General features: G+C 38.5%; 3 protein-coding genes across 8 annotated transcripts in view; all 3 read left to right on the forward strand.

Moving 5' to 3' along the window:
* Positions 1-2,457, forward strand: part of LOC133874322 (protein WVD2-like 3) — a 5,322-nt gene extending 2,865 nt beyond the window's left edge. Inside the window, exons 2-7 of the mRNA XM_062312219.1 lie at positions 1-433; positions 661-749; positions 865-958; positions 1,071-1,142; positions 1,360-1,470; positions 1,860-2,457. The exon at positions 1-433 is cut by the window's left edge and continues 132 nt beyond it. Of these exons, the coding sequence (XP_062168203.1) occupies positions 1-433; positions 661-749; positions 865-958; positions 1,071-1,142; positions 1,360-1,470; positions 1,860-2,165 (1,105 nt within the window). The 3' untranslated portion in view covers positions 2,166-2,457. The remainder of the gene's footprint in view (positions 434-660; positions 750-864; positions 959-1,070; positions 1,143-1,359; positions 1,471-1,859) is intronic.
* Positions 2,458-12,569: 10,112 nt separating this feature from the next.
* On the forward strand, positions 12,570-26,932 carry LOC133874331 (uncharacterized). The gene is made up of 6 exons (XM_062312229.1): positions 12,570-13,286; positions 16,402-16,567; positions 23,877-24,053; positions 24,170-24,253; positions 26,006-26,087; positions 26,197-26,932. The coding sequence occupies exons 1-6, from the start codon at positions 12,925-12,927 to the stop codon at positions 26,610-26,612; spliced, it is 1,287 nt and encodes a 428-aa protein (XP_062168213.1). The 5' UTR covers positions 12,570-12,924; the 3' UTR covers positions 26,613-26,932.
* A 2,656-nt stretch (positions 26,933-29,588) lies between these two features.
* On the forward strand, positions 29,589-60,490 carry LOC133874350 (uncharacterized). 6 transcript variants are annotated; one of them, XM_062312264.1, is made up of 9 exons: positions 29,589-29,740; positions 31,803-32,217; positions 33,407-33,705; positions 43,260-43,751; positions 43,974-44,141; positions 44,413-46,693; positions 58,581-58,696; positions 58,884-58,996; positions 60,002-60,490. In XM_062312264.1, exons 4-9 carry the CDS (start codon positions 43,292-43,294, stop codon positions 60,110-60,112), a joined length of 3,249 nt encoding a protein of 1,082 aa, XP_062168248.1. In that variant the 5' UTR covers positions 29,589-29,740; positions 31,803-32,217; positions 33,407-33,705; positions 43,260-43,291; the 3' UTR covers positions 60,113-60,490. The 6 variants fall into 6 exon arrangements, with proteins under 6 accessions (XP_062168248.1, XP_062168241.1, XP_062168264.1 ...); XM_062312257.1 differs by lacking the exon at positions 33,407-33,705 and having other exon boundaries at positions 43,260-43,478; positions 43,545-43,751; XM_062312280.1 differs by lacking the exon at positions 33,407-33,705 and having other exon boundaries at positions 43,260-43,409; positions 43,545-43,751.
* Positions 60,491-63,750: the final 3,260 nt, after the last annotated feature.

The raw sequence follows: 63,750 nt of genomic DNA on the forward strand, positions 1-63,750 counted from the left end.
TGAGCATATTAATGAGGGTACTGAAATCCAAAGTTCAGAAGAGAGCACTGAAGCAAAGGAATATGAAGTGAAGGAATGTACCAATGAAATTTCAGTTGAGGTATCTGAACTCTGTCACAATGAGAAATATAAGGAAGAGCAGAATGTAGTAGACTCACACTTCAAAGCTGGCCTGCCTGAGGAAAAGGTAAAATCAGAAAGCCAGAAGAAAAAGGACAATAATAAGTCACGGGGTATCAAACAAGCATCTAGAACTGTTGCTGCAAATGTTCAAACAAAACACACTGTTCCACAGCCCTTTTCCCTAGCAACTGAAAAGCGTGCCTCATGTGGAACTCGTCCTGCTGGTGCTCAACCTGATACTGGCACCGGTGTGAATAAATCATCTAATGCAAACAATGGGCGACATCCAAATACCACAAAGCCCAATCAGGTAACTACTGACTGGTTCTGGATTTCTTGTGAAATCCTTGATTCCCTTTTTCATAGAGAGGAATCTCGTTGGATCACGACCATCAAATTATAAATAAGTTGTAGTTTTTTGTTGGTTAAACATAGAGTTTATATAATCTAGGATTAGAATTTGTTTTTATATGATCATACTTAACAAAAAAAGAATTTGATTTTATATGATCCTGAAACTTTGGTATGTTTTGGCAGAAAATATCACAAATTGCATCGAGGAAGCCACTGCAACCAGATAACAAGAAGCATCCTGATGAAGATGATTCCTGCTCTGTTGCTTCCTCGTATCCTCTCACCCCTTGCAGTCTTGAGTTTACTCACTTTGTATTTCTTTCTTATTTTTCTGCTCTCTCCACTTTCTTAGTTTTGAAATTGATTTCATCCCTTGCACACGCACAGCACTGCAGCGTCTGCACGTGCAATGAACTACAGGGCAATTGTTGCAGCAGCTCCGCTGTTTAGGTGCACTGAACGTGCAGAAAAACGGAAGGAGGTAGTTCATTTTCCAGACGTAGTATCTTTTTATATTTGAATAATCAGTATTGTGTTTGTGACATATCCTAAATGCAAAACTGCACATCCCTATCATGTTGCCACATTTTCAGTTTTATTCGAAATTAGAGGAGAAACACCAAGCCTTGGAGGCTGAGAAAACTCAAAGTGAAGCAAGGACAAAGGTAGGGTACTTTGCGTGTCAACCAGAATATTTAGTACTCCCCTGTCTTATCAAAAAAAAAAAAAATTTAGTACTCCCCTCTGTCTCTCATGATGGTCAATAGATAGTGTTTGCTGCTTCTCACTCGTTTCTGTCTATTAATGTTGTATGGCTGAGGCAGATATTCTAATATTATTTACTTTGACTTTGTCCTCTTCATCAATTTTGAAACTTTTAAGGAAGAGAAAGAGGCAGCTATTAAACAACTGAGGAAGAGTTTAATGTTTAAGGCAAGCCCAATGCCAAGCTTCTACAATGAGGGACCTCCACCTAAGATTGAACTTAAGAAGGTACTGCACAGACCATTCTCATTCTTATGGTGTCATATAGAAGTTCAGAATTTATTCCAGAACATAGATTCCTTTTTGGTTTTCATAGAATTTCTGCATGTTTAATTTTCTTTTTCTTTTTTTCTTTTCTATTTTTGTACTTGTTTTGTCTTTGGTCCTCCTCCCGTATGTAGTGTTGTTGCCTTGGCTTAATGAGTTTTATTTGTCGCAAAAATTGAAAATATAGGATTTTGAGCTAGCATTTGAACTTCCAACTTCTTGCAGTTTCCAGATAAAAATGACAGAAACTGTCTTAATAGTGTACAGAAATAGGAAAAGACTGTGATAACTTCCTTGTCCTGTATACATGACAGCTTAAACTTGATTTTGTTGCTTTGTATGAATGGTAGCTGCCACCAACTCGTGCAAGATCACCAAAGCTGGGCAGAAGGAAGAGCTGCAGTGATGCAGTCAGTTCATCCCAGGGAGACAAGGTGAAAGGACCTGGTGGTCGGGGAAATCGTCGGAGTCTTGGTAGTTACAAAGAGGAGACTACCGCCAATGGTTCCAGCATTATCAAGGATCAAAGCAACATCCATAACGGTAATACCAATTACAAATTCAAAGATGAATCCAAAGAAGCAGAAGAGATAAACAAATCAATCGTGACCAAGGTAAATGGTCAGGGGAACTTGGACATTGAAGTCCATTCTTGAGTTTCTGGTGAGTTTTCTAATTTATAAGAGGAAATGGGTCTTCATTTTCTCAAGTTTTATTGCGACTGCTCTCAAAAATATATGTAAGTTATTTCCTTTAACTTGCAAGGACTTGTTGCAGGGCTTTATTTAATGTATGATGTATAAATTCTGAAGTTATGTATAAAAAGTATTCATCTCTGTAAAAACTATTGAATTTTTATTTGCCATATTGGAAACGGCAGTGTTTTTATACTTGCGGCTGTCCACCAAAAAGACAGCCGAGAGCATGAAATACATAGGTCCCATCAAATATTTTTCTGGACAGGATGAGCTAGCTGATTAGGATTCCATATTTATTCTTTTGGTGGTTTGGGGTATTGTACAAATAGTACTTGTAACATAACTATCAAATTTTTTTGGTTTCAGTGAAGATTGTGTACTCAATGACACCATCTTGCTTTGTAGTGTGCAAGAAGTGATGCTTGCTTACTGCATATCCATGGTTGAGAGAGGAATGAATATAAAGTGAAGGCTGAGGGGGACCCATTAAGTGCAACAAGATTGGTTGGAAATCCATTTTCTTTCGTAATTATGGTAAGCCCCTCATTATGAAAAGCTCTTAAAGCAAAAGAAAAAGATGCCATGGAGCGTAAAGCTTCTTAGTTATCACTCGGCAAAAGACGGCTTTTTTTAAGGGACCATGCCTCCTTTGCGGAAGCAATATTGCTAGTCAAAAAGGATGCTGGTTCCAAAAACGTAGGTACTTTAAGCTCTTGATTCTAACATTTTTTATACGTTTTGGGAATGGGATTGCAATTATTGGTAGATCAAATTAATTATGTTGAACTGACTAACATTATTAGAGTTGCAGCAGTTCTTCTGATGTTAGGTTGCAGAATAATATTAGTTTCAAAATCAGAGAAAAGGCATGTGACATGGATGCTAATAATTTTTGAACTTAATACGAACTCAACACGAAATTAAAGAGTTAGGGTTGAAAGAGTTTGACTTGTTTAATTAAATGGGTTGAGTTATAGTTAACCTATATAGTCTTATACCTATGTCTTGACACAATCTGAATTCGATATACGAATTCGAATTGCAACATTTGCTTAAAATTGTTTGGTCCTGACCCATTAGGATGCAAAAGGGCCCGTTTTTCTTGAGAGACAAAATTATGCTTATGCTCATAGCATTAGGAGTGTCAAATAAAGATTATGTAAACCTCTAATTGATTAGGATGGTCAAACCATCCTATTAGAGCATGCAAATAACGATATTGCTATGCTTGGTCTCCACTGTTCTTTAGGCCATACTCAAATTTTGGAGATTTGATTACCATATTTTTATTCCCTAACTTATCATTGTTTTCCTATAAATAGAGACATTTGTGTTATAAATAGAATCAAGTTGATGAGAGCACAATGTAGTTCTTAGGGCAACTCACAGTGGTGGACGTAAATGTCTAACATCGAACCACTTCAAAATTCATTGTCTTTTCTCTCTTCTGCTTTTGCTTTCTTCTCCATATTTATTATTTTTTATAAATTTTTACATAGTATCAAAGTCAAAGGTTTTGAGTTTGAACCTTATCGCTACCATTCTCCTCAATTTCAATAAAATATATATTCATACACTAACCATGCAATTGCTTTAATAAGTAAAAAGACGTTCAGCAGAACACACATACACTCTCTTATCCACTCATCGTCGTTGGCAAGTCATGATTTTGGTTCAAGAGAGGCAATATTAAGAGAGTTGAAACAAAATTGATTATAAAATATATTATATAATATGAGTGACAAAATAAATTAAATAGTTTTAATTATCGTTTAAACATATAAATATAACTTGTATTTTATTTGTTGCCTTAATTTATTTAGTTATTTTCAATCATTTTCATATTTTAAAATGTCTATGTATTCATCAACACGTTAACTACAAGAATATGTTTTGTAAAATTAAAATATATAAAGAATGTCTATATATTCATCAACACACTGACTTAAAAGAACCATCCAAATATAAACATTTAGAAAGATAATTAATTTGATTATTTAAGAGTAAATTGAGAAAATAAATCCATGTGAAAGTTTGGCAACACATCTGAAAAATTTTCAAGAAATTCTGTACGTGCCTTGATTTCTTCAAAAATTATAACAATATCTACTTTTCTACATTTTATCCTACTTTTTGTTCACAGTTATTAAAATCCGTAAATAGAGAAAATTGGAAAAAAAAAAAAAAAAAAAAATGTTGTGGTTTTGTAGAGAGATTTTTTTTTTTTTTTTTTTTTTAAATAAAATAAAAAAAAAAATCGAATAGAAAAAAGTGGACAATTGCCCCCTGTAGCTCCCCCTCTCCCGACTTCGTAGAGCTCATGGCTAATCCTTTTTTTGCGTTGAGCCTGTTCTTGTCATGTTGTATTATTACTCTATAAACGGGCCTAAGAAATTTAATTAAACTGTTTTCAGTAGCAAAACGATAATCCTATGTGCTTCGAATGGGCTTTATTTGATGTGTTTCTGCAGAAAATTGAAGAATAAAAAAGAAACCTAATCTTACTATCCTTTAATAAAAATACATGCGTATTATGTATCAGCTGTGATATAAAGCTGCTGGTTAGAGTATTACTATTTAGTAGATTTTTATATTTCTGTTCTTCAACTTAATAATGTTGCAATGAAAATTAACATTTGTTAAAAAAAAAAAAAAAAAAAGTCTTATTTAATAGATTGTAAGAGATATGTAAGATAACGAAACCAAACATTTTCTTAAAAAAAAGAATAATGTTATTTAATAGATTGTTATATGATTACCATAACGACTGCTATACAACTTGATGATATAGAAATGAAAATTAACAATTGGATCAACACTTGTAAAAAAAAAGAAAATTACACATATCCCCTTCAAACTATCACTAAATTGTCAATGTTCCTTTCAAACTACTAATTGTGTTAGTATCTCTCATCAAACTATTAAAAAATGTCAATGTCCCCCTAAGACCAACAAAAAGACAAAAATGACCCTAAATTTTGTTCAATAAGACAAAAATGTCTTTATAAATTCGAGAGGAAAAAAAAAAGCCCTTAAATTTTTTTTTTTTTAAAAAAAAAAAGGAAAAAGAACATTTTTTATTTTATTTTTTTAAAAAAAACAAACGTAAAAATAATTGAAAATTATAAAAACAATTTTCTTTTCTTTTTTTTTTTTTAAAAAAAATGAAAAAAGAAGAAAAACCAGTTTTTATTTTTTATTTTTTATAACTTTTTGTTATTTTAGATTTATTTTTTTTAAAAAAAAAAATTAGTTTTTTCTTTTAAATTTTAATAATTTTGTGAAGCGTATTTTGGTCATTAAGGGAACATTGGCATTTTTTGATAGTTTATGGGGAGACATTGACAATGAGGTAGTAGTTTGAGAGGGTTATGTGTACTTATTCCTAAAAAAAAAAGAAAAAAGCCAATAACTGATTTTCACTGATACGTCATCCTAATTATATGATAGTCGTATAGGCGGTGTAATAGTATACTAAATAATATAATTAAAAAAGAAATGAAGAACTGACTTTTGCAGACACGTTATCCCAATTATATGACAATTACATAACAATCTACTAAATAATATTGATCTACCCTTTTAGTAATTTACCACAACAATTGGTTTTTGACCCTCTACATATGTAACACGTGATTGGTAGGTGTCTACATTATCTCAGACATTAACACCCATATAGCCATATCCTCATTAATTTTCGATTTTCTACAAAAAGTCTCTTGATTTTGCAGGCCAACCTGTAATTCTTTTGTATTTAAGCTTGGAATTGTACTATTTGGGCCATGCCCTTAATCAATGAGGATTCTACAACCTCTCATATATCTTCCCCTTTTCTTCGAGTGGGAAGCAAAAGTGACCTCCTTTAGGCTTTAAGCACCCATGTCTAGATAGATCATCATGCATGCATGCACCAATCACCTCCTACCGATTCAACTCTCTGAGAAATGATCAATCTATATATATATGGTGTTGATCATGAGATTGGCCAATCGGATTGAGATAAGCTTTGTTTCATTTTCTTATTGGAGGATTTGTATGGGAATGCATGGTGATCAAAAGAGGATGCATGCATAAGGCCGGTAGAATAGAGCTTTCTGTACGTTGTCGTTTTTTAACAGTACTCTAAAAGAAGCTCTTTGCTTTGACCCTACAAAATTATTGCACCAATAATCCTTTAGAGATACGAATATAATTATTAACAATGCACAATTAGTGCTCTTCATTTCTCCTACCAAACTATTAGTCTTTGTTCGGCAGTGTCTATATATGAAAATCAACATTGACATTTGGAAGACATGTTTGGTTTGTCTACGTATGCAAGATGACAAATCTACGTGTAACAAACAAAAGGTGTCTTGTATTCGTCTAACCCCTTCTAAGGGGTTCTCACCAAACTTTAGCCTTTAAGCTCGAATAAGTAGGCACAACAATTATTTGTCCGAATTGCTAGTAATTCAAGCAAATAATATGAGTGATCTCATATGAAACTCACATATCCAAATATATTTTGGATTGTCTGACCACTTATTTGGACTGACGAGTTTATCATATTAGTTGTCCAAATTGCTAGAATTCATCTGTTCAAATAAATTTTGAACTATCCGACCGTCTATCCAAATTTCTAAATACCGCTAGCCATATGTTATACTTTAAAGTGTGAAAAGTTTGATAGGGGAGCTGTAGAAAGTGGGACTCCATGTCACCTGACCCACAATACACTCTCCCCTTCCCCACATGTATATATATATATATATAAAGGCCCATGAAAAACTATGCATGGCCAAATCAAACAGTCATCTCTCTCTTTCTCTCTCTCTCTCTCTTCCTCTCCATGAAATAGAAATGGTTGAGGGGAATGCTGTCTGGTTCGAGACCATTTCTCAGAAGCAAAGACAGAGCATATCTTTCAAATGATCTCGGACCAGGCTTCATTCCCCCCAACTCATCAATAAATCCACAACTTCTGCTACATTCCCTTCATGCATGATTCATACAAGGCCAAATTAATATCAAGAATCCACCATTTTTTTCCTCTTTCAACATGTAAGTTCTGATTTCTTTTTCTTTTTTATTTTCTATATATCTTCACCCCCATAATTAATATGCATTTCTTCTTTTTCTCTAATGGACATGTGTTGGAGTACGCTGCCCGAAGAGCAGAACAGGTACATATCATGGCCTACTCGTATGAAGCACATTCAGTGAACAATCTCTTTCAATTTACAATATATGTTTTTCACAGGGCCATTTTTCTAGCTCCTTGATCAGTAGAAAGCTAGGCTTTCTCATGTAAATTACATGAAATTTAAAGGTGGATTTCATTCTCACAAAAGAATGTGCACACAATTTGTTTTTTCTTTTTCTTTTTTTGGGTAAGTCATGATCAGAAGCAATTTAAACATTGGGAGCATTTGTAAAGACAGCAGAGAATTAGTAGTTTCGATCAAGAGATAGAAGAAGTTATTTGCTTCAGCTTTCACTGTTTCAACTCGTTGAAAAGGTCATGAGGAGATCATTCAAGAAACCATTGAAAAATCATTATTTTCAAGGGGTTTGGTTTCAAATGCTCCTGAAGTCTGCACAACCTTTGGTCTTACCAAATTCGTTGAAAAACAGGCTTGGGGCAAGTGTGAAAATACGACTGAAAAGGGGAAAAATAAGCCCCCAAAAAAAAGTAATGTTTTATCTTTTCTGTGGTTGAATTTTAGCCAAATTGCCTTTGCTTGCAGAGAGTTGCAAAGAATATAAGCTCAGGAGCTTTCACTTTATGTGTTGCATGAGAGGGGGGGAGATATTCTTTGGGAGAATAGTAGCCATCAAAGTTGAGCTTTGAATTTGCTCCTTTTTCACCTTAAGAGTTAAGACTGCAATCATAACCATCTCCTTGGTCTTTAGCCCGTTTCTCACTTTTTAACATCATGTGGGTCACATCTTACCCAATGTGCTCAGGTTGTACGTGGAAAACATATACTACCATGTGGGTCTGTTCTAGATGGATCTTATTTGTAGGCCATCATGCCCCACTCTCTATTAATACTATGTGCCTTATACATGTGAATGTATTTAACACCACCAATCCAAATATCTCATAACTTGAATATGTCCAATTTAAAAAAGAAAAGAAAAAAGAAAAAAGAAAAAAAAAAGAAGATCCATAGTGCATTGATCTAAAAGCCTTAGAATTGTTGGATACTGTTTTGATTAAACCCGTAATCCTTATGATCTTAACATTCTACTACGTTTTCGAATTCAACATCAAGGACAACCCGCTTTATCGGTACTGGCCCAATGATATCCTTTTTTCTTTTGACTGCTCCATTCACCTATCAGTATTCAATAATTTAACATTATGTACATACATAATACCAACATGTTTTAAAATCATGAAGAGCCTTACCATTGATCCAAAACCCTAAAGCTGTTGGCTGCTGATTTGATTAATCTTAACATAATTTGTGAATTTGGCTCTAGAATTTGGGATGAATGAAATTTGCTAGGAATTTGAAAAACAGAGAAGCCACTTAAACAGAGGGTTACTAAAGGAAGGCATATTCCAGAAACTCATGTACGTACACTTCATAGTTAAGATTGTGGTGTTTTCTTGTCTTGATTGAGGATAAAATATACTATAATGAGGCAGCTGGTTTGTATAATTGTGACATGATGATGAGTGCATGTATTTCCATGCAATTGATCAAATGATAGTGACAAGTAACATGGGTCAAATGGACGGTGCAATATTTATTATATATTTTGTTTTGTTTGTTATAATATCGGCATCATTATTGAATTTTTTACAATTTTGTATGAAATGTCAAAAAATGACAATTAAATACGAATCAAATTAGCAAGGTCATCCTCCATTACCATCATCACAACTGGTTTCAACAAGATGCCACTGTGTATATAGTTTTCAGAAGAAAAAAAAAAGGGGGATTTAATAATTAACAGTCATAGACTTTCCTTTAGCAATGGAAAACAGCAAAAGATAGCAGATGAATTTGGAATACCATATATATATATATATATGAAATGGAAATGGAAATGGAAATAGAAATGATAGCTTAGCTCGACAGATGTTGCTTTGTAGCCTTTTCATTGATGTTTGCAAAACCACAATGTATCCTTACAATCACAAGACATGACACCATTCGGGATTCAGAGATGCGATGACTCACAAAATTGGCTTGAGATCCCCAGAGGAGTCAAAAGAGAAGAGAGACATCTTGAGTATGTATGGCAAAAAGTAGTCCCTATGCTCGATAAAGCTATTTGGAATTCCTTCGCAATAATATATATGTAGCACAAGGATTCCCATATAATTTTGGCTACTTTTTTTTTTCTGTCACTTGACCATTTCTAAATTCTATAAAGCATTCAACAGCAAATTGAAAATTCTTGGAAAAGTCCATTTAAATGAGTGAAAGAGAGATTTCCTTGGCCATCACAATTACAAACTTTTTCATACACAAAGTTGTTTTACCACACAAGCTCTCCCTCCTTTTATGAATTTTTATACAATATAATGGTTATACTAGCAAAGGAAAAGTTGTGTAACCAATGGAGAGCTTGGGGATGAAGTCTCTTTTGAAGTTAAACCAGCATGTTAGAGTTAATTACCCAGAAGTACTATAGGCTGTATGGTATAGCTAGAACCTTTCAAAGACTAATGCTATTTGGGAGGGTTATTGGTAATTCATATTGGCATGTTGAGTTTTGGTTGAGTTGACTCACGAGTCAATTCGAACTCTATCCATTTTAATGATACGATCGAATCCCTCTATCTTGGCACGACTCGTTTAAATAAGCAGGTGATCTGACTTGATCCGCATAAATTGTTTAATAAATATGTTGTGTTGGGTTCTCCTAACCTGACTCACATAAAACATGTAATAAATAGGTCGTATTGGGTTGATCCAAACATGACTCATTTCGACTATTATATGAACTTAAATGCAAAATAATATTAATTGCTATTAATTTTGAAAATAAATTTATATGAATTTTTAGCGTTCTAGGGTTTTATTTTTTAATTGTAAAAAAAAATAAAAAGTTATATGGGTTATGCGGGTCACTTATGGGTTAAGCGAGTTGACCTGATATTGACCCATTTATTAAATGAATTAATTCAGATCGACCCGAATTGACACGAATAATTTAGAGAATATTAAATGGAGTAATTTTTAACATTACTCATTAATGATATCATGTGTTTGCCTAATTATAAATTTAGAGAATATCTTTTAGTATAAATATCGTATAAGTTTTTTTTTTAAAAAAAATATATATTGTAAATGAGATTAAACTTGTAAAAATTGGGCAATCATGTGAATTTCCTCTCATGGGCCTATCAATACTATGATCCGCTTTAATGGAAATCACAAGAATCAGTTGGTCCAGTGTGAGAGAGTTACGCCACAAAGTAGTTTGGATGCAAAAATATATGCAAAATCGGCAATTAAAGCTTAACATTGATTCCTCCAACTTTAAACTCATTTCTCTATATGCAAATCTCGATTATGTGAAGGGTTCTTGTTTTTTCTTTTCTTTCGCACTACTCAAATTCAATTTGGTAACACCATTGGATGAAACTGCCCTTTTTTTTTTCTTTTTTTTTTTTTTTTTTTTTTTCTTTTTAAATTTTTCTTTTTGCAATTAACTACATAGGTCTAAATTCAATTAACACACACCCACCTCGTCCACCCTTTTGTCTTGGAGGCGGCTTATGTCTTATGTGATCCCACCCCTTGTAGAGGAAGTTTTTCTTTCAAATTATCACCCCATTTTAATTTGTCTCTAAATTATTAATTGAGTCAATGTTTCTCTAAGATACTTAAATTTGTCAATGTCCTATTCAAAAACAGTAAAAAAGGAAAATTACCTCAATAAATTTTCAGTAAGACAAAAATATCTTTTATAAATTTTTCAAAAAAAAAGAGAAAAAATTTAAAAGCAAAAACAATTAAAAATTAAAAAAAACCAAAGGGGTGAAACAAAAATTTATAATTTTAAGTTTGGCTAAAAAACCAAAAATTTAGGATGTTAAAAAATTTAGAATGTTAAAAAAACAAAACTTTGGCTAAGGGCCATTGGTCTTATTTTAAGGAAAAAAGTCAAAAATTGATTTTCTACGTTTTCTTACGTAAAATATGCGAATATCCAATTGTCGATTTCTCTCTCCTCCACTCCCACAGCAGCCAGCAAGGGAGTTGTTATATGAGGGGTGGAAAGGCCAGGGTGGATACCTTCCTTCCTTCCACCGGCCCCTTTCGTGAGGGATAAATAGGTCACTCCTTTAATTTTGTGACCTCCACGACAGGGTGGGGGTCACCGAAGCCCTCGTCGCAAGCTCCATCTCTTTGGATCATTTTCATTTTGCTATTTTTTTTTCTTCTTAATTTTTGGTACTTTAATTTATTTTTGCAAGGCAGAATTGAAATTATTAACACATGTTTTTTGGCATGTGAGAAGCACATGTTCTTTTAATCGCATGTATTTCTCACATGTTTTTTTTAATAGTATTAATAAAAAAAAATATGTGCTTCTCATATGTTTAAATGATACACGTCATTTTTATACTTGAATTGTATGAAATTTCATATAAATCGATTTGTAGGAAATTTCTATCCGTTATCTACTGCTTAAGATATTTTTAGATAGACCCAAGCGCTATTAACCGTCTACTTAAAGGAGAAGACTAATCTAATCTAACGTCTAACTCTGATACTAAACATAACGTGAGAGAATATGAATAATTGTAAGAGACATTCATCTTCCAGCAAGAAAAGATAAAAATATATACTCGTCTTTAACCTCACTTTTACATTACCAAGTTGATGCGGCCGTGTTCATTAATTTTAAATTTTTTAATGATATTTAATTCAATAATTGATGGATACTATTACATCAACATAGTGGTATAAAAATAAAATAAGAGATGAGTATGTAATTACTCATAAAGATCAATAAATCAGGAGCAAATTGCTCTCTAGTTACAATACTATAAATATAATTTAAAATTTTTTCAATTCAAACTCTATTTATAACATAAAAAATGCCTATTGGGCTATAACATGAGCGGTTGAATTCACGTATCTCTTAACGTATTCAACACTCCACGATCTCAACTTGTGCAAACCTTCTTTAATTTTATCTATTATATTACCCATTTTGCTTCAATGTTGACTTCTCCCTACAAAACTCCAAAACATGTAACGCTGTCAAAACTTCAACCACAACAGCATAATGTAATAAATTTTTTGTTATACTACAACTACAAGCAAGCAGGCAGAGCATCTTCCTCATGATTCCTTACTGCAATGCCAATCACAATACGACCATGGATCTTATCAACCGCTATATTTGCTCATACAGTTTGGAGTTTTTATAATCAATACGAGAGAATTTATAATCAATTCTTAGTTAACCGTAAAACTCATCCCTAATCCCGACAATAAAGCATCTTCCTTTGAACAAAAATCTAAAAGATACTATCATCTTATCCTGTAACCTCAATTATCACTCACGCTACTCCTAAACGCGTTGCACCCCACCTCCCAACAAAACAACTCGCCGAAGCCCATCAACGACCACAGTACGGCCACGTCATCTCCCCGGGCCCTAATCAATCAATCGCCTAACCCATCCCAAACTCTCTCTTTCTCTCGTCGATGGTCCGTGTAGATCGGGCCTCATTTTGTCGCTGACTTCCGGTAAAATGGAGGAGCCGTTCTTCGATGTGGTGGAGTTTCTGAGGCGGCCTTCGATCGCTGAGACATTCGTCGACATATTGCTGTGCGCAGTACCGATATGGGTGGCGGTGATGATCGGGCTGGTGATCGGGTGGTCGTGGCGGCCCCGGTGGACGGGCCTTGTCTTCCTCGGCTTCCGCTCCAAGCTCCGCTTCCTCTGGACCGCTCCTCCGGGCTTCGGCGCCCGCCGCCTCTGGCTCGCCTTCTCCGCCCTCTCCGCCTTCTCCGTTTGCCGCACCGTTTGGTTCAACTTCAGACGCCGAAGCAAGGCATCGCCGGCGACGGCCGCATCCGAGTTTTCCACACAAGGAAATAGTGACGCTCTTGGGTGAGTTCTAATACAATTTTTTCTTTTAGTAAAATCTAATTAATTTTGGATTTTTTTTTATTTTTTTGGAATATTGTTGTTAAGTTTTTTTTTTTTTTTGGTTTTTGGTTAACTTTGTAATGAGTTACATTGGTTGCCTTAATGGAATTAATTTTAGCCTAATCATATTGTTAATTACTACTCTCTGATAACTGGGTGGTGAAAGTGTTTCAGTTTTATAGTAGAAAGTTGAGATTTTATGTTAATGCCTTAAAGCCCAAGCTATTTTCTAAAGGCAAGTTTTTGTTCATAATATGAGATGAGGATATAGGCTTGTTTGGAATATAAATGTAGCTGTTTTAACTACATATAAGTTGGGGCATTTTTGGTGAGAGTGGTGCAAATGCTTTAGATGGTCTTTTCGATGAAACCTAGTTACGCGGATTTCATACTTTGATCGTAAGATAGCTAACCAAGTATTATATAAAATGCATCAAATGGTCATCAATGGGACTTAGGAGACAAGGACGGTGGGACTGTATTTTGTTCTACACAAGGTAGGGGCATAATTTCTTAAGTAAAGAGTGATTTGAGTTCTAAGTTCAAGTTTGGTACTTGAATTTGTATCCACTGATAACCTTGTATGAGAGACCAGCTCGATGCCTTGAAAGATCTATTTGGAATTCTTTTGTTGATTGAATGATAAATTCAACACGAGGCTAGTTGTGGGAGTTCTGGTTTTACTGCGTGAGAGCATGCTACTCTAATCCAATGCTTTAATTTAGAGGGTGTTTTTTATCCTTTGCGACACCAGGACCTGGCAAGATGGAGATGTGAGCCTTCTCGAAGCAATTTGACCAGACAATTAAGATAAATAAAATTTTGCTGATAATGCTTCTGTCTTTTAAATCAAATATCTTGGAATATGACCCATGCCTTATGGGATGAATACAACATTACTTCTTTCTTTTGGTCCAGCCAAGAAAGAAGTTGTTGCGCTTCCAGTGCAAGATTCTGTAGGTGTTGCAGTTTCCGTGAAGGATATGGTTAAGTCTCCCTCTCCGGGGAGGGGTTTTCTTTGGCGGGATTTCTTAATCCGAACTTGTTTGTGCAAGTTAATTTCTCGCATAAAGTGTTGGTTGTGTCTACGTTGACTCCGGTTGTTAAGGAAGGTGCGTCGACTTCGGTTTCTCCAACAGCCATTATGAGCATTCCCAGCAGCCACCCTATAAGTGTTATGTTCCCTAAATTTTAGAGAAAATTTCAAGAAAGTCACAAAAAGCCACCCACAACAGATACCCTATATTTTTCCTATTCCTTAGGAATTGCACCACCCAAACTTTATTATAATCATAAAAATACTCTCTCCTCTCACGAGAGAGAGAGGACCTAGTGAAAGCCGAGTTCTTTGGTGAGTGGGACACCGAGTTCGGTCATACAAGCCTGCATGCGATCATCAAAGCCATACAACCCCGGGTACCTCTGTATGCACCGGTCCTGGATTCCAGCGAGTGCTTTTGCTAATGGGTAGCTGAGAGCGAAACCTCCACTGCCGTAGGCCATGTCGTACGAGAAGTATATGTTTTGCAAGTGGCTCTCCGATAAGCTTCCAATATGGTAGAACTGGTTGTGGTTGTACTCTTGGAGAATCCAGGCCAAGTTCTCGGTGACGAAAATGGTATCGTCGTCGCTCATCACGAACCAGTGGATGTCCTCAAGCCTGAGATGCAGCGTCTCATACACAATCCGCGAGATCCGCATTGCGGACTGGTGCCCCTGCCGATTCATGTACGAAAACCGTGACGTGTTACCGGAGATCCTCAGTGGCAGTAGGCCCTCGTCGCGATTTGGTGATGTTGTTCAGCTCTGAGGACAAAGAAGATGAAGAAGAGAAAGAGTTTATAGAATAAATATAAATAATAATAAATAAAAAAAGAGTAAATGTAAATGTAAAAAAGAAATAAATTATTTTAATGATATAGGAAAATGTAAAGGGAATCTATTGTGGGGTATATTTGGATAGGGAAGCAAGAAGTGATTTTGTTCCCTACATTTAGGAAAAATGGTTAGGTAGTTGCTGGGAATGCTCTAAGGAAGAGGATCTCAGGGTCAATGGTTTGACCCAATCTCAAAAGTAGCCAATAGGTTTTGGTCCTTCTGGGGAGGTGGCTGTGTGGGAGCAGGGCGACGAGGTATGGGATGGGGAGGATGGCGACTGCCCTTATCCTTTGGATGTTTTACCTCTCGAATTGGCATTGGATTGGGAGTTGGATAGTGATGAGGATACGGAAGCCATTGAAGAGGACTTCCATCGGGGAGTTAAGGCAGCACGTCCAAAGACCCAAAGTAGGAGGGAGGTGTTGAATTTGGTAAGCTCCATCAACTACAATGATTCTAGCGCATACTCCTGGCTTAAGAAAGGCAAAGCTCATGTGGTGTAGCGTTGAAGGCTCCCAAAGATTTTGGGATTGAGGACTTTCTTTTCTTGTTGTGAGTTACTTTGGTAGTTCCTATGTATACTTTCTGTGTATTTAGGGGTGCCTTTTAATTTTTTAATTCAATAGAATGATCTGACAATTTATGTTATTGGAAACTTATGTATAGAAAAGTACAAAAGTGATTTTTCCTAGCAATTGTTTTTAATCGTGCACCTAGTTGAAGAGATCTGATTTTGTCATTTTTCTGGAATAATCAAATAATCATGTAGACAACTGTCAACGTTGGTATAGTTTGTTTGTGCATAGTTAAGAAGCAACTTTGGTGAAGGAATGGAAGGATCATCTAATGAGTTTAGCCACAAAAATTGGGGAGTTTGATATAGATTAGAAACCTGTCGAAACATATGCTCTGCTGTTTTTCACCCCTCCATTTGTTCACCATTCCAAGTGCTTTTGTGCCTCTAATGACTATCTATTAAGTTATTTATGAACTTCCTCTTTCAGTTGTTATCTCGAGTTTTCTGAGTTGCTATAAGATTTTCTCTAATTGTATTACACTGCTGTATTGTAGTCTATTATTGCTTTAAGAAACACTGTTGTAATCCAAATCTGGTGAGTTTATTTTCTGTCTTTTATTGGAGTAATGTTGTTTCTTGTTCATTGATTAATTGGTTCTTGATATCTTAACTTTCCTGCAGCCCCACCACAAAAGCTGAGGGGAGAGTACAGGACATTGTGACAGAGAATGATTTAGAACACCTATTGCATCTTCTTGAAGGGAAGGATGTTGAGATGGAATGGCAAAGTTTGATGGAGAGGTCTACTCCTAACATGGCATACCAGGCTTGGCGCCATGAGCCAGAGGTAGATTTCAACTTTGACCACATTACATGTATTTTCTGTTCTTCATTTGCTGAAATGATGTGCGAGTATTATTTAAATCTAGTTTCCCCAAGAAGCATCTGTGTCATTATCAATTCTGTTCTTCATCTGCCCTTGTATTTTTTTTTTTTTTATTCATTTACTTGTAATGTTCAGCTGCTCTTTATATGTTCTGCATACATGACTTGCATTTAATAAAATGTTATAACATCTTGGACTACGCGTTCTGAGATCTTATGGAAGCAGGGTGTTTGTTTCTCATTGGAGTCATTGGGTTTTTAGTCTTGGTTAGAAGGTAGACATACGTTACTTCCTCTTCTGTATTTGTTTGCTTTGCACATATATCCCAAATTTGACCATGCATCTCTCAATTGTAATTCTCATCATGAGGTTGTGTCCCTCCCACTGTTTTTGTATTTTGATTGTATCATGTATTTTGACTACAATTCCAAAAGAAATCTGTCCACCTCCTCAGTTCACCCTGTTATGAATTTGAAAATTATTTGTTGGAAAGTTAGAGGTCTCAAGGAGGCGGGGGAAAGACTCAACATTAGCAATTTATTGAAAAATTGGAAGCATGATGTAGTGTGTTTTCAAGAACTAGAATGGAGCGAATTTTTGCTGGAATTGTTCAAAGTTTGCGGGGTGGTTCTTTTACAAGTTGAACTGCCAGCCTTTGGAGCCTCAGGTGGTATTCTATTAAATGTTGGATAAACGTGCAGTGGAGTGCATTGAGTAGGCGGTGGGCACTTTCTCTATCTCCTGCAAATTCAAATCCGTTCTGGATCAGTTTGTTTGGGTTTTCTTAGGAGTCCATGGCCCCAATGCTAATTCTGATAGACATTATCTGTGGGAGCCCTATGTCTAGGATTGATAGATTCTTCGTTTCTCTGCTTTGGGAAGAGCATTTCCCATACTTAATCCAGTGTCGTCTTCCTTGCCCCTTATCATATCATTTTTCCAAATTTCTTGATAGCGGATGTATGACCTGTGGATTAGGCTCATTTTAATTTGAGATAATGTGGCTGAAAGCATGGGTTTTTTAGATTCGGTGAAATAGTGGTTGGATTCATATTAGTTCTTCAACACTCCTTGTTATGTTTTAGCTAATAAACTAAAACGACTGAAACTTGGTTTGTAATGTTGGAATAAGGAGAGAAGAAAGGTGAGCGTGGGTCTCTTATTAGGCTTTTTGGTGGGCTCTAAGAATGTTGGTGCCCTCAACATTTTCCACTTTTTGTTTGCAACGATGCTTTGATTTTTTGCGGAACAAATCTAGATAATCTTCGTAATCTGCCCTAGTGACGGTGCGTGAGAGCGCGTCCAGCTAGGGGCTCGACTTCTTTTCCGTCCTCTCGCATTCTCTACCTCTCATAGCGTCTTGCTTGGTCCTCAAGTTTTGTGTTTCAGTCCTCTGATTTGTTGGGTGGTTCTTTGTTCGGCGATGTAGTTTTTTGGGTTGGTAGTCTTAGTCTCGGGTGTGTCGTGAGATGGATAAGAATTTCATAGTGGACTTGAAGTCTTTTACCTTCTCGGTCTTGGGTGGGGTGTCGATGTTGAGGGTGGAGGAGAGAGGAAAAATTTCCTGGGTGTGGTCATCTTGAATTCTCAGAGCTCTGAGTGGCTTGCTTCGACGTTGGAAGTGTTGTTGGGCTTCCCAGAAGAGCAAGATTTTGTTAAGTCGTTCAGAGAAGGATTGAATGTTCTAATTGCTCGGAGAGGTGGGAATAAAGCTAGGCACTTCTTAGAGGTGACAACGTTCGGGTTGGGCAGTCGGAAAGGGTCCATTCTTATTCCCGAGGGCCGTGGAGAGTGGGGATGGCTTAAATTCTCCGACGAGCTGAGAAAGGTTGTAGATTTTCTCTCAGTCTCTGTGGGTTGCGGGCTCGGTTACTCATCTACATCGGAGAAGAAGGCTGTGAAGGATGTTCGGCCGACTTGGGGTTTGGCTCCAAAGTGGACGGGGCCTTCTTTTGTGGAGGTTTTGAGGTCGGATTCGACCACTGCTTCGAAGACAATGCCCATAGTGGGTGATGGTCGTTCCTAGTTAAGGTCTTCATTGACGAAACCTTGCGAGCTTGATCTTCTTTCGGCGGTGTGGCATGCAGAGGCTGATTCGAGATCGACAGTGGATTGCTTCTTGTTGGAGTCTCACCTGCTTGATCTATCGGACAAAGACCAGAATGTACATCTGCAGGGTAAGTACTCGTTTGAATTTTGAAAATTCGAGATTGCGGACGTGGCTTAAGTTGGGTCCCAATTTTTATTTGGCTTTGGGCTAGGCTATTAGGAGAATTCTGGTCCGGTTTGCAGGGTCAGGGCTGTATCAAAAACCCTTAGGTTTTTGCGTGGCCCGACTAATGCGGAAACCTAAAGTTTCTTGCCCGCCACCATCCTTGCCGGAGACGACAACGGAGGTGTCTTCTGGGTTGGTTCTGAATCTACTTCCTCCTGGGGGTTTGGAGGTTACAGCGTTGGGAGCAAAAGAGGGCGCGAGTCTAGCTTCATCCGTTTTTTTTTGGGGATTCTTCTAGGTCGGAGCCCTTGTCAACGGCAGTTACAGGGACGGAGTCTTCTTCCGAGGGTGAGTTGAGCTGTTCCCAGGTCTTTCCGGTGTTATGACAAGTTTTAGTATCACAAGCTTTAAGAAGGCTATTTCAGTGTTCCAAGAAGAATCTATACAGATTCCAACTCAGAAAAAGTCGGATCTTTTGTTTCTGTCCGGACGGCCCAGTTATGCGTCCGGATGGCCTAGTTACGCATCCGGACGCCCATCAATGTCGAGAAGGTTCTGAATAGCTCCAGGTTGCATTCGTCTGGACGTCATGGCAACATGTCCGGATGCTCCTTAGAGTTTGAGAAGATACTCGAATTCCTTTGCAAACATAGATTGGGAAGACAACCTGCATCCATCCGGATGACAAGGCAACACCGTCCGGACGCGTTTCTTGATAAGAAAATTACGTGCAGACAATTTGCAACCGTCCGGACTCTAGGGCAACACCGTACATACGTGATCTTAATATGGAAACATGTGAAGCGCGTTATGGAAAGGTGGTTGCACAGTTGACCATCCGGACGCTCTATTGGGGACACTTCAGATTCCTAAACCCTTTTCTGCCCCTCCGTCTCTCGCTGGAGCAGCTACTTTGGGAGAGAAGCTGCGTTCTCCCCTCCCTGTGGTGGTTTCTAAGCCTTTCCAGTGTTACTACAAGAGGGTGAAAAAATTGAGGGAGGGCATTCTGTGAAGTGGAATGATGTGCTACTTTTTGATTCTCTGGAAGCCATGAAGATGTCTGTTGGCTACGTTGATAAGAGGGTTATGGGTGTGGAGCCGCCAACTGAGAAGGCGGCAAAGCCTCCTGCAATGAAGAAGTCAGTGACGCCAGTGAATCAGGGCCTTTTTAGGAAGGGGTTTCTCGACCTTCCCCCGATAGTTTCAGTCCCTCCCGTGTCGCCTCAGGAGGTCAACAATGGCGGGGTGGTAGGTCCTTCCTCCCCTTCGAGTGGTTGCTTAAATGGTTTCTCCCAATCTTGGAATTGGCCAGTTGATTTTGATCATAACGGGGAGATTGTGGTGTGGGAGGAGGAAGAAGATGATTATTGGGATGGTTTGCCCTTAGATTGGGCGATGGATGAGGATTTTGGGGAGGAGGCTATGGCTATTTGGGATGCCATGGAAGAGGAGTTCCAGTTTTTTGCGCGCCAGAAGTCTAAAGGAAAAATGGAGCTTCTGAATTTGCATAGCTCCACCAATTACGGTGATGCGAACTATCCATCTAGGCGTAGGAAAGGCAAGGCACACATGTTGTAGGTTTGTTGTGCCTTGACGGGTAGTGGGTAGTCTTGTTCTTAGTTGGGTTCTTTTGTAGCTTGTTTTTGGTTCTTTTGTGTTCTGGGGCCTTGGTGTTGTGGATTTTTGCAGGTTAGCATTGGTTCTTGTGTATACTTCTTATGTACTTAGGGGCGCCTTACGCTTTCTTTAATAAAGTTCTTCTTACTTATCAAAAACGTTGGAATAAGGAGGTCTTCGGAAATGTAGAGGGCGAGGAAGAAGTCATTTTCTTCAACACTCCTTGTTATGTTTTAGCTAATAAACTAAAACAACTGAAACTTGGTTTGAAACCTTGGAATAAGGAGGTCTTTGGAAATGTAGAGGGAGATGAAGAAGTCCTTGTTGGAGGAGATTCAGGTCCTTGATGTCTTTGAAGAGGAGAGAGTCAGGAGGGCTAAGGCGAAAACAGGTTTGGAGAATATTGCCATTCTGCAAGAAGTCAATTGGAGGTAGAAGTCTCGGGCAACTTGGTTAAACGAAGGGGATCATAACACTAGATTTTTCTGTTGCCTTGCCAATACTCATAGAAGAAACAACTTTATCTCCAATCTCAGCATTGATGGTAGTGTTAATCTTGATAAAGAGGCGATCAATGATACAATCAGTTACTACTTCAAGAATATTTTTACCGAAACAATTCCTTGGCGCCCCAAATTAGATGGCTTGGAGTCCCCCTTTTTAGATTACGCATAAGCAGATTGGTTGGAGAGACAATTTCAAGAGGGAGTAAGTTCTTTAGGCATTGCTTAGTATGGATGGTAACAAAGCGTCGGGCCTTGACGGTTTCACTATTGCTTTTTTTGGATCTTGGCTATAGTGATGGATGACCTAATGCATGTATTTCATAACTTTCATGAGCATGAGATGTTTGAGAAGAGCCTCAATGCTACCTTTATTACTCTCATTCCTAAGAAGCCTAGACATTGGGAAGTTAGGGCTTTAAGACTTATCAGCATGATGCGTAGTGTTTATAAAATCATGGCGAAAGTACTTACTATTAGAATGAATCAGGTGTGAGCACTCATTTCAAACCGTGCTTTAATAGGGGGGAGACAAAGTCTAGATTCAGTTCTTATAGCCAATGAATGCTTGGACAGCAGGTAGAAGTAAGGAATTCCAGGTGTTATTTGCAAGCTAGACCTGGAAAAGGCTTATGACCTTGTCAATTGGGAGTTCCTCTCCTACCTCATGGGGCATTGTGGTTTTGGTACTAAATGGAAGAAATGGGTATCTGCTTGTATTTCCACAGCCCGCTTCTCCATCTTTATTAACGATAACCCGCATGGTTTCTTTGATAGTTCTCAGGGCCTTCACCAAGAAGACCCTCTCTCACCCTTTCTCTTCGTGATTGTCATGGACACTCTCAATAGGATGTTCTCTAGAGCGATGGTCGGGGGTTATTTATATGTCCCCCCTAGAATTATTCCACCTTATGTTCACAGATGATGCACTTATTATGTGTGATGCAGATCGTGATCAAATATGTAATTTGGGTCACATTCTCCTGTGTTTCAAGGCCATTTTGGGCTTGAAGGTCAACCTCCGAAAATCTGAGTTAGTCACAGTAGGGCAAGTATCGCATAAGTAATTGCTAGCCGATATTCTCAGTTGCAGCATCTCTTCTCTTCCCTTGAAATATTTGGTTCTCTCTGGGTTTTTCGTTTGAATCAAAAACCATTTGGGATGTGGTAGTTGAGAAGATGGAAAAAAAGGTTGGCTAGTTGGAAGAAGATCTACTTGTCTAAGGAGGGCACCTTACTCTTATTAAGAATACATTCTCTAGTCTACCTACATATTTCTTATCTCTCTTCCCATTACTAACAAACATTGTTAGGAGATTGGAGCGTTTTCAGATAGACTTTCTTTAGTATGGACTAGGTGAGGAGACCAAGTTTCACCTGGTGAATTGGAAGACTATATGCTCTCCAATCCCTAGTGGATGGTTGGGAGTAAAAAATCTCATGTTGTTCAATAAAGCTCTTCTTGGTAAATGGCTATGAAGATTTGTGCAAGATGGGAGTTCTTTATGGACACAGGTGATTGTTGAGAAGTATGGGGTCTAGAGAGGGGCTTGATGTTCAAAGGAAGCTCAAGGGCCTTATTGGATGTGTCCTTGGAGGAATATTAGAAACGGCTGGAGGTTTTTCTCTAACCTTGTCTTTCAAGGTTGGGGACGAATTCAACATTCGCTTTTGGCATGACGTGTGGTGTGGAGAAGTGGCTCTGAAGTACTCATTCCCAAAACTTTTATCAATAGCACGGAACAAAGAGGCCTTGGTGCCAGACTACTTGGATTCTTCCGACTCTTCTATCCATTGGAATTCGAGTTTCATTGGGGCAATCCTGGATTGGGAGCTAGAATCTTGACTTATTTCTCAATCTGTTATACTTCTCGAAAACCCATATAGGGAAGGTGGATGGAATGTTGTGGACCCCGGCTAGTAGCCACAGTTTCAAAGTGATGAGCTATTATAAAATGTTACAGACTAGAGAGCATTTTTCATTCCCCTAGAAAAGTATTTGGAAGGCTAATGCCCCACCATGCATTGTTTTCTTCTAATGGATGGTTGTTAAGGGTAGAATCCTTACGATTGATAATTTTAGAAGACGGGGTTTCTCTCTTGTAAACTGGTGTTGCCTTTGCAAAAGGAATGAAGAGACTATAAATTGCCTTCTCATTCACTGCGAGTACACTAGTGATCTATGGCACTTGGTTCTCAACTAATTCGGGGTTTCGTGGGCTATGCCTAGCAACATCTTAGAGCTGCTTTATTGTTGGAAGATTCAATGGCAGGGACATCTCAAAGAGACTATCTGAAAAGTTATTCATGCTTTCTTAATGCGAAGCATTTGGAGAGAAATGAATCGGCGTCTTTTTTAGGATTGCAAGTCCAACGTGCTTTCTTTAAAATCCTCATCTTTTAGATTGGGCTATTGCATATGTTCCTAAACTATCCTCATCAGATCTTGTAGATATGGTTAATTTTTTAGATTATAGAAGCTTATAGGGTGATTGTTGATAAAGTCCATTAAGCCTTATTCTTCCGCAAAAGGCACCTTAAGGGAAGAGGTTTGCTCAAGACTTATAAAGCTCACAACCCAAGTATACCTTGGCAATGTGGGACTCTTAACACGCCTCCTCACGTGTGGCACTATTGTCCAAACACATGTACAACGGGAGGGAAGGCTCAACATTGTCCAAGACCTTGAAGTTCTGATACCATGATAAAGTCCATTAAGCCTTACTCTTCCACAAAAGGCACCTTTGGGGAAGAGGTTTGCTCAACGCTTATAAAGCTCACAACCCGAGTATACCTTGGCAATGTGGGTTTTTTAACAATTGTATCTTTTGTATAGATTTCGCGTACGAGGGCTTTGTCATTTTTTTTCAATAAAATTATTATTCATTAAAAAAAAAACATCATGTATCAGTTTCTGACACTGATTTATTATCAGACAGGTCCGACAATTTACCGTACTAGAACTGTCTTTGAGGATGCAGCTCCAGAGGTGGTAAGAGATTTCTTCTGGGATGATGAGTTTCGACCTAAATGGGATCCTATGCTTGTACACTTCAAAATATTGGAGGACTGTCGAGATACGGGGACAATGATTGTTCACTGGATAAAAAAGGTTTGTATATCAAAGTGTTTGCACAATTGTATGCATGTCTTGGTTTTTATAATACCTCTTTTTAGTTCAAACAATGTTGGCATCGATATTTTAATGTGTGCCCCTCCTATTTGCAGTTCCCTTTCTTCTGCAGTGATCGAGAATATATCATTGGTAGAAGGATATGGGAGGCCGGGAAGACGTATTATTGCGTGACAAAGGTATAGGTTGCAACATCTGATCATTTATGTTTGAACAGTAATCTTTTCTCCTCTACTGCTTCTCTAACTCCTTTTTAGGAACAGGCCCTTCTAGCTTGTTATGACCACAGGGATTGGGTTGAATCCCTTGGCCTTTTTTAATATATGAACAAAATGCAATAGGGAAGAAACTGTATATCTCTGAGATTTTAAATGGTCAGCAGATTAAAGTCCTCTTCAGGGCGAAAGGACCAGTAATGATTTTATCTTAAAGAATATAAATCTATATTGCTTATAACAATGACGTTGACGTTGCATCTGTGGCCATGACCACAACACTCTACACTGCACCACTCCACTTTGAGCTTCCTCACATGGCTTTCACTTTTTCTTCATCTGTATCTTCTTCCTCCTTTACTGCTCTGCTCCTCTCCTTAACTGAGATCGCCCGAACTCCCCATGAACAAATTCCAAATTTGTTTCCTCTATCTTCCCACAACTGAATCAAAACAACCCCAATAACCCAAAATCCGAAATCCCTAGACTCTAAGAAGAGAGGAGCAGGCAGAGAGTGGTATTGAGAAGTGAGAACATAAACTCCAAAGAAAATTTGGGGTTTGTATATAACACTACAGAGGTTGCTTGAGTTGGGGCAAGTCAGTTACCCATAACCCGACAGCCGATGCAACCCCTGTCAGAAATTGTTTTTCTTGCCAACTCTTGCCTGACCAATGTTGGAAGCTGACTTTTTTACCGTTGGTTTGGTCAGGTTGGGTATTTTTCTCAGCCCCCGCTCTTTTATCAAGGGTCTGTTTTGTGGAACTAAGATTTGTCGTTACTATTCATTTTCCATTTTTTGCTCCCTTGGCATAGCTAAGGGCATCAAATCATCTACAAATGGTCAGCAGATTAAAACTCCTCTTCAGGGTGAAAGGACCAGTAATGATGTTTTGATAATAGAAAATAATCTTTAACTTCTAACAGAGAGATTCCTACGCAAATGTATCTTCTGGGCTATACACTTAATTTCCACCCTTGTTTAATCTAGACTTGAAATTAACCTTAAAAATGATCTCATCTAAACATCTAATTGTTCCTGTAAAACAATTTGTGGCCCTACTTCGCTCTAATTAGAAATTCTAATATAGTGTTTGTGAGCGACTTTGTTGCTCTTGTTTTATCAGGGGACTTTTGTTTTGTGGCATTGAAATACATCGATACTATTTATTTTGCGTTTTTGCTCCCTTGATCTAGCTCAGGTCATCTACCTACTAATTTGGTTGTTCCATTGAGAAGCTTCAGAGACCTCTCCCGATAGAGTCTGTTGCGTTTATAAAAAGATTACATCCTGTTGGGTTATACACCATGGTTAACTGAGAATGAAAATAGTGATTTTTTTAAAAAAATAAAAAATAAAAAAAAAATAAAATAAAATACTGCATATAATCATAAGCCCAAAAAAAGAAAGAAAAGAAAGCGCGGAAGAAAAAAAAAAGGTGGACTTGATTACATAGTATAAGGGGTTCAGATATTTTATCAGTTTCCAGTCAGTCAATTCAGTCTTCTATCTCATAGTGCATTGGTTGGTATTAGATTTTCACTAATTTTCTCGAATCCAATATTTGTGCTGATGTTTGTTGTTTTCATGTGTTAAGTTCTCTAGTATTTGTACTGTATATTTTAACTAAGAGAATATACATAGTATTATTACATGTGGCGCCTAATGTTTCCAGCATATGGACGTGTCCTAATATGTGAGCTAGAATATTTCAGGGGGTGCCATATCCAGCTTTGCCCAAGCGTGACAAGCCTCGACGTGTTGAGCTATATTTCTCTAGTTGGATTATCAGGGCTGGTAAGAAGTGTTGTTTATTTAATTGATTTTTGCAACAATTTTGGTGAGCAAATTTTAGTGACAACCGAGTGTTGCTGCTTCATTTGCTGAATTTGGAGAATCTGTGCAGTGGAATCTCGCAAGGGAGATGGACAGTTGTCAGCATGTGAGGTTACCCTTATACATTATGAAGACATGGGGATTCCCAAAGATGTGGCAAAGCTAGGAGTCCGTCATGGGATGTGGGGGGCTGTCAAGAAATTGCACTCCTCCGGGATGAGAGCATACCAGAATGCAAGAAAATCGGAGGTTTCTTTGTCTAGAAGTGCTTCGTTGGCAAGAATCACCACGAAGATTTCTTTAGAGCCAGTTTCTGGTGAAGAGGAAAAACATGAACCTCCCCGCAAAGAGAGACCAAAAGGTGATGGCATCGATTGGAAATGGTTAGCTATAGGTGGAACTGTGGCTCTGGTTTGTGGACTTCACTCGGGTGCAATAGGGAAAGCCTTGTTACTCGGAGCAGGGCAGAGATTTGCTCGGAGGTGAGAGTTAGCCTCTTGAGAAGAGACATTGCATTTCTATCTGTTGAGGATTCATTAAAAATTTATTCACATATGAACGACCACATGGATTGTTCTTCATTTTCATCCATAAAAAAGTTCATTTTCTATTATTCTTATTATTATAATTTGGCCTCTATGGTGGCGTCTGTGTCTCTAATGCCGTCGTACTACCTCGGTTGGTTGGTGTGGATTTAGCATCATCTTGAAGCTTCCAAGCTTTTGAGGTAGATTATTGTTGACAATTAATTTCCAGAGACTGATTTTTCTTAATTTTATCTTCGTACTTCACTTCGACTCTATAAACCCGTGGTTTTTTTTCAGGTCTGCAATACTTTAAATCCTGATCAAATTATTTGCAATGAATAAGTGGGAAAATCCTGATCTCATTTATTTGTTGATAACAGGTTGGAATGTGTCATGTCACTTTTTTTATGTTCTTTTTCTTAGATATCGATGACGTGGTATATTCTTAATCATTTGTTTATAAAGGAGGAGGCATTGTAATTTGTAGGCACTGCAATACCTAAGGGTGTATTTCAGAAGATCCTGATTCATCTAGTTTTGCATTTGAATAGAAACCAAAATTTATTAGCTTTTAAAAATGGATCCATTTGTAAGATAGGTATCGTTGAGAACAATTAGGAGAGGCATTATTCCCCCAGACGTGCAACAACAATTGGCCTTTGTCGCTTATCAGAGCACCATATGCTTTGAAGTTGTGGCAGCAATCCACTTTTGCAAGTTGGAATGAAGCTAAAGTTGATGGCGCCTTCTTTTATGTCAAAACAGTAGATTGACTCATTGACCCTATCTCGGATGGATAGATAGCACAACTTTATCAACAATTGACCGTATCTCCGATGGATAGGATGATTTTACCTATATAACTATTTAAAAACGTAATAAATTTTTGAAAAAAAGTATATATACTCACTTTCTTAATACTATTACTTCATTTCAATGTCCCCTCTAAAACTATAAAAAATATCCTTCATAAAATTATAAAAATTCTTAAAAAAATATAAAAAAAAAAAAAAAAATTTTTTTTTTTTTTTTTTTTTAACAAAAAATCTAAATTTCATTTAATGTTTTCTTTTTAAAAATTTCATTTTTAAATTTTTTTTTTTTCGAATTTAGAAGAACATTTTTTGTCTTATTGAAAAAAATTTATGGTCATTTTTGTCTTTTTGTTGGTCTTGGAGAACATTGACTTTTTTTGGTAATTTTAGGGGGTAAATATATTTTTCCTTTATATATATATATATAAACTTAAAAATGAAAGCAAAAAATAATAATAATTATTATGGGGTGGCTCCTAGGGTTGGCCAGGATATGATTTTGACCACCCCTAATGACCAGTCTGGGAGGTGGCTGAAACAACCTTCAAGGCCATTTGGGGGTCACCCCCATTTAGCAAGGGGGTGCTTTCGGCCGGTCTGGGAGTGGTTGACATTGCCATCGAGGGTGGCCTAGCCAAAAAAAAATTAAAAAAAAATGAGGGCTTGGCTATATGGGGGATGGTCAAACCACCCCTGGCCAAATGGGAGTGCTTGAGCCACCCTCAAGGGTGGTTTCGGCTACTCCTATTTGGCCATTTGGGGGTAGCTTAGGCTTTTATATTTTTGGTTTCAAGTTTTTCTTAATGTTTTTAATGTCAATTTTTTTTAAAAAAAAAATAATATTAATAAGCCAGTCAAGTTTTGAATGGCGTTAACATTATTTGCCTTTAATTTTATAAATAGAAGTACTACTTGCGTTAATTGGGTGTATACAGATACCAAATGTAAAACTTTTTGAAACCGAGGTAGCCCTTTGATAATGAGCCTTACCGCATGTACTAAAAAAGTTACTAACCCAAAAAAAATATATAATAATTTTTGTTGCATGTTTATGGTAAGAGAGTAACAACAGTGCCTTAGGGTAATTATAAACTGTACAATTATCGGAAGGTGTTACAATTTTCTTTAATTTGATTAGTAGATGCAAGTCAAATGGAGCTGCCATATCCTTTCCAATCCCTAGTACTCTATTTACCTAACTACGTTTTCACAAAAGTTACTCTTTTTTTTTTTGTTGGTATTTTTAAATAACGAGGGTGTCCCGGCTAATCCTCCCAATCAACACGCACTAGACAATTATTAGACCACGTCGAACCTTAGAGGTGACCCCTAAAGGAATTATTGTGCAAGTGAGTTTTGAATTCTCAACTTATGCTATGCAAAATATTTATCAAGACCTCAACTTGCCACTTAAATTGTTCCTTTAAAGTTACAACAACCAGTACTCTTCAAATCAAGTTATATGCTCCTTGTAACACCCGGATTTTGTTTCCTTGAATAAAAAGATATTAATTTTGGGGATAGAGGGATTTGTGATACTTTGAGGACGAATGATGTTTAATTCCTAGGCCTTAATTTTTGCAAAGGAAATTAATTGGGGTTGTTGATCAGGAGTTTATTAATTTCTAGGCTTGAAAGCTTGAAAGAGCCAAAGGGGTAGTACTCAGATTGGGTGTGAATTTCAAGAGATGTTGTGGTTTTAGTAACTAAGAGATGGGAAAGATTGTGGAAATAGATAATAAGGGAAAAATAAATTAATGAGATTTTGGTTGATCGAAGTTGGGTGACATGACAGGCGAGTGAGTTTGACGTAGCAGACTTCGATTGAACAAAGTTGGAGCTTGTTCGATCGAAATGACATCTCCATGTGGCAGGATCCCACATGCGGTAGATAAGATCAAATGACACTACGACAATCAGGATTATGTGATGTGGGTAAGTGAGATCAAATGATTGTAAGTAAATCTATTAGGGTGCGTTCGATCAAAGTACAATTCGTTCAATCGAATTGGTTTCAAGCATGCGAGCAGGTGAGATTCAATTTGCATCTAATGCACATTGTCACATTTTGACCAATCGAACTTATTTTAAGTCGTGCGGAACAAGGCTTTAAAACATACAAAGTGAAGGAAAACTTCGTCCAAAAGCCAACCCATCTCTCCCCTTTTAGAGGAGCAGAGAGAGAGAGAGAGGGATGCGTGAGAGATATATAGTAGGGTCAAGAGAGAGAAGGGTTGAAGAGGAGAAGCTTGGGGCAAGCAAAACTCCAAAGGTAAGCTGCTCCTTTAAGCTCCGTTAGATGTGTTGGAATTGTGTTATTTTATATATGCCTCCAAATTGATTGGTCCAAAACCAACCCTTAGGCTAGGTTGAACCACTTCAATTGATCACCACAATCTCCCCTCTCAAACGTACTCGCATGGCGCAAAAGTTTCAACCGCGCGCAAACAAAGATGGCAACTACTCCTCGATCAATTACTTTTCGGCTATTAAGAGCCTCTAATGATCACTTTGCTTCAAGTCCTTCAAACGTATTTTGATTAAAACCCCGGCCATTTAGTCGTTTTGTAACTTCAGGACTTGAATATGTTGTTAGCAATTAGGGAGGGATTGACAATCTGGGTCATTCCTTCAAACACTGTGATAGATAGGAGTGTTTCTCCAATCCTAACACTTCGATTAATTCAAACTAATCTCTATCTCATTAGTAATGAGATATTATCTTTCTCTTTATATTATTTTTAATTATCTTTCCAATTAGGATATCTTATTATCTTTATCTTTCTAGTTGGTTTATCTTGAGAGTTGTTAAGTTAGTAAAAGTATTATTGCTTATGTTTATTGTAGTTAATTATTAATAGTATTTTTATTTTTATTTAAAGACCATTTGATCGTTAATAAAAATGAAGAAAAGAAATAGACTTTTGTCTTTTGGTTTATTTCTAATCCTAATTGGATTCGCTTGAAGTCTGTCTCTAACCATTAATTGAAGTTCATTATCAACATATTTTTCATTTCATTTTCACATTCTTTCATTATTCATCCATTCCATCGGAAAGTACTTATCACACTGGCCGGAGCACAACAAACTTAACGTGGGATTCTACAAATTCAAGCTTTGTTCAATCACAGGGAAAAAGACAAAAGCACCCGAATATATTAAGACCACGCAGCTTGAAAACCCACATTATTCATTAAAAAAAAAAAAAATCTGGACCGAGATCTTCTGTAGTCGTTCTTTCTACCGCCCCTAGGCCGGATCCTTTATAAAATACTCCACTTGATGTCCTTGTTTACAATGTGTAAAATTTAAACATACAAGAAAGATATTAGTGAACTCTAAAATACCATAAGATCTTTAAGGAAAATATCATGTAAAGTATTTGTTTGCATTATTATTATTATTATTATTATTTTTTTTTTATACGAGATATCCTAGTTTACCTATCGCCGAACAATACCTTAGAATAGGCTGGCCTACACACAGTGGTAGCGTAACCGAGCGTAGAGGCATGGTCAGAATTTGCAGACTAATCCCGGCCCCATTCCCAGCACCATTGTGACTATGCTCAAGTGACTGGCCCAAAGAGAGAGGTAACACTTAAGTGGATTCGAACTTGAGACCTCGAGAAGTGATATTCCCTTCGAAGCCGCAAGCCTCACCACTAAGCCACCCCCTTGGGGTTATTTTTTTTTGTTTGTATTTTGTTTATGATGAAATCTATAATTTTGACTGTATCGTACTATGTGTCATTTAATATCCCAAGAAATCCCCTCTATAGAAGTTCTAACCACTCATTCTTCATCTTCTTAGTTCTTAGCGTTGGTTATGGCCTATGGGAAATTAAGAATCATGCATGCCATGGAATTTGTTTCATGCTTTATATTCATTTATTTGAAAAATGAATAGGGTATTATAATTCTTTTACAAGGGCTTATAGTACTTTTGATTAACGAGATAAATGTCACATTTATTGTAACAAGGGCTTATAGTACAATTTGTACTGCACTAACAAAACCCCATTGATATATACAGACTTGATAGTAATTTAGTAATTTATTTATTTCTCATCTTTCTTTCATGTCGAGTTGACCTAAAGTGGACGCCATGCATCCTGCTTTTTATCAACTCCCACCTGGTAATTAACAATTTATTGCTCACTTAATAATCAACTCCCACCTGCTTTTTCACTTACTTTTTGGTCCTAATTAATTGGCTGCACGAGAAGTTATGAAGAAAAAAATAAAATAAAGAAATTAACCAATTACATCCACTTGATCGATTCAACTCTTTTGCACATATATAATAAAATAAAACTGCTTGTATTGTTCAGAAAAAGAAGTCGTTGCACGTACGTATGGTATAGTAGCTGCATGTGTGCAAATTGCAGTGTCTTTTATGCCACAAGTAGGAAGAAGAAGATCATTATCATTGACAGCTCTGAGAAGCACTAATCTTATCATCAAAACCTTTATGGCGAAAGAAGCGTGTATTGTGGATTATTCTACAACAGCAACAGCAAATGCACGAGTTCATGTCTCATGCATGCACTGTCTCACTGGATAGTCAAGCTTGAAAGGGACCCCCACTGTATTCAAAACAACTGGTGGCGTTTGTGGTTCGAATTCGCCCTCCACCACGTACCCTAGCTAGCTATTAATCCTTCGATCAGCATTATCCACATCGATCCTAGACATCAATTGATATGTCATTTCATCTTTCCAATTGCAGATCATCTCATTTGTCAAGTAAGTCATATATAGCTTTTATGAAAGACTTCTTGTTACTTTTTTGCTTTTTTATTTTATTTTGTGGTCATATATATCTTGTTGCAATTCAAAGGTGTAGGGTTGAGTATTTGTCTTTTATTATCTTCTTTCTTCTTCTTTTTTCTTTTTAATCAATATTTTATTTACAATTGATGTGACGACTTTAATCCTATTTTCTACTCCGAAAAAGTAGAGAATTTCATTAGAACTGAATAAATACTCCGAAATGCATTATTAATTAGCATCTAACATGGTAAAATATGAAAATAAAATAGAAAATAATACTAAAGAACAGAAGCGAGAGAGATATAGAGACTATGATAAAGTATTGATTAATTAATTAAATTTACTTCTTCTTATCCGCTTAAATTTTTGAGATAAGTAGAAGGTTTTGAGTTTGAACTCTATCTTTTTTATTTACTTTCAATTTTAATTAAATATTTAACGTTTTAAACCTTACCTATTAAAAAGAAGTTTGAACTTATTTTTGAAGAAAGAACTGTATATTCTATATAGCTTATAAACGTACCCTCGTGGTCTATTGATTAATTGGGTGATATATTCAAAAACATTTTCGATTGTTAATATTATTATTTAGAAACGAGAAAAAGAAAAAAAAAAAAAAAAAAAGGGTTTTATCACAAGAAGGCGATTGATTAATCATGGGTGGACATTTACCCCCAAGTCAAGGGTTCAAATTAAAGAACAGGTTATAGAAGCGACAATCATGGAATTATCGGTCTACGGAGTACGGTCTACCTCTAAAAAGGAAAAAAAGATTAGACACTAATTAGAATTAAGCCACAATAATCAAAATTAGCTGCGGACGTTCATTCTAAATAAGGAGTTGTTGACGTGACAACTGACAAGTGTGTAACGATAAACTCCTTGCGAGTAAAAAGCTAAATATTATTCTCTCTTGAGTCTTGACTAATAAGCATAAGTTCATTAATTAATCAAGTTAATCTGTACTTTAGAGGTGAAAACAGAAAAGAAAAAAGCGGCAGTTTTTGATCGGAAAGTCGGAAAAAAAAAGCAGCACTGTGTTTAGATCGATAAAAAACAAAACACACGGAGACAACTGATGTACAGCACTCTCGCCTTGCTATTACGTCACTGCTGTTATTTCCGTGAATAAATAAAAACTCCGACTTGGTTTTATTGGCAGGCGATGTGCCACGTGGCAGCCCCTTCACCTCATAACGTTAGAATCTTGGGAAAAGGGTCTAGAGCTTCATGTAACTGCGGTAGCCGGACGCATGGCAGGCGCTTTGTAATGTAACTGGTCTCTCTCTCTCTCTCTCTCTCTCTCTCCAGCACGGTCTTTTAAGATTCACGCCTTCTGTCTCGCTCTGTTTCTCCTCGAGATTTTTCAAATATTTGTTGTCGTTCGCTTGTTGGAGTGCCGTTTATAGTAAAAGAAGTGGCCGACGGAAAGCAAATTCTTATGGATTTGAGGGGCAAGAGGTATGTGGGTCTCCACAGATCATGCTTTGTATTCTCACTTAATTTTGTTGCTTTTGCTTCGACCCTGAGTAGCTTCTGAAACATGCATTTCTTCGAATCATAATGGTGTTCTTGTTTGTTTTTTTTCCCTGATTTCTGAGTTAAAGCTTTACTAATGAACAAGCACCAAGAGAACCTGAAATTTTTACTTTAACAACTTTTTTTATGATGATATATCTACTTGAGACATGAATATGAATATATTTGCCCATAGTTAATTGCTACGATTTGTAGAAAGGAACTTTAAATTTTTTATTCCCCGATATGATTTGATCAAATTCCATTTAAATATTTTTGTATCTAGAGTGAGTCGTTCTAGGATGGGATAGTCCTAGTAGGGTTTCTTGAAGGGAAATCAAGAAGTTATCTCTGTATTCTTACATTACACTTTGGGCCGGCTAAGGCCCCAATAGAATAAGGCCCTAGTTAATAATTGTACAATAAAAGTTTTTTTTTTTTAAATAAAAAAAAATTCGAGGGTCTAAATGTCTAATATGGTAAAAAATTAGTGAATAAATCTCTAATTTAGGCCCCAAAAATTTGGTAAAAATAATAATTACTAATTGAAAGCCCCATTATTTACATCCATGGAAAGTCTCAACGTCGATAAATTATAGGAAAGCCTCACTTGTTAAATTTTTTTTTTTTTTTTTTTTTTAAAGTCCCATTTTCACATTCATGAAAGTTTTTAAGATGCATAACTTTTTCTCCATAGTCAATTTGAATTAAATGCTTGGAAAAAGATGGAAAGTCTTTAAAGTATATAAATTTTCATTGTTTCCATTGTGCAACAGATAGAGTTAAACGCTCAAAAAGTATTCAATGTCCAGCTCTTTTTTTTTTTGTTTTTTTGTTTTTTTGGCATCATATTCGATTACAAATCACTCTTTAGAATTTTTATATATTTTTTTCTTTTTCCCTTCAAGTCTTATTCGAAAATTGAATTCTTCTCCTCTTCTTCATTTTCATGATTCTCCAACAATTCACAATTCAGTTGATGATGATAGTTTGCAAAAAAAAATAAAAATCGTCTTAATCTTGAAAGTTTTCTTTTTCTTTTTTAACGGAATATCATCTCAGCTTTATTACTAGTAAAAGACAAAAACTTGATCCTCAAACAACAGGATCTAGGGAAGAAATAGTCTCCCTACAAACAATGTGTGAAATACAATCCGGAATATCCTCCAACCAGCACCTATCTTCCTTACAAATCAAAGCATGTTTGGCCATCACATGTGCAGCCATATTGGCCTCTCTAGACGTATGAAGAAAAATAGCTGACCACATATGCTTAATCTCATTGCCAATACTCTCCACAAAAAGACCACTCATAGAAAAGAGAGGAGAATCCGACTTGATCTCTGCAATCACTTGGGCCGCATTACCTTCAAGCATCACATCAAAGAAACCAACATCCCTACAAAACTGCATTGCCCCGAGAGCTGCCATAGCCTCCGCCGTTTTGGGATCTGCCACAACATTTTGCATAGCACATCTAGCTCCCAAAAAAAACCATGACTATCACGAGCCACTATCCCCAAGCCAGTTCGGCCCCCCTTGGAATCCACAGCCGCGTCCCAGTTCACTTTCACTACCCCAATCTTGAAAGTTTTCTAAAACATGATATCTATTATAATATTGATGGTTTAGATTTATTTTATTAGATATCATGGTTTAGATTTATTTTCAAATACAAAATTTTTAAAAGAAATTTTACAATAGAAGAAACTGCTCCACTTAACATATTAAATTATATAAAAATACTGGATTCTTTTCCAAATACATGTATCGCTTATAGAATTTTATTGACAAATACCTTTTACAATTGCTTCGAAATAAGTTTTCCAAAAATTAAAATTGATAATATTCTACCTAAGAAGGCGGCCCCTTTTTTTTTCCATATAATTTTGTGCAAATCCATTCCAAAGTGCCCTACATCAGTCTCCTCCGCTTATATAATAATAATAATAATAATAATAATAAAGGGTAATTACCTTTTTCCCTCATGAATTATCAGCCTTTGTTTATATGCCTCCACGAACTGACACTCTCATCTTGGGATGTAAATAAATTAGTCTGTTCGACAACCTGCTCGATACCCGCTCGGTTTAGCCCGATCCGAACTCGAGCTCAATATTGTAGAAAATCGCTCGTTATTGTAGAAACCCGCTCGATTAGTAAATGATACATATCCGACTCGCTCGACAAAACTCGATAGGGGCTCGTGAGCTTAGCTCGTTTAAAGTTTGATCGGATCGCTCGCCCGGCTCGTTAGTCCGACTAGTTAGCTCGTTCATATCTCTTATATATTACTAAAAATGAGTTATATAAATTTAAGCATGTATATTAGTAATTAAGTAAAATATGTTATATATGTTAATATTTATGTGTGTGTATTAGTTAACATGCTAACTAGTTAGTTCATAAATAAACATATTATCTAGTTTATTAACATGTACTAAGTAAATGTAATTAACTATATGTTACTCGATATTTTTTGTGTGTGTATATATATATAGTAGTTAACTATAGTTTATAGGTCATTTTTTGACATATATAGTATACTAAGTAAGTAAATATTGTATTACATATTAATTATAATACTTTGATAATATGTTAAACTAACATATTAAGTTATAAATAGTTATTATGGAGGTTGTTCACAAACTCGAGTTTGAACTACACTTTGATCACACATTGAAAAATTTAATAGCCTACCTCGAGCTCTAGTTGAGCCGAGTTTGTCGAGTAACCCGACTCGACTCGACTCGACTCGACTCGACTCGACTCGAATGTCATTCTTAATGAGCTCAAGCTTGAGCTCGAGCTCGCTCGAGTTTTAAACAGCCGAGCTTGAACACGCATTTTATAACTCGGCTCGAATTCGAGCTCGACTATTTAAACTTGACTTATAAACGAGCCAGTCTTGAAATCTTAAAACTCGAGTCGGCTCGGCTCAATTACATCCCTATGAATCTCATCATCCGACTGCATCGAACTACCATTTACTTATCGAAACCCCCTGCCGTTAGGGAATCTTGTTTAATCGGATGAAATATTTTATTTTTTGACGTTAAATTTTGTTTAAAGATAGAAATACCCTTGTAAAATAATTTAATAAAAAATATCAAACCAAAAAATACAAATATATGAAAAATATTAAACATCTAAAAATGTAAAACCTAAAAATTTAAAACGTTAAAAAATATTATAAAAAAAAAAAAAGGAAAAGAAAGGGGGGTGGCCAGGCGGCCATCCTAAGCTTGCTTTGGGATGGCCCACGAGCCACCCCAGATGCAAGCTGGGGGTGGCTCGCAACCACCCTCAGGTTCGGGGGTGTCTCAAAGGCCACCCCCGGCCTATGGGGTGGCCGTGCGGCCACCCTGAGCTTGCTTTGGGGTGGCCCGCGAGCCACCCTAGATGCAAGCTGGGGGTGGCTTGGGGAGGGGGGTGGCCTGCGAGCCATTTCTTTTCCTTTTTATTTATTTTTTAATTTTGAAAGTATTACATGTAAATTTTGATTATAAAGTTAGGGTATTTGAGTCATTTCAAGTTTTTTAACGAGGTTGGCGGAAGGGGGGTTTTGGTAAGTAAATGGTAGTTCGATGCAGTTAGGTGGTGAGAGTGTCAGTGCACGGGGGCATATTGACGGAGGCTAGTAGTTCATGGGAAAAAAGGTAATTACCCATAATAATAATAATAATAATAATAATAATAATAACAACAACTCATACTCAAGGATGGTCCTTCAACCATTCATATGTTGACTACTTTTGTCACGGGGCAAGTAATTTCTCCTTACATAATGATAAATCATTAACCATGATTTATCATACCTAATTCTCCTATAGATTTAAATATTTCGAAGAATTGGTCGACTCTTGGATCTATAGATGCTTTTTGAAAAATATGCTTTTAGACCCCAAGTTGTAACAAATTAGATATTATCTCAACCTTATCACAAAATTCAGATTAGCAAAGTTATCAATTAAAACTAAACGCCACACAAATAATCACCAAAATCCAAACAACCATAAAATCAATCAACAAAAAATTTTTGATAACAAAGTGGAAACCTTTGAAGAACTTTTCAAAGAAAAATCACTCTGGCTGCCAACAAACACCAAAGAAATTCACTATAGAAGACTCGTGTTACAACTAGTCAACTTATAAAACCTTTGTAAACCTTGACTCAGCTTGTAACCCCAACAAACGACCAATTTGCCTCCCACTATAGTGCCTACAGAACCTCTGACCTTCTACAGCAATCTCCTTTACGAACAAACCTTGTCCGTTGCAACTCATAACTCTGGTGGCTAGAAGTTTTGTTTTTGTGGTTTAATGAGAACCAAGGAGAGGTATTGGAACTATTTAGGCTCAAAGGTGTTTAGGAACCTCTCCTAGAACAATGGAAATAGCCTTTCTAATTTCTGAAAGTCGTGGCTTGTGAGGCTTATATAGATGGGGAGAAAACTAAGGTTTAATGAGTAAGTCGGTTAAGAAACTAAACAAGGTAGAGTTGTCTCGACCGAATAGAAATTAGTCTCGACTAATCAAGAACTAGGGTTTCACAAAGATTGCACAGCTGTGATCGAACCTCAGGTTGCGATTGAGGCATTCTGTGAAACACCATGGCTCAACAATGATCGAACGAGCTTTGATCGTGATTGCAACCGGGGCATTATGTGAGATGTGTGAAACACTGTGATTCAATTGTGTTCGAACGAGGTTCGATCATCCGTGTGATCTGGCCTTTCTGGAACTTGAACTTTGGTTTGATAAAAACTTTTAAGAGGGTCCTTTTTGCTTTTTGGTTGAAAAAGCGTTCTGATGTGACATAAAGGTAAAATTAGTTTTGAGTGTATTGTGTTTGGAGTTGTTTGTTTATGCTTTTGGGTTTTTGCTAAAAAGCAAAAAACTCCCCGAAGTGTTGCCAAACGAGGCCAAAATGTCTTCATGGCCTCATCCGGTCTCCCTTCGATCAAGATCGACAAATTCTGGTTTTCACATTGAGACTTGAAAAATTATCTCGATTGAACGCCTTTTGATGGAGGTTGCAATCGTTAGCTCTTGTTCTTCAATTGTCAACCAGTTCTTGATCCGCAATTGTTAGCGCGATTTTCTTGTGTTACTTCAGTTTGGTGAGAATGAAGAAACACTTTGCAGATTAGATGGTCACAACTTAGTTAGACTTTTTTGGTTCAATGTCCTGACAAAACGCTCCCTTCTCTCTCCTCTCAATTCTCATTTTCCCCTTTCTATCACTGCCGTAGTGGTGGCACGTGTAAGCACGTCAAGCTAGGGGTCTGCTACGTTTCGTCAAGCTTGGTTGCTGTGCAGGGTTAGAGTTTGGGCAACAAAGGTGTGCTTTTGGGTCGCTCTAGTTAGATCGTGAAGGGGCTTTGGCTGGTGGATCTTGTGACTGGGGGGTTTTCTTCTCCAACGATGGCATGAGTTTCTTACGGGTTGGCCGTCTGAGTTTGGGTGAGCCTTGAGATGGAAAGGCGGTTCTTAGTGGAGTCGAAATCTTTTGTGTTCTTGGTCTTGGATGGGGCATTAGTGCTGCGAGTAGAAGAGAAGAGGAAAGGCTTCTTCAATGAGGTCCTCCTGAGCAACCAATGCACCATTTGGCTAGCGTCGACGATGGAGATTCTTTTGGGTTTTCCTGGAGATAAAGAGTTTGTCAAATCTTTCAGGGACGGGACGAAGGTTCTGATCGTTCGTAGAAGTGGGAACAAAGATGGTCGGTTTTTAGAGGCTGCGGCGGCTTATGGGATGGGCGGACAGAGAGGGATTCTATTGATCCTTGAGGGTCGTGGATGGTGGGGCCAGCACAAATTTGCCGATGAGCTTAGAAAGGCAAAAGACTTCTTTTTTGCTATGGTGGGGTGTGGGAGCGGGTCTTTGCTTTCGACGAAGAAGGAGGGTGGGAAGGAGGAGGGGCCTTCGCCTAGGTCTTCTCCCATTGGTGTGTCGTCTCCGGTGGTGAAGAAGGATGGGAAGGAGATTTTGGGTTTGAAGGTTTTCTCCCCAAGCTTGGGTGGGGCTTGGCCCATTGTGGGTGGGGCTTGGCCCATTGTGGGTGGCGCTTTACCGTTGGTGGTGAGGTCAGAGGGCCCTGTCAAGCTACGGTTTCCGCTAGTTGAGAGGAGTGACATTGATTTTCTACTGGCAGTGAGGCCAGCAACCTCGGAGGAGGTGAGAATGATTCCGTTGGACTGCTCTGTGTTGGAGAAAGAACCGCTGGGTAAAGACCTGCTGTTGAAACTGTAAGCAAGGGACATCCAGCACGCCTCCTCTTTGCCTAAGGTAAACCAGGTTCAACAAGGACCAGGTTGCCTTGTATGTTTGGTCGGGTCGTTGATGGGTCATTCGTGTGCTTTTGGGCTGGGTCTTAAACCCACTTTCAATTTTAAAGAATTCCGCCCGGGCCGGGTTTTGATGAAGCCCAAATCCAGCTCTTAGTGCTCCTACGACGCCGCTTTTGGGTGATTCTTCTGAGGGCTTGGGTGGTATCGTTGTCCAATCCTTGCCGTGGTCTCCTCCGTCTTTTCTTCGGCAAGGTTTCCTTATCCCAAGTGCTCCCTCCCCTTTGAGTGGTTGCACTTCTCCAATCGTTGAAAAGGAGGTGAATTTCAGGTCGGATGGCTTAACTCAATCTCAGAAGTAGCCGGTAGGTTTTGGCCCGTCTGGGGAGATTGTTGTGTGGGACCAGGGGGATGAGGTTTGGATTGGGGAGGGAGGAGACTCACATTTCCCCTTGGGTGTCTATCATCCTGACATGCCCTTGGATTGGGTGTCGGATGGTGTTGGAGATGAAGATTCGTCCTTTGCGATTTTGGATGCCATTGAAGAGGATTTCCATCGGGTTAAAAAGGGTGCTCGTCTTAAGATTAAAGGGAGAAGAGAGGTGCTGAATCTGGAAAGCTCCATTGACTACAGCGATGCAAGCTTGCCCTCTAGGCGAAGGAAAGGAAAGGCTAGGCTAGGCTCAGGTGCTAGAGCGTTGAGTGTTCCTTGTGAGTTTTGGGTTTGAGGGCTTTTGGTTTTTGAGGGTTTATTGGGTTTCTTTCTTTTTGTGGGCTGTTTTGTTTTTCGCTTTCTAGTTAGGTGCTTTCTCTTGTATACTTCCGGTGTACTTAGGGGTGCCTTATGCTTTTAATAAACCAATTTATTACTTTAACATCAACTTAAACTCTAACCTTAAAACTTACATCTCAACATGTTTTAACACTAAATTCGTTAATACTAAAATCCTAACACTTTCTCTATCTTTGACAACCAAGGCACAATTTCAAGGTAAAGTTTTTGGGGATCTTCCATTGCGCTTTATTTCCCTTCATGCGTAGGTACCTCTAAAATTACTTCCAAATCTCTATCGTCTTTTGAGGTGAAGCGTTTTTTCAGTCTCGCACTTTCATCATGCTTTCATCTTTATCTTCTTATTCTTTTTTGTTCAGCAGAAGCCTTATTCACTTCAATTGTGCTGCACTTATTTTTATCGTCAAAATTCCTCATAGATGAGGGGCTCACAAGGGCAAATATGAATGGGTCACTCCACAACATGTGATAAGGGTTGCTTTGAACATGTTTGTAAATAGATTGGTTGCAAGCGACATCTTTGGTTGATGGTGAACATGTCAACATGTGGCTATAAACAACATTTCTAACATGTAATATGCTGGTAGTGTGACCTCAGTTAGCAATAAGTCGTGCAAGCATATGTCAAATCTCTGCTATCTGTTGCCCCTTTTTTTTTTGACATGTCCACACAAGAGGAGGGAAGGGGAGAAGGGATTCGAACTAGTGACCTCCGTTTCATGAGGCGTAGTCCCCAGCCGATTGAACTACCTCTTGGGGACTCTGCTATCTGTTGCCTTTGATCCTCAATTGCTGCCCAAATGGCTGCTTTCCAATGAGCAATGTTGCTGGGAAATCTTCCTGCGACTCCAAAATTAATCAACTAATTAGGTAAAATTCTCACTCTGATACCAATTGACAGGTTTAGGGACAAAGGCTAGACAAAGTTAAACTCTATTAGATTTGGAATATACCAGGAAAAGGGAAAACTCTCTCTTGAGTAAAGTTTGTTGATATATCATAAAACCAACCCTAATTTGATGTCCAATACATGCTTATTTATAGGCTATAATAAAAACTCTAATTGACTCTTAATCAAAGAAGATTATTGATGAGTCTTAAAAATAAGGAAAGAATAAAAAAACCAAACCAAAATTCTATTTCTTCACACAAAGAAACATACTAAATTTTTTGGGAAAAATATACTTACCCCTCAAATTGACACCCCTTTTGCAAAGACACCACCAAACTACCGTTTATGATACTTGACCCCCCCAAACTACTATTTTGTTGCCAAAGAGTGTTCATTAGCTGTTGGCATTAAAATGGATGGAGAATAGTGCACATGACCTACACGTGCATATTTTGGACTTGAAATACCCAAATTTCCCTAAACTACCATTTGCAAATACACTCCTCAACTACCAATTTGGGGCGTTAGACCCCTTTAAACTACCATTTCGTTGCGATTTGGCTCCTCCGTTAGATGTTGGCATTAAAATGGACGGAAATTTGTTCTGACTTACAAGTGCATAGATTAGACTTGAAATGTCCAAATTACCCTAATTTTGGAGGAAAAGATCCAAAAAAAAAATGAGAGAGAGAGAGAGAGAGGGTTTAGGGTGGTCGACTACCTTTTGAGGTGGCCAAACACTCCATCAATGCTGAGAGGGTGGTCAACAATCCCTTGAAGGCTTTTAGGAGTGGGCGACAATCCCTTAAATGAATGTTGAGGGGGTGGAAGATCACCCCCTAAAGGCTACTAAGGATGGCCGAATCAAGGTTGAGTGATGGTTCGACCACCTCCAAAACCTCCCTTAAAAGCCTGAAAAGACTCTAGGGGGTGGTTATTCGACCATCACAAAAAGGGAGTGGCTGCTCCATAGGCTTTTGAGGATTTGAACCACTCCCCTGGCTTGAACGGGTGTTCAACTACCCTCAAAATCTAGATAATTTGGATATTTCAAGTTAACATGCACTTGTAAGTCACACACGCCATTTTTCGTCTTTTTTAACACCAACATCTAACAAAGGGGCCAAATCGCAACGAAATGGTAGTTTAAGAGAGCTAAGTGTCAAAAATTGGAAGTAGTTTGGGGGTGTCTTTGCAAATAGTAGTTTAGGGAAAATTTGGTTATATCTCTCCAGTCAGCATCAAATGATTGGTTTACCCATTCAAAGCAATTTATGTGCAAAGGTTATGAAATAGATCTCAAAGAGTAATTCATCTCCTATACTTATCAGACCCAGTTCAATTTTCGAGTGGAAGCAATGCTGCTACTGCATGTTTAATCTAGCAATTCCAACAATACATTTTGTATTCCAAAACTTGCCTTCCACATTAGATGGAGAGATAACTACTTGTTAGGATTGTTACATTGTTCGCATGTTTAGTACCATGGATAAGACTAATCTGGTCCCTGTTAGCATTTCAGGATTGCCTACTAAGGAGTTTATCCAACCAAGGATGAATGTGGACAATGAGAACACAGAACCAGTGACTGATTTAGGACTTGCTCTGGGTTATTCTAACCCGTGCATCCAGAGACAACTGAACAATGATTCAGGTGCAGGTGCAAATGCAGGTTCAAGGATAGAAATGACATTTGTAGCCCCTGACCCCCTTTCTGAACTAGTTTGGTCTCCACAGAAAGGTTTGTGTCTCAAATGTGCTGATTCCAGCTTCGCCGATAAGAAAGCCTCTCTTTTGTGGGGTGCAGGACCAAGCAATGCGGCTTTTTTGATGCCTCAAAGCACTGCAGACGGGAGGTCTGATACTGACAATCCTATGGTTGAGGAAGTCATGATACCACAAGTAGCATTTCATGCAAAGGATGATTTTGCTGGTACAAATACTTCGACTGGGTCTCCTACAAGTGATGCTGGTAGCATGTCAGGATGTGGACCAAATTATGAACATGACACAGGTAAGGAAAAAGTTTTTCAAGTTAAATTGTGGGCTAGCGAGGGGTTGGGCTTGGTCTTTGGTCTAAATGTTGCTTCGTTAAAAAAGAAAAAAGATTATGAAAAGGAATCAAATTGTATAATAATGAGTGTGAACCTATCAATATCGATCATATCTATATATAAAACTATACATATAAATTTTTATGATCTCCCCTCAAAATCTGGGGACTTTTGTTTGGCAGGATCTGTTGGTAATGTGGAGGAACTGAACACTGCAGAGGGACTATCTGTTATACATGTTACTCAAAATGAGGATCAAAGAAAGAGTGAAGGGGATGAGATTTGTGCTCAAATCAACATTCAAATGGTTGAAATTGAGACTAGAGAAAACAATCTTTCTAGTTTGCCAGGTGCATGCTGCTATCTTTAGCCTTTGTTAACCAGGAGATAGTCCTAGGAAGCTATCACAGCTGAAACTGGTCAATAGTTAACTGATCTATTGTTCTAAAGCATAGAAAACTTTTATCACTTCCTGTTTTGCTTGAAACACACAAGCACTGCAAAGTGCTTTGCCTTCCATTTTAGCGGAAATTTTCTTTCATATTGTACTTCTGTCAAAGTTGATGGAGACTTCATCATTTTCTTCACTTCTGACATGTATGACCTACTGATTACTAACAGGCCTGGGAAGAACAGCTGATATTTCAGCTACCAAAATAGATGAACCTAAACCTTATCTGGTTGCAAATGAACCATTTTCTGGGGATCGTATTGGTGGAGACACAGATTTTGGAGGTGGCAATCAAATATTGGGAATGAATGATGTTTTGACCTCTGATATTCACCCTGCGGATGAATGCAAAGCTTCTGAAACTCCAGTCCAGATTCTTAGGTCCCCAGGCAAAAGGCCTTTAGAAAAACTGGAGCAAACTGCCGAGAATGATTTACAGACTCTGGTTGGTGAAAATGCTTGTGATGCAGCGAGTAAGATTGTAGAATCAGAATTTGTTCATGAAGGTAAAAACGGCTCTCAGCAGGGTGAAGAGGTTCTTCCCAGAAACAAGACTATTCCAATTCAACTCTCTCAAACTAACAGCAGAATCCAGATGCATCGAAGAAAAGGCAAGGAAAAGGCTTTATCTGATGGAGATGGTAATGGAAGATTATCAAAAGAGGAAGATGACAGCCATGAGAGTGTTGAAAGCTGCAGCAGTGCTGGCTTATTTTCAAAAGGCAAGAGGAGGTGGAGCTTTGAAGAACACCTGATTGTTGGCAGTAAAAGAGTGAAAAAGCAAATTCAAGAAACACCCAGTTCGACATCCTATAATATACAAGATAGCTCCTTTATGAATTGGATATCAAACATGATGAAGGGCATCCCCAAAGCAATGCAAGAAGAGGCACCCTTTCCTGCTCTTGCCATTGCACATCCTGATCATGGACACCAGAATCCTCCTGATCAAAGTCTTCTCATATGCAACAAGAATCAAGATCAAGGGTTCAAAATTGGTTTTCGATCAATTTTTCAGTCCTTATATTGTCCAAAGGCGGAAGGAGAAGCAACAACATTGAATTCCAATTATCAAACTGGAGAAGGATCTAAGGAGCTTGAGCTGGCTAACAAGGTATATAACATTAATGCTACTCCAGTATCCATTTGTGGGGATGGTGATAACATATGCAAACAACTTTTGCTGCCAAATGAGAAGTTTGACGAATCAGAATCTGGAAATGAAGCAGGTTTGGCAACCCAGCCAAAAAAGTTTCCTATGGAATATGCTACCAGTCAGGAAAATAGCAAGACCAATTCTGGCAAGAAGAAAAATTCATGCGAAAAGGAATTTGGTAAGGGAAAAAATGAAATAAGCTCCCCTACCTCTCTGGGTAAACGTAAGACTAACAGTGCTGAGAACATTGATTCTGACCTACCATCTGAAGGGAAGAGAACAAATGATTATGGTTATGGGAACAACCCTCTGGCAAGCTTGTGGATAACTCGGTTTTGTACAAAATCTTCTGGCCCCTTAGTAAACATGGATGATCGTGGCCAGAGTATTGATATAGGTCTTGAGTGCTCCACTGATTGCACAAGGATTCTTCCTTGTCCTCAGAATCATGTTGGTTTTTCCCACAATCACAAAAGTGTGGCAGTGAGGGAGCAATCCATTGAAGACCCTATGCTTGCTTTGGGTAAAGAATCACAGAAGTGTCCTGCTGACACTGAGGCTGTCATTGGTGTTAATAGGATCAAAGGCCACAATGATCAGAAAACTGTATATAATCTGAGCCCTTTACTGCATTCCCCAAAATCTAGAAGTTCAGAGGCAATGGCTTCTATCTTTGCAAGAAGATTGGATGCCCTCAAACACATCCTACCATTGGATGCAACAGATAGTGCAACTCATGCAACTATAACATGTTTGTTTTGTGGCAGTAAAGGTCACCATTTACAAGAGTGTTCTGAGATAACAGAAAATGAGATTAAGGATCTTCGTAGGAATGTTGATTCATATAATGGGGCGGAAGAATTGCCTTGTTTGTGCATTAGATGTTTCCAGCACAATCATTGGGCTGTTGCATGTCCCACTGTATCCTCAAGAGGGCAATGTCAAACAAAATGCGGTGCTTCTTTGGTTGGCCCTATCAAAATGCAGCACAAAACAGGAGGTGAAGAAAATTCGAAACTGCTAACTGATTGGAAAAGACAATTTCAAGCCGCTTGTGATGGGAGTGATCTTAGAAGATCAGATCATGGTTGTCACTGGAAATTGAATGAAGCGACAGCCCCTGAAAATGTCAGATCTGATTCAAATTCAAAGAAGAAATACATTACTTCAAGTTCTGGGGAAAATTATTTAAAAGAACATAAGATCGCACCTGTCTGTATGCAAATTTCAGATGTACCAAAAGGAATCTTTGACACTATAAAAAGCCTTCGTTTGTCTCGCTCAGATATCCTAAAGTAAGTAGAGCATATATATATTTTTTTTTGATAAGAAAAAGTAAGTAGAGCATATTAATTAATCATCAGTCAACTCATGTTCTTTATTATTTGTTTGATTGGAAGTTCCCTTATATATGGCAAGTAACATGTTTGATTACACTTGATATTAACTCTGACATTTTGAGGATAGAGCAAAAATTAACAATTTGCTCAAGTGTCCTTTATTTATGAACTACATTCAGTAGCCCACCTATAATTGTACATTTGAGGCATAAGAGACTTACAAACAAGTAAACACTGGCATATTGTGGAGACAGGGCTGACACTACTAGCTGAAAGTAATCTCCCAAGGGCCTTTTGGACTCATGCCTTCACAATGGCTGTCTATCTCATCAATAGACTTCCTTCCCCGGTCCTCCATGGTTGCACACCATATTCCAAGGTATATCAGAAAGATCCTAATTACAATGGTTTATGGGTATTCGGTTGTGTATGCTATCCCTTTCGCTTCAAAGCTACACGTTCAAAGTTGGATTTCAAAACATCTTGTTGCATATTCTTGGGGTATAGCCCCTCTCATAAAGGTTATAAGTGCCTTGATCCGGCCAGCGGGAACAGCTTTATCTCCCGCCATGTTGTATTTGATGAATGCAACTTTCCACTTCATTCCTTCTCTATGGACAGCCCTTCGCCATCTCGGTCTCAAACAACTACTATTCCTCCTTTTCACATACAGCTTTTTGACTCTATACATGGTTCTCCGATTGGCATTTCTTCCTCATCCTTGCCTTCTGCTCGATCAAGTGGAGGGCTCACCTAGCTCATCACCATCATGTGCGCCTCCGCCCTCTCATGCTAAAGCTACTGCACCTCAACCAGCTCCTACACGTAGTCATCCAATGGTGACTCGGTTACAAGATGGTACACGAAGGCCCAAGGTATTTCTTTTCACCCGCCATCCCATTCCCTCTTGTTTTCTTGCCAACTCTATGGATAATGTTGAGCCGACCAGCTCTAGTCAAGCTCCAAAAGATCCCAAATGGCGGGCTGCTATGATGGAAGAATTCAGCGCCCTTATTCGCAATGGCACATGGTCTCTCGTGCCTCCAGATTCCTCCATGAATGTTCTTGGCAACAAATGGGTCTTCCACATCAAGTGCAATTCCGATGGGTCTATTGAGCGCTATAAAGCACGGGTAGTAGCTAAAGGCTATCATCAATGTTATAGCCATGCCCAAGGTAACACTTTGAGCCCCATTGTTCGACAAGGGACTATTCGCCTTGTTCTCTCTCTTGCCCTTTCTCATGGTTGGCCTATCCACCGATGTTCGCAACGCCTTTCTTCATGGCACTCTAAATGAATGTGTTTATATTTCACAGCCATCTGGTTTTGTTGATAAGGATCGTCCTACCTATGTGTGCCGACTTCAAAAATCATTATATGGCCTCAAGCAGGCTCCTCGCACTTGGTGTCAATGCCTTAGCTCTCACCTTTGTCATATTGGTTTTCTTGAGTGTCCTAATGATGCCGGAGCTCTTTGTCTATCATCGGGATAACACTCTTATCATTATTCTCATTTATGTGGATGACATCATCCTCACTGGGAATAGCTTGTTTGAGATTTAGAAGTTTTGTTGATAATCTCCAATAGCAGTTTGATATCAAACATCTTGGTGATCGTCACTATTTTCTTGGTATGAAAGTTGAATGGCAAGGATCCTCTCTATGGCTGTCCCAAACTTCCTATGCCATTGATTTACTTTGTCAGTTTGGTATGGATGTGCCAAGCCAATTAAAACACCTATGTCTCCTACCCTCAAATTGTCTCATTCCACCAGAGATCTTCTCCCTGACCATCGAGATTACCAATAATTAATCGGTGCTCTTCAAAATTTAACTGTCACATTGCCTGATAATTCCTACTCTGTTGGCAAATCGTGTCAATTCATGCATGCCCCTTGCACTGATTGCTTAGTTGCTGCCAAACGCCTATTGTGATATATCAAGTGCACATTGGGACTTGGCCTTAGTTTCCAAGGCTCTAAGGACTACTATTTGTGCTTTTAGTGATGCTAACTGAACTAGTGATCCTGATGACCGTCAATCTTTCACTGGATTCTTTATTAACCTCAACCCAAATATCATCTCATGGTCTTCCAAGAAGCAAAACAATGTTTCTCGTTCTAGCTCTGAAGCTGAGTATCATGACTTAGCTGATCTTGGGGCTTATGTTCTACAGCTACTCCACATTCTACGTTTTCTTCGATTACCACTAGCACAACCTCCCTTACTTTTCCACGACAACATCAGTTTGTGATGTAGGGTGACGTAGTGGGTTCGCAACAGCAAGCAACAATAGAATCACAACTCTTCTCAAACCAAGATTCTATGAATGAGGCAAAAGGGATAGAAAATCACTCAGAGCTTCATATTGATAAATTGATAAAATACATAATTTGGAGGGTAAAGCCATCTTAATAGGCTTCAATAGAGCCTAAATTCGAAACCCAAAAAAAAAAAAAAAAAAAAGGAAATAGAAACACCTTGGAGTACAAATAATACAAAACTACAACTTTTTCCTAGTAAATGTTGGAATTACGAAATGTTCATGAAGTACAAAATTGTAGCCCTCTGAATAAGCTTTCCAACGTCACCAAGTTTGTCTCAATCCGATGTCAGAATTAGAAGATAATGATTTTTTAAGTAAAATGGGTCTAACAAAACACTAATAAAACTGGCCTGCATCATTCTCACCGGATTTGAGAGAATTCGTCCTTGAATTGAGATGATTCTTGCCCCAATCCTTCGGATGCCCAATCAATTCATTCCATCACTCTTCAAAAGCAAAACAATGTAACATCCCACAAGAAATAATACTTCCCTAATCACCACAAGACTGCGATGGTCAATTTGAAAACTTTTCTCACTAGATTCAAAGAACTCTAGCTTCACACGATTGCCACATATCTTTTCTCGTTCATGCGCCATTAATATCTCCCAAAAGGAACGATCTCTTAACTTTTTAACATAAAATTCCTTCCGCATGAAAACCATCAAAATCATTAACATCAAGAGAATTTGATAAAATATTTTCTACCCCAAGGAAATCAACTTCGTTAACATCCAAATCAAAGACTTCACTTTTGGGGCTTTCATCAAACACATGATGTATAGAACTCTCATCAACAAAATTTTCAATATTATCTGAGAGATTTACCTTTCCCAACGGTTCTTCTTTCTTAGGATAGATGTCATAATTAGTGGAGAGACCCAATCTACTACAAATTCTTCCTCTTGATCATATGACAAAGAACCTCCCACAAGATCTCCATCATTGATATCAGTATCATAGGTTGGTGGAGAACCCAATCCACGAATCCTTGTGAAGGATCTTCAACATCTTTATGTTTGAACTCTTTATCAACGAACTCATCTTCTTGGAACTTTTCATCAATAAATTCATCTTCCTCATCCACATAAGATGGATTTGGTAGATGAATTTGAGGCTCGCGAATAACGGTTAAGGTGGCCCACCGCAGACTCCACGTGTCAAACCGTACCTTTCTCCATTGAGATCACGCCTCACTAAAAGTAACCACATCATCCTCATCCACGAAACATGGAGTTGGTTGATGGCGACGATCATTAGCACTTCCTTCTTTTCTTTACTGTACTCCTCTAGAGTGGATCGTGATGGGGTAGACCAGCTCTGGTGATCTCCTTCTCACAAAGGGACATTTGATGTTAGATCTTTCTATAAGGCTCTTGCTTGCAAAGAGACTGTTCATTTTCCCTGGAAAAGTATTTGGCGGACCAAGGTTCCTTTGAAAGTGGCTTTCTTCGCTTGGACGACAGTGCTAGGGAAGATCCTTGCCTTGGACAATCTCAGAAAGGTGTCATTGTGATTGATAGATCTTGCATGTGCAAAATGAATGGGGAGTCTGTGGATAGGGCTGAGCATGGGATGGGGGTGGCGGGAATGCCCTTTTTTGGCCCCGCCCCACACCCTTGTGGGTTATGAAAATCGCACCCGCGAACCGCACAAAACGGGGAGAACCCGTGGGGTGCGAGGTGATGTGGGGTGGGTTATGCGGTGCGGGTTGTGCGGGGATATGCGGGTATTCAACAAAATCCAGATATGGGGTTCATAAAGTCACAAACACATACATAGCGAGAGAAAGTCTAACAAACCACAGATTCAAACCAAAGCCAAACAAATCACAAACAGGTTACAGGATGTGAGGAGAATCATTCAATGCCGGTCTTGAAGCGAGCATCGACGATCTCTCCGCCGTTCTCGGTCTCCTCGTCAACCTTGATCTGGAGCTTCATAACGTCCCCACAGGACCAGCGACTAGAAGATTAAGCCACTACGACCTTGCCAGTAAGACGACGCCGTTTGGGAGGCAGAAAAATGAGAGAAATGTACTGCAAGTGTCGAGTGTGCATGAAGTGAAAGAAGAAGAGGAGGAGAGATGGAGAGGTGGTGACTACGAGGAGGTGAGCTGCTGGTGTTGGAACTCATGGAAGAGTTTAGAAGTGAGAAGGTGTGCAGCGAAGACTTGAAAAAATGAAGAAGGGTGCTAGGGTTAGGTTAATGGACTGGGTTTTTTTTTTCCTTATTTTTTCTTCCTACAGGGCGGGGCAGGGTGGGTCCTCGGGGTTTTTAAAAACCCCAACCCGCCCCGCCCTGCACGGGTATACAATTTTTGGACCCGTACCCTTATAAAAAACACTAAAAACTGCGCTTTTAGAGGCGAGGCAGTGTGGGTTGGGGCGAGTCCGCGAGTTTTTGCTCATCCCTATCTGTGGATCACCTCCTTCTCCATTGCGAGGTTGCTCGCGCTCTTTGGAATGCCATCTTTAGTCGCTTCAGTCTATCTTAGGTTATGCCTCTTCTGGTGGTAGATTTATTCGCTTGCTGATAGACGGGTGGTTGCTCTCGGAGTGCGGTCGTGTGGAAAATGGTTCCTTGTTGCCTTATGTGGTGCTTGTGGAGGGAACGCAACAATAGACAGTTCGAGGACAAAGAAAGAACCATAGAGGAGCTCATTTCCTTTTTCTTTCATTCTTTATACTCTTGGACGGCTGCGTTTCTCACACCTTCAGTGATTAGTTTTAATGATTTTCCTGTTTTATTTTCATCTTCTCAATTGCCTTTCTTGTATACCCCCTGTGTACTTGATTGCACTTTGCGTTTTTAATGATATTACTTATAAAAAATAAAAAAACATCCATGGCGTCAAGTTTGTCGGATAAGGCTCTGATTTGCTCCATCAGTCGCCTAGATCGCGCAACAAATTGGTCCTCCACGTGTTGCTAACGAACCGCCAGTCGTTCATCACGTGTTGTTTCTTTGCGCTCATGCACAACACCAAAACTTGCATATTTGTTTCCTCCGTCTCGTTTTCTTCGTGCCATGGCAGGAAAGTTGCTGGGCTTTGATATCAACTGATACAAAGTGGTGTAGTGGGTTCACAATAGCAAACAACAATAAAATCACAACTCTTCTCAAACCAAGATTCTATTAAGGAATCAAGGCAAAAGGGATAGAAAATCACTTATAGAGTTTCATATTGATAAACTGATAAAAATACATAAGCTGGAGGCTAAAGCCATCTTAATAGGCTTATATAGAGCCTAAATTCGAAACCCTAAAAAATAATAATAAAAGAACGAAATAAAAACACTTTGGAGTTCAAATAATTCAAAACTATAACTTTTGCCTAGTATACGTCGGAATTACGAAATGTTCATGAAATACAAAATTGCATCCCTCTGAATAAGCTTTTCAACGCTACCAAGTTTGTCTCAATCCGATGTCAGAATCATAAGATATGATTTTTTAAGTGAAATGGGTCTAACAAAGCACTAAAAAAAGTGGCCCGCATCACAGTGCCATGTATATTGCAACTAATCTTGTCTTCCACAGTTACACCAAACATATAGATATCAATGTTCATTTCATAAGAGAGAAAATCGCTTCCGGGGTTCTTCGCCTTCAACATGTCCCCAACGATGCTAAGTTGGCTGATTGTCTCACCAAGAGCCTTTCCCACCCTCGATTCTTGTCCTCACCTGTCAAGCTGTGTGTGGAACCAACCCCCACTTCAACTTGCAAGTGAGTGTTAGACGACAATGAAGACGGCCCCACCTAATTTAAATTATATGAAATGGTTCATATCATCCAGCCAATTTCCATCTCTGCAGCAAACTTTCCATAACAGCATGATTCCATCTCTGCAGAAAATCTTTCATAACAGTTGATGATACTTTCAACAACAGATTGATGATTGTCGCGGCGGAGGCGTTGTAGGCTTGAGGATTCATGAAAAATGTCGCTGCTCGACGACGTCTATTCTCCTCAACGGAGATGAAACAGCATGGTTGCGTGGCTCCTTTGAGAATATGATGGTAGTCAGAGACACAAGGGTCTTCTGGAACCAATCCATTCCTTGTTTTCCCATGATCCTAGCCTAGAGACGCTTAAACAGACACGGTCACTTTCTGGTGTTAGAGGAATTTGAAGGTGGGAAAAGGATTGGTTCGGTCCTCATGCCCAAAGGGAGGCACGGTGAAGGTTGGACTCTTTTTGCCTACGAGCTTCATTCAGCCAAGGATTTCCTCTATTCTAGACAGGTTGGAAGCTGCAGGACAAAGCCCAAGGCTATTCCGGTGATGGAAAGGAGATCCTAAGCAGGGGTCCTGACGAAGACGCTTTCCCTCTGGAGGAGCGTTTTGGGATTCATTCGGGGCTGTTCGCAAGAATTCCGAGTTGGTTGCGAGACTTCAAGATCACGTCCCGAGTTTCGGCAAAATCCCACAACAACTCGTCCCTAGCTCTGGCCAAATCCACCATGTCTCTGACGAAGCTAGTAGCACAAAATCCTCTGGTGATGGGCTCAAAGAAACAAAAGATACCATTGAAGACGGTGGTTCAGGCGAAGGCGCCCCAAACGTTGACGGCTCAAGCGATGGCTTCGGCAGAAAACTTCCCCTTCCAGCAACGTCCAATCTTTGCTAAGTCTGCTCTGATTGGACAGCCTCTCTCTGACAGATCATCAGGGCATGGTGGCTGCACGTCTTTCCTCTTTGGTGAAAACTTTGAGGTGGCATCTCTTAGAGAGACGCCAGAAAGCATAAAAATAGATGTTGAAAATTGCCTGAAGAACTTGAGCAAAGGCATTTGCTTTTCCTGTGCAAACAAGCCCTTAGGTTGCAAACCCAACCCTCTTCAACGCCGAGCAATCCAGCCCAAGGTCCAGATCAAGAGGCATTTCTCGCGTGCTAAGAAAGGGAAAGCCAAAGTGGGCTCCTACCCGACCGAGACCCTCATTAGTTAGGGCTTGCGTCCCCTAACCCAAAAACTACTTCTAGCCCGTATTCACTAGAACCCTACTCGTCTAACCCGATGCTATCATTGAGCGCGGCCCAGCCTACTCTGGTGACCACTGAGCCCGCCTCCGTCATCTCACTTCTCCAGGCCACCCCCTTGCTGCCGTCATCAAGCGCGGTCCAGTATGCTCCACTGAGCCCTTCTTTATCGCCTCGCATCCTCGGGCCCCTCTGGATTCCATGTCGTTAAGCCCCTCCCCGTGCCCACTAGTAACTTCTGAGGTCTCCAGCGCCACTACGCTTCCATAGGTCACGCCGGTGTGCTCTCCTCCGGTGAGCCCTTCTTTTCCTTGCCCTGGGATGGATCTCCCTCCTATGAATCAGACCACGCTGGAGTCGGAGCTAGAGTACACGCTTAGGGTGGGTTCCCCCACAGCTTCTTCTCAGACGACACTAGAGGTCATGGATCGAAATCCACAGCCAGCCTCACTTGGCTTCATTGCAGGGGCTAAGTGCACCACTTAGCCTTCTTCTCCTTCCCAGCAAGAGACCCGTCCACAACAGTCTCTTGTGGTTAACAACTCAATCTCCTTGGCTCTGAATCCTTCTCTGTCCAGGATGGTTGTCTTCACCCCTACTCATTCTCCCCAGCCTCTTGGAGGGAATGGAAAGGAGCTAGGCTTAGTTTGTCCCGATTTGGAGGTGGATATCTACGCGGAGGTGGAGCCCACCCAAGGGCGGAGCCACACTTTGGCTTGGGGGGCCTGCCCCCCCCCCCCCCCCCCCCCCACAAAGCCAAAGGTCTCCCCCCCAAAAAAAAAAAATTAATTAATTTTTACCCCTATTTTTTAAAAAAATTTATAGTTTTGGCCCCCTCAAAACCTAAAATGTGGCTCCGCCCCTGAGCCCATCCCATTATTATGTGACCCAGCAGTCAATCTTAAGGTGTATACTGGGCTACGACCCTTTGAATGGATTCTTCAGTTAGTCGAACAGCTCAAGCATGTCGTGGGACTCTCGTGTGATGGTTTTGAGGAACAATTATCGGCCCTGTTTGCGGCCATTATTGCCAGTAATACCAAACAAGGAATAGGCTCTTCCTCGAAGGCGGGAAAAAGAATTTCGAGAGAAGTGAATAATTTGTTTTGCTCTATAAATTATGATACACATAGTGGCAATGCTTCACGTGGTAGCAAAAAGGTGAGGGCCCAAATAGATCTTTACGATGCCTAAATTGCTTTCATGGAACGTGAGAGGGCTAAACGAAGTTGACAAGCAGCTGAAAGTCAGAAATCTTTTAAGACAGTGGAAAGCAAACATTATTTGCTTACAGGAAACTAAACTTGAGTTTATTTCCATCAACATTGTGCGAAACTTGTGGGGTTGTCTTCATGCTGGCTAGTGCTACTGTAACGACCCAGGAAAAAGCGCTAGCCACATCTGCGCTATCACCCCAAAATGACTAGTCAATTTGAAGTTTCCCTAGAATTCTTTATAAAGCCCAGTTTCACCTAATAACTTAGTACTAATGAGTATCACTATAAACTACTCACTCTATGTGAGCTATTCATCTCTTCCCAATATGGGAACGGGGTGTTACAGCTACCTTCCTTCTAGCGGGGCGTCCAATGGTATTCTTCTTTTACGGGACATGAGGGTTGTGGAGAAGATTGAAGTGTATGTGGGTGAGTATGTTGTGGCCTGCTCCTTTAGAAATATTGCAGATGATTTCACTTGGGCTTCTGTGGGGGTCTGGTCTATGGTCCAAATATCAACAGTCGTAGAAGGCCTCTTTGGGAGGAGCTGGTTGGACTTCTTAATTGGTGGTATTTGCCTTAGTGGATCGAGGGCGACTTCAATGTCTCCCGTTTCCTTGCGAAAGACCAGGGGAAGCTTGTTTTTTCCCCGCGATGATGGAAGTTTCAGATTTTATTTCTGAGCTGGGTCTCATGGATCTTCCTCTTTCTAGGGTGTTGTCTACGTGGTTCAACAATTTCTCTTGGTCTAGACTTGATCGGTTTCTTGTCTCTTCGGATTGGGAAACTAATTATCCTAGGCTCCTTCAAAAAAGGGTTCCCAAATTGTGCTCGGATCATTTTTCATATTCTCCTTTACTGCGATGGTATTCAAGAGTTCAAAAAACCTTTAAAATTTGAGAATATGTGGCTGAAAGAAGCTAGTTTTGTGGATAGGGTGAGGCAGTGGTGGTTGTCTTATAGTTTTCAAGCTCTCCAAGTTTCATACTAGCTCAAAAACTAAAGGCTTTAAAGTTCGATCTTATAAGGTGGAACACTGGGTGTTTGGTAATATCGATTCCCTTAAACAAGCTCGCCTCGAGGAAGCTTTAGCGAGACTTTCTATGGGGAGGGATTGGTGAAGAATTTGAATATCACCTTATTAGTTGGGCTAAGGTTTGTTCCCCGATCTCTGCGGAAGGGTTGGGTATCCGTAACTTAAGAATGTTCAATTGCGCTCTTCTAGGTAAATGGTTGTGGCGCTTTGGTATTAAAAGAGATGCTTGGTGGAGAACTGTGGTGGAATCCAAATTTTGCTGTTTACGGGGCGGATGGTGTTCCCATGTTCCCACAGGAGCTTTTGGGGTGGAACTATGAAAGAATATTCAAAATGGTTGGGAGACTTTTTCAAGCTACACCAGATTCGAAGTGGGGGATGGATCAGGATTAGCTTTTGGCATGATCTGTGGGTCGGGAATATGACTCTCAAGGCAGCTTTTCCAGCTTTGTTTGGTATAGCCGTTGCGAAGGACACCTCTATTGCAAATAACCTATAGTTCTTGGGTGGTTTTAACCAGTGGAACCTGAGCTTTGCCAGAGAAACGCATGATTGGGAGGTGGATGTTTTTGCTTCTTTCTTCCAGATACTGCACCCAATTATAGTTAGAAGAGGCAACAAAGATAAGCTTTGGTGGGTTCGTTTCAAAAAAGGCCTTTTCAAGGTCAAGTTTTTTTTCCACTACTCGACTCATCCTATAGGTACTCACTTTCCCTGGAAGTGTGTGGTGGACCCAAGCCCCCTAAAAGGAGGCCTTCTTTTCGTGGTCAGATGCTCTTGGAAAGATCTTCATATTAGACAATCTCAGGAAGCGCCATGTTATCGTGATAAACAGATGATGCATGTGCAAGAAGACAAAGGAGTCCGTGGACCATCTTCTTCTCTATTGTGATGTGGCTTCTGCCATGTGGTACTCTATTTTCAGTTGCTTTGGGTTGTCTTGGGTTATGCCACGATGGGTTATTGATCTGCTTGCTTGTTGGTGGTCTTCGGGCCGGTTGAGGAGTGCTACAGTATGGAAAATGGCATCCACTTGCCTCTTTTGGTGCTTATGGAGGGAGGAAAAAAAAAAAACCAAATCTTTGAGGACGTGGAGACCACCCCACCCCCCGCGGAGGAACTTTTATCCTCCTATCACACTTTGTATCTTGGGACTACGGCTTATGTGTTTCCCTTATCTTTTAGCTTTCTTAATTTCCTTATTCGTTTATTTAGTTAGGCGTTTCCTTTTGTATATGAATAATGATTCACTGCCACCTAAAAATACAATTTTCACTACCTTGTCTATGTGGCAAGGTAGTCCCCCACTACTTTTTGAATTTTTTTATTTTTTAAAAATAAATTAAGGTGAGGGACCACCTTGCCACATATACAAAATGGTGAAAAGTTGTATATTTAGGTGGTAGTGAATCATTACTCTTTGTATATTCCTAGTGTACTAAAGGGCGCCTCATGTTTTTAATGAGATTGGCTTATTATTTATAAATAAATTAATTAAAAAAAAAAAAAAAAACAGTTTGATTGCTTCCATAATAAGTTGATCGATATCCCTTTATTGTTGCAAGCCATTCCGTAAATGTTGTAGCTCATAAATGACTTGGATTCTGTAAATAATTTTTGTACCTTATATATTACACGTCATACTCACACGAAAGGTAGGGAGAATTCAAAGTTCACGGTGTTTTCTTTGCTATTGAATGAATCTTTGCAATTCTTTTTGAGTCCTCAGGATGCTCAGTTTTAATCAATGGGGTAGGGCGAAGTCAGCTGCTTAACCTGACCAAGAAGAGACCTGCGCTTGTTTCTCAATCTTTGTGCCAGAAAGAGCTTTCCTGTTTTCCAGGATTTTATTATTATAATTATTTATTTTTATATGAAATAACACCCTATTTCTATGATGGGGGATTCACATGGAATCCTAGCTGTCTAGAAGAAACAGTTACCTGCCCACATGACAAAAAGGGAAATAAGAAATCCCATGTTCTGTGGGAGGAGCAAGTCCTACTCTACTATTTTAATGAAATGCATTGGCTTCCAAAACTTCCTTTTTTGTTCTTTTGATGTTTGATGATCAACCAAATTATTAACTGTTTTCTTTCTTAAATTTTGCATTCTTGTTTATCTTGGTAGAACACACTTTTCTAGCAGACTTACGGTTTATAAAACAATACTTCCAAGGGATGACTTTGAAACTTAGTTCATCCTATGGAAAGTCATCTCCATATTTGATATTCTCCATGTACTAAGAGAATATTTTCTCTTTTGCATGGCCACCAGATGGATGAATTCCCATATGTCACTGTCTCATCTTGATGGTTTTTTCTTGCGCCTGCGGCTTGGGAAGTGGGAAGAAGGACTTGGGGGAACTGGATACCATGTGGCCTGCATAACTGGTATAAGTTGAATTAATTTATGGTTGTTAACTTGTTTTATACCTAATCAGTTTGATAAGTATAAACTTTTTATATTTATTAACAAATTAGTGGATTATATTGGTGCACTTCTTTAAAGCCTTACTTTATAATGAGTAATTGTGATTGTTCCTGTGATTCTATGCTTATTATTCTTCTGGATGCACAGGGAAGCAAAGAGAGAATTTGCAACAGAATGGCAACATTTCTGTGTGTGTAAACTTAGGGGGAAGCAAATTCTTAGTTGAGAGTCAATATGTCTCCAACCATGATTTCCTTGAGGTAATAGTTTGACTTGAATTTGTAACCTATCATTTCTTCTTCACACTGTGTTTCTATGCATCTTTACTTGATTCACTTATTTCTGTAGATCTTGTGGGCTTGATGTATTTTAACAGCACTTCATGACATTTATATGGTTATTTGAGGTTTTCTTCCATTGTTGATGCATACATGTACATGTTCAAATTGCGTGCCCGAATGGCTAAGTCAAATAATAGTTGTTTTTTCGCCCTTTTTATTACTTGTAAAGTGACTTTGTTTCCAATTCATGGAGTGTCAAATGTGGCAGGTTCTAATTTTGTTAAACAGTGGTGCTAGGGATACTATCATTTACAAATTGACATGGCAATCTATAATTGGTAAAATAATTATAATAGCTAACTTGTCAACCATACACTCTTAATTATGTCATCAATTATAAATTGACACATTATTTTGTAAATAATTTTGTAGTAAAGATTGCAGTAGCTCATGCATTTTTCTTTTGTTAATCATAATTTTTCTAGTTGATTGATTGAACAGAAATTACCATTCCATCTAGTATTCTATTTTCCTTTTGTTCGTGTGTGTATATCCATCAAATATCTTATTCATATCAAATACACGGGCAACTGGAAAATAAATTGACATAATAGATAGTAATGTTTTGAACTCCTTCAGTCAAACATGGTTATATCTTGATACATAAAAGATAAATGGTCAGTTGAATTTGAGTTTGAAGAAATTATGGAATTCCAAAATCATGTGAGCCATAACTTGCTAATTTGTGCTGTCCCTCCTTCAAACTTGAGATAGGTTACACTTAAAGGTCAAGAACACCCATGTTGATGAGTTCAAGAACTAGATAATCATGCAGTTTGAAAATGTTAAATATATATATCAATATTTCGTATGTCATATAATTGTTAGTTTCATATGATTCTCAGAAGTTATACACAAAGGGATTTTGATTGGCAAGGTGCCATTCTAGAACTGAGATTGAGTGTATTCTGAATCTGGGTGCAGGATGAGCTTATGGCATGGTGGAGCGCAACCTCAAGTGACAGATGGAAGATCCCATCTGAGGAAGATTTAAGACTGAAAGTGAAAAAGAAAAGAATGCTAGGCTTGTTGTAGGCTTCGTTTTCAGTCGCAATAATGCTACTCTCACTCTTATTTTATACTGGCTAACGTAGCGTGTTTAAGTGGCTTCTCATCTCAAGCACTTAAAACAAGTGACGCCAGCCGATAAATTGGTACGAAGAGTAACATTATTTTTTCAAGAATCGTCTTTGAAAGCCTTCGCAATTAAACACTAATGCAAGGTGAGGAAGCGAGACTAGCAGTGAGTGGTGTTGTTTTGTTGTGCATATATATAGGGCTCATTTGGGTGTTCAATTTTTTTTGTATTATATTATATTATATTCAAAATTGTGAATATCAAGAAAAATTGAGTTTTAAAATTATGTTTGGATGTTTTGGAGAATTTGAAATAAAATTTGAAAAATATGTTAAGGAGTGATGTGAATTGAATTGAATATAATTGAAATATATATATATATATATATATATATATATATATATATATATATATATATATATATATATATATATATATATATATGATTTTTAATTATTATTATAAGGGTAAATGCCTCATAAATTTTTAAATCAATGCGCAATTTGAAATCACTTCCTCACTTCTGAAAAATTAGTTTTAACTCTTTAAATTTTTCATGAATTTGAAAGAGGTTCCTTAATGAGTTTTTTGTCCAATTTTTTGACTTCTGTTAGTGTTACGTCAGCTTTTTCGTCATATCATTTTAAAATATTATTATTTTTTATTATATTATAAATTAAAATATAAAAAATAAATTTTTACAAATCACCCAACACCATTCCCACCGGTGGGGGTGCTCCCTTGGGCTGAAATCTAGTGTCTCTGCATTTTGAAAAGGAAGCGAGATTCAAGGTCGAATTTGGGACTATTCTTTTCTCAAGCCTGGGCAAAGAAAGTTTATAAACGCGTTTGAAGAAATTACGGAAGTGCAGGAAAGGTGTTTGAAGAAATTCAAACTCCATGTAATAACCTTGCACCTGCGCCGCCTTCGGAAATGATTCTTACAAGTGGCTATACACGTGTTGAAGTAGCTCCAAATGAGACAAAATACTGTATTGCAAGTTATCCAAGTTGAACCTACTGCCAGCTGCAGGCTGCTACATCGCGCGTTGCAGTTCGTGCCCAGCTGCTGCCGGCCTTCAACGGAAATTCTAGTAAACCATGTCGGCGCGTGGTACGACATTCAACAGCCACTTCGCCGTCATTCCATTATGTCTTTTGCTTCCCCCAAGTCCAACAGCTTTTGTATTGTTGGTTTTATTTTCTAACTTTTGTATTTCTGGGTGTTTAAATTTCTGTATTCCTGTAATTGTTGTTACTCAACTAATGTTTGGGTCTAATGGGCTTAATACACATCTTTTAACTGCCTTTATTGGGGGGGGGGGGGTTTGGCATCCATACCAAAAATTAATCGGCCACTACTTCGGATATAGTCTCTGGGTATTTACATTCTTAGTGTTCATTTTAAGGTGTCCAACCCTGTGCTGTAATTTCTTTTTCAAGTATCTATAAAAAAAAAAAAAAAAAAAGTTGAACCTACTGCCAGCACACAAAGTAGATATCAACGTGTTGAACTAGCTCCAAATGAAGCACAAATTCATGCATTGCAAGTTATCCAAGTGGAATATACTGCCAGCACACAACAAGTATCAAGTGGAATATATGTAGTTTAACGCGCGTCAATTGCTTTGTCTGGTGTGTCTTTGTTCTTCAATCACATTAATCTGATTTAGGCTACTGTTGCTTCGATAGTGGGTTAGATGGAATCATGGAAAATGGAAATTCACTTTTTTCATGAGTTTTGTGAATAGCGTGTGGAAGGAGAAATTATTCTTACATTATGTGAAGTGGTGAAGAAGGTGGAGCAACTGGTTAGCAATGTTTCTGAAACACATCCTTCGCAGCTTGTTTCTGAAAAGAAAAGAAAAAAAAAATGACAATCTGAACGAAAAGGGTAAAAAATGACAAAACGTGTTAGAGTTGCCTTCCGCCACGTACAAAACCATGCAGGAAGACCGACTGTGCCCAGATATCAACCTTACAAACCACTCTCTTACTCTGTTACACTCTGTTTATGGGAACTGAAACAGAGGAAGTCGCCAACTGTTGATTGCATTTCGTCTTCTTCCTTGCTGTGGCTTCCACCTCTCATTTCATCAACCGAGGAAAAGTAGAGGAGATCAGCGCACACGTATATGAATTTATCAACAAGTTTTAATTGCCATGAAAGAAGGAGGTCTCCTCCATTTTCACTGGATAGGTGAACATGTGCTGCTGAAGCCCCGGTAGAAGACGCGACGAAGTTCAAGGTCGAAAAAGGAAGGGTCGGTGTACCATGAGCTGGGCGGAGTGACAGCCTTTTCTAGTTTGGGTATTGAGGTCGTTGGAGATGGAGATGAAAATGGGCAGCAACGAGGAAGAAGACGAGACGAAGTGGCCATTGTCAACAAGGATTCTTTTTCTTCTCTTTTTATTTTATTTTATTTTTATTTTTTTCAGAATCTTTTAACAACGAAGCTGTCGGTCAAAGTAAAAAATAAAAATAAAAAAAGTGTTAAAGGTCGTATGATGTGCACGAGCAGTTGACCGTCAGATTTAACTCTTTTTTACTAATGAAATAGGAAAAATCTTATAACATTAATAATTATGTACTCTATTTTAATCGAATTCGTAATTCGTGTGAAATTTTGACAAAATATGATAATTTATGAAAAAAAAAAAAAAGTAATTACCCTTACACAAACTGATTGGGACTTGGGAGCCTTGTGGTCCACGTGTGTTTTGTCAGTTTGTGCCACTTTTCTTGGAGTAATATGCGATTGGCGCCCGTTTATTATTTTATATGAACAAATCACGATTGAGGTCCCCTACAACTCCAACTCTATCTCTGGCAAAAATAAAGAGTAAAAAATAATTACAGCAAGAATTGCAGGAGATCAATCTCTCTATTTATGGCAAAAATAAAAAGGGAAATTTTTCCTTATACAAAAATATTTTTGTGTTTTTGTAATCATACTCTCAAAGTTTAAAATTTTACCATGTTAGGTTCTCATGATTTAGGATTTTGCAATGTCATACTTCTATTAAGATTTAACAGTCAAACCCTAACAAGAAAAGCTAAAATACCCAAAATACTAGGGGTGAAAAGGTGGGACGGTTGTGGTTATAAAAATAAAATAATTACCTTTTTACCCCTACAAAATACCCTCGTTTTGTAAGGTCAGGACTGACTCATGGCTGTGTTTGGTGGTCTAGTGAATGTGACCCATGGCCAGTCGTGGGTTCCATGTTTATTTAAAAAAAAAAAATTATTTAATTAAGATAATTTTGTATTGTTATAAATTCTCTAAGGTATCATTTCAAAAAAAAAAAAAAAAAGTTCTATAAGGTATAAGTGATATTTCACATGTCCACCGTTTGATTTAACCTAAATCATAATGATATAGGTGTAATTAAATGATGGATAAGCTTTCGTTTTCGATTCACGGAATGTGATCTAGGACACGATGGGAGTTTGCGTGCCTCGGTGTGGGAAAGAGATCACTTAAGTATAGCACAAGATCACATTTTCTTGCTGCCATGGGGTCGATTTTTGACAAGGTAAACGTACCCAATGGAACCAAAAATTCGAAGGTACTGCATTGGGCAAAAGACG

The sequence above is a fragment of the Alnus glutinosa genome, chromosome 1, assembly GCF_958979055.1.
Source record: "Alnus glutinosa chromosome 1, dhAlnGlut1.1, whole genome shotgun sequence".
Taxonomy (NCBI): Eukaryota; Viridiplantae; Streptophyta; class Magnoliopsida; order Fagales; family Betulaceae; genus Alnus; species Alnus glutinosa.

What these genes read in the sequence shown, in the direction of transcription:
- LOC133874331 (XM_062312229.1), top strand. Translation starts at nt 12,925, where the DNA reads ATGGAGGAGCCGTTCTTCGATGTGGTGGAGTTTCTGAGGCGGCCTTCG. An exon ending in CTTGGCGCCATGAGCCAGAG is followed by an intron (nt 16,568 to 23,876) that starts GTAGATTTCAAC and finishes ATTTATTATCAG; the next exon opens with ACAGGTCCGACAATTTACCG. An exon ending in TAGTTGGATTATCAGGGCTG is followed by an intron (nt 26,088 to 26,196) that starts GTAAGAAGTGTT and finishes GAATCTGTGCAG; the next exon opens with TGGAATCTCGCAAGGGAGAT.
- LOC133874350 (XM_062312250.1), top strand. Translation starts at nt 32,175, where the DNA reads ATGTCATTTCATCTTTCCAATTGCAGATCATCTCATTTGTCAA. An exon ending in CCATGTGGCCTGCATAACTG is followed by an intron (nt 58,697 to 58,883) that starts GTATAAGTTGAA and finishes CTGGATGCACAG; the next exon opens with GGAAGCAAAGAGAGAATTTG. An exon ending in CCAACCATGATTTCCTTGAG is followed by an intron (nt 58,997 to 60,001) that starts GTAATAGTTTGA and finishes ATCTGGGTGCAG; the next exon opens with GATGAGCTTATGGCATGGTG.